Below are 72,089 nucleotides of genomic sequence, written 5' to 3' on the forward strand. Positions count from 1 at the left end.
ATTTACTTGATTCGAATATTGACAATAAAATTCAGCTGTGACGAAGTGATTCCTCCGATCGTTTCACGTGCTACCTGCTTTCTCATAACCGCCGCCCACGTATAAAGGATTTTTATCCTGCTCGTAGGTTTTGCTACCATTGACTCATATTTTTCTCACCATTTAAAATTCGAATTATACCATACTTGGCTGTGGCTGTAATTTATAGAAGCCACTGACTTTATTTTCTGAAGAGGTCAACGTACACAATGTTTTACAATGAACATTACAATTTTAGAGCAGGCCATTCTATGTGACAGAAAGAAAAAGGAATTTGATTAAAAAATTCAAATTTGAACAAAAATTCTAATAGGACTGTTTAAAGTTTTGAATTAAAAGTATAATGGCGTTTCGAAATAATCGTAAAACAACTTATCTGCTATTTTTGCGTTACTCAGAGTATAGATAAATACATAAAATATATTCATCTATTCCGAATATGTTGATTTATTGCAAAATTTAAAAATAGTACATTCTTAGACCTATTTACTATCTTTTCTTTTAATTATCGTATTTTAGGAAGAATGAAATTTACAATCGCAAATTAGCACGATAGTGAGCTTAATGTATTACCACATTTTGTATAATCTTGGAAAAATTGATTCAAAACAGTCTAATTATTTATGCACAAGGGTATCAAAATAACAATCCCAGATTGGCGCTAATCGAACGTTTTATCTTAATTTAAACGTTCAAACGTGCATAAATCTCGGGGAAATCCTTTGATAAAATCTTTAAATTATTGCGTAACAGGAGATTTCTATCTTTGAATCGTGTTCTTTGCTCACGGTTTGTCGTCATTGCCTGGGAGTTTACCCGTTTCCTTGCAACGTAGTTCTATTTAAGAATGATTAATTCTTTTACGAAAGATAAATAAAACGGATGAAACATTAAGAGAGTTATGTTTAATTCAGTGTAAACAAAAATTACACGAATTAATGGAAAGTAACTATAGATATATATAAAGAGTTAGAAATGAGTATCATAACAAAAAGAAATTAATTCCGTCCTAAACATAAACCAGTGATAATATTTTCATATGAATATTATATCTGTAAGACGAATAAAAATTTGTCCTATAGGTAAAATATTATTTTTATGAAAAAAATAATACCTCAAATTTCATCCTATCACATCAGAAGGTATATAATAATGTATTTTTAATACATTATTAGATATTATATGAAATTACAATAACATGCTAAGTAACGCCATTTTTCGTCATTAAAATAAATATGCTAGCGAATGAATGTTGAATCGCAATTACACGGAATTAGTAAAACCTTTTTGATTAAAAGAAATTCAAGGACGACATATATATATCACAATTTCTACAACAAACGAGATTCAACTACCTTAAGATAAAACTGAAAGGTTCCTTCCCTGTGGAAGCTCAAACAATTTGCCATTCAATCACGGAAACCGCATTCTTGGGGCAAGGTGGTTGGTAATACCCTCGTTAGACAATCTTCGGGAATGATGTTAATTAACTGATGCAAGAGGTGCAAACTCCTCGTTAACGAGCACACCGAAATTAACCCATCGCGTTACCTCAGAATAATCAAAGCTCCAACGGGGCTATCTGAGGGACGTCTTTGTCCCGTCGGCGGTTTATTTAAATACACATTAATATTTAATACTCGGTGTGTTTAAGTGGGAGTTGCTTTCGTCGACCAGCGACCAGCCCTATGTAATTACCGACGGCCCACACCTGCGAGACGGAAGAGCAATACAGGCTCTGCACGAAAACCTAATACCCGAAAGTAAAGGTAGTACATATTATCAATTCTGTTCACGTTAACTTGCAGTCACTGACGTAGAGCGAATCTAATGCAATGGGAACAATTAAACGGAAAATAATAAAAGCTATAGGTGCTAGTGCTTAATGTTGAACATTCAATACAAATTTAAGGCACAGGAAAGTTAGCAAACTTGAAAATAAGTTTAGTATCTTTGTAAAACTTCCATAAAATATTACTGTAATTTTCTGTATGTTAATTGATTAAATAGTATCGTTTCCTATCTTCCAAGAAAAACGCTAAATGTAATATGTTTTGACAAATGGTACTTGATCTTGAAGGATACGTGTCTAACAGGAAAATTGTTGGAAAATATAGATAACTAGGAAAAGATAATGGAATATATTATAGTAATGAATGGTAAAGGTAAACAGAAAGCAATAATAGAAAAATGACTGTTCAAACTGAGTCATGTAAAGTGTTAGAAGCTAGTTTTTCAAAAACTATCTATGTTATAAGATGAGAAATTATATCTGTTGCAATTCAGAAGAAGAATAGATTATCTTCTAAAATAGTAATATTCTCAATAATGCTCGGTGATGTTGGTAATAAATATCTACTGAAAGAAAAGTATAACAAAATTATTTAAGAAACTTTCCCACAATTCTGCGATCACGTGAAAAAATTAAACAATTTCTGGCCACTTTTGCGACTGCGTTTCCCATGTCATTGGTTTTTATGAATAAAAAAGTTGGAGACAGGTAACCGAATACAGTAGTACACTCACATATCCATATATTTATTTCAACTGAAGGGGTATTGTTAGTGTTCGAATGCTCTGACGCGACTTCGGCACAAACCATCAGGATCACCCGCGTTTTCGCAAATGCATTATAATAATTGTGAAATAATGAATTTATAATTTGCACAAATGATACATGATGGCCGCGGCCCAGCAAATTATACGGCACAGCGAAACAATTTCTGTCTCCCCGTTTTCTCCTGTTCCCCTGTCTTGAGCCCCGTTTTTGCGCTAATCGTCGAAATTATCTGCGTGAGAAAATCGCGAAAAACGCGATATTCGACCCGATCCCGTCCTCCGAATTTCTTTCTCTGTCGATCCTTTTTCTTTTTACTGACCCTCGTTTCGAAGCCTTCGTGCGAACGCAAATACGCGTAATAATATGTCATTTCGCGAGGATTTCTGGTCATCTGGTTACTCATCGCTTATTGGAGCAGATATTACGGGCATTGGGTACGAAACCGACGATAATGACTCTGTCCAAGAATGTTGATGATACGAAGATAAGGATTGTGCTGGTCGTTGCGAGAGCCACTCCTCTGCAGTATCTTTAGAATCTGTTCTTTTGTATGCACCTTAATTACCCGATCGTGACTTACCCGCGGAATGATTAACCGTGATCGTGACTGTTTGCTTTTGTACGTATTAACGTCTAAATCAATCTATTACCATCTAGTCTCCGTACGTGTGGATAAACAGCGTGGAATGGAATTGAAATTGCGTCAGTTTAGGTCTAGGCCTACCACCTACAGTATTTAATCTTTCGTTACGCGTGCAGAGACCATTTTACTATGTTCTTGGATACGATGTTTCACAATACACGAGCATTACTTCATACTTTGTGATTGCATTAAGTGCACACAAATGATGGGTAAAGTTTACATAAATGTTTTCGTGTCTGTCCTTGTTTTTCAGTTGTAGATATTGTTGACCTGTTCTACTTATTGTCAGCTATTGTTTCATACTGTTTTACGAAAATCTTATAAATAGTTAAGTACTATTCTATATATATTTTTCTCAATGCATTGACATTTAAAATATTTACTGTGAAATGATTTCTATATAAATATCTGACCATGAAGGGAATGGGTAACCTTTAACCCTGAAACCTGTATGTAAACGTTGAACTTGTTATTCCTCATGATCTATTTAAGTAATATGTGTACTCTAATGAATATTTTCTTTAAAAAAACATTAATCAATTGAACAAGAATGAAAAACTACAGTATTTTAGTCCTCTTAGAAAAAGGTAAAAATTGACAAAGGTCATTTTCGTTATGAGCCTTTTCAATTATTCTTGGCAGTATTAACTTTCAATCTAAAATACTTTACCATATGACAATTAGTAAATAATATCAAATGTTTGACAAAAATTCTGAGTTTCTTTTACTAATTTCTTTTGTAACAATGCTTTAGTAATAAAATCATCTTGTTTGCTTATTTCCCTCGCATAATTATCTCTAATACAATCCTGCATGTATTTCCTCAACAATGCATTCTCGCTACATAACAAGCATCCCCCCTGCTTTTCAACTACTATGGCATGAGCTGATTCTAATTCTGCCTAGTTTCCAAGCCACTTAATACTTTCCTCGATAAATATACAACACCGCGGAGTATCGACTTGAGAATCGGGGGACCATCACGGAAGGATCGATCAATCGATGAGATCGTGAAGGATCGCAGGCAGACGGGCAGCGTGGACGCGTGGCGAGGCCCAAGCGGTGCGTCCCAAGTCCCAACCAGTCTGCTGTTGTCGCCACGACTGGAATTAATTCCCTTCGCGGCGTGAATGCGCGCACGCGGTCTGTCGATGCATTATTGCACTCGTAAAAGCTGTTAAGCGTGCATTTGACGAATATCTCACGAAGGGACACGTCACGTGGGTCTTTTACGAGCGACTCAAAGCATAGGAGAGGGCGTCAACTCGAAAAATTTGTCGTTTTGCACTTGAGAATCATTGAAAACAGATGTTCGTTGACTTTACATTACATTCATTTTATTTTGTGGATAAAACTTGCTTTTTGTGTGCTAAAAGATGTTGGCAAATTATTAATAGTACTTTTTTAGCGCTACTGATGAAAGTTATTGCAAATAAATAATTCTGTATTTTTTGAATAATGATACCTTGTTTATATTTATATTTGAGCATAGTATGTGTTTCAAATGGAATATTTTCAAATAGTTTCATTCTAATTAAATTAAATTATTTATGTTTAATTCTAGAATATAATATTATATTGATTGGATAATGAACCTTCAAATACACCTCTAGGTACTTAAAATAATGGAATGCAATTTGTGATAACAGAAATTAATTTATTGAAAGGTGTAGGTTCAATGACAATGAGTTATCTTTATAATCAGTGATTATCACTCTATCTATATCATCACTAAGTGTAGGCTTCTTTATATACTTTAATAAATACTGAATATTCATAAAAGCTTATCTCAATTTTTTCACGTGTATTCTACTTCGAATTTTTGGAGTCACTTGAAAAACCATTTTATTGACCCTACATAATAATTTTTCAAATATATGTACTAAAACCTTCTTACATTATTCTTCTGAATAAAGTACTAACAGTAGCTATTTTATTATGCAACAGAAAATCTTAAAACATTGTATTCAGATATATAATTTGATTGTCTATAATATTTTTATGAATTATGTTTATACCTATATTTTTATTAATCTACGTTCCACTTACAATAGAAGTGCACTTAATAAACCTGCACATTTCGGCAACTTTTATTGTAGAAGGTCCACGGAAACAGTGCGAATCCCAAGTTCCCTCGACTTATTTAATCTGGCCGACTCATCCGTGCTCGTGTCACTGCTATAATTCATGTGGGACAGGTTGACGCAGGCCAAACCTTACGAATTTGAATATGAAACTTATGACTGTCTACGGGCGGAATCTGCATTCATATTGCCTGCAGCAGCGTCGCAATCTTTCTTCGTGAAAGCGAGAGTATCACTGTGACAATAAAATTGTCGTTTGAAGAATTATACGGAGATATTATTCTCTAAATTATGGATGAGAAAGGGACTTTATTTAAGACTTATTGAAATCTCCGCGACCACATGCCGGATGACTCAGAAAAATAAATAAATGGAACCAAATTCGTCCACAATTTTATGCTACACTGGCTGAATTGCCCGACATACTCCAAGACACAAAATATTGTCCAAAGACGAGAATTATATATTATAATAATCTTTTCTGATTTACATGAGTTACTGTGTCACAAGTTTAACCAACTGTTTTGGACATCCTCTGTTGTAAATTAAAATAAAGATTTTAATGAAACATTTATGGATCTAGTTTCTACATGCTTTTACTCATCAAACATAGTAATAGAACTACACCAGGTCTCTAGACTTTAAAACATATTAAAATACTAAGAAAGTAGTATAGAATAAATTGTTAAGCTGACAGCTCTAACTAATTCTACTCTCACAATTCCTACATATAAAACATTCCCAGGTATTGGTACAAACTGAGTTTTCCAACCTCGATTTTAAAAATCTTTTGTACTTTATTAACACGAATGATTAGGTATTTACCATGAAAATAGACAAAACTGCAAAGTTTTGTCTAAATAAGTCACCACCACTTTGTGATGAATATTATCATCTCTACTTAATGCACAAAAAGTTTTTAAAAATCGGAAAAACGTGAAAAAAGGAAACCAAAAATCACGAGCGACCTTATTTGTAGAAATTTACTATTACTAAAGATCACAGATAGGAAGAGAAACGTGCTGCTCCCATGAGTAATCATATCCACACACAAGATTTCCCCACGGTGTAGCTTTACTCATCAAAAAAATTCCGTTTACGTGTACTTAACGGGAATGGGCGAGATACGATCGGTATGAGTACGCCCGAAAGATCGGAAGTGGTGCTTTAAAAACCTGTGCCATCCGGTGTCGATCGACGTACTTCCAGTTAAAGCAACGCACACTGTGCACGATGGGAATCTCTTCCGGGAAGAGGGCCGATTCAATCGCAAGCAAATATTTAGAGATGATCTTGCAACGTCGTTACGACGTCATTATGACGTCGTAGCCGACGATGACGCAACGGGGCGTTTCGTCGAGCAGCGATACGACGATGATCGTACAAAGATAGACAAATGTGTGATGCATGTGTGTACACGTCGAGGAAAATGCCTAGATCTCGTTAATTTTCTTCTATTTTTAGCGGGGACAAGTCCTTTGGATCGTAACGTGACAACGCTAGACTTCATATCAGATGGCCTTTGCCTCGAAAACTCCGCCGATGGAATTTTCATAAAAAGAGATATTGTTATGTCATTGCAGTCTCACGCGAATGCAGCGAAGTGACGTATAGTGAGATAATAGGTACAGGAAAACGTGTGGAAATTTATCTGCTGTCTGTTGTGGCTATGTTATTTCCTTCCAGAAACATTATATTTGAAAGATAAGACTGTTATGTTAATGTGAGGAAATGAATTAAGGTCACTAAAATATTTCGAAATTTGGATCTGAAGATGAGAAAATATTAATGCAAGTTTAAAATTAGATTTAGTGGTTTTCGGATATAGCCTCATTACTCATTGATGAATTTATAACATGGAACTTATCGTGGTTAATTCATCGATATTAACTTCAACCTTCTCAAAAATGGTGAATGACAATGCTTGCAAATAAAATTTTTCTACTCTAAATGATTTCGAATTACAGCGAATGTAACAATAAGACTAAAAGAAGGAAATACTCCGGTATCTACGAGATGAACCTGCTTAACAATACCACATCAAATTGACTAAATATATAGATATAAAAGTTTTATAATATACAAATTATATCGATAGTATTAAAACTGTTTATAATGTTTTGAAAAATCTACGTAAATAATGTCTGCAAATTTGCCCATGAATCGAAACAACTAGTGACTAACAATAAGTTTCAAGGTTTCCCAAGGGGTCAATAATCAGGTCACTACCCATATTAACCCTCACTGCATCCTTAGATCAGGTTTGAATTATACACCCTATCAATATAAAAAGACATTTTCTTAGTTGACTACATTTTTTAGTCTTTTTATAGCCTCGTCACAAATCAATATTCGCAGAGAATCTGCTATCGATATGCAGGGGGTTTGGTGTTCGACGTTGCTGAGAATCTGATCGGAAGGTTCCTGCATCTTTCGGCTAATGGATGTGTCGTCTTGTTATTAATTGCATCCATCGTCGACCTAATTCAGCTACGTAATCGGTGTTCGGTCAAGTTTTGACTGGTGACGTAGATAATTGCGGTATAGACCGATTAATCGGACCCATTAGGCATGGGGAACGTTGAACGACGACAGATACCAATGGTATTCGATGTAATCGGAAGAAGGGAAACGAGGCGAAGGCATTCGACGAGACCACCGAGGTTATACCGATAGCGGTCTTTTTACAACAAAAGTCAAATTGATCGTTCTTCTCACTGAATCGCATAAAGAATATTTATTATACGGATTAGCCTCAACCCCGAAAGACATTGCTCTTTCTTGATTCATCAAGAACATTTTTAGTACCCCGTTTCATTCTCCTTCTAGCCTGCTCCCTTTTTGACAGGTCTGTATCGTAGATTAAATATAGTGAAACATTTTAAGCCTTTGATTTGAAAACTCATCCACTCGTACTTCTCTATGATTTTATCTTAAGCATCGTGGATGGAAACCATAAATTAAAAAGTATAGCAGAATTGTTGATGCGTAGAACTGCATGAACTATGTAATAGTCGATAACTGAACTAAGTCCTCACTTTTAGATTCATAAGAAATTGATACTTCAGAGAATTTTGCAAAATATTTATAAAAAAGTGTACACTAGATCCTACATTCAAAATAAATAAAAATGTAATGTTTTTCGTTTTTAAGTGATGTGTCACCCCTTTAGGTCGTACATGTGTATATGTTGTCAGAAAGCAAAACATTGAACTGTATCACACAAGAACATAATGAATTGATTTGTCTTGACAAAGGTCTTTGATCCTGATCCTAGTGATACACATGTATTATTCAGAAATTCGTGAGTTATTAAGAAGCTGAGACCACAGATAGAGAACATTCAATTCGATGATCGAAGTCGCACAACTGGTTTGTAAATGTTGCAATAAAGATTCTGATCGAGTAACAAAGCGCTGATACATTATTTCTGCATCACACTCTGCTGTTTGTCCAGCTTGATTTATAACAAATGTTACAATGGACTAGTTGGACCGCTCATGAGATGGAAATTACGTGCATCACTCAATTTCTCAGTTTTTCATTTATTGCCTCAATATTGTTTTTATACTTTTTACTCAGATTTCCATGTCCTTGTCCTTTACCAACTGTTTCTGCTGTTCTTCTCGACTCTATTCAAGATCCTAATTCAGGACATTTTTTCTTCATTCGCGAATGCAACATTGAAAAATGTATACTTGAAGAAGTTCTAAAATTAAATATAGTACTAAATATAGGGAAACAATCTTTACAACTTCCGCAATTTTTCATACTGAGGTATTCAAACATTTTATATCTAAGTGAAAAAGAGTATATCATGATGAATTTCTTCCGTTTAACTTTTCTGTATTTATTCCTTTATAAACTTAACGAGTAAGCAATATTATTTTATTTCTTCATTTATAGATCCCATTACACTCTAAACAAAATCTTTATTTAGTGAAGTCATGAATTTAACGAGCTGTAACAAACGATCGAACGATTCGTAGGCGATACAAATCGGTGCGGTGATGTCAAAGGTGGTAACTGCGATAAGAAGCATCGACTCTCGCGGTAATAAGTAAACGACGAAATTAAAATACGCGCGTTTTATGCACATTATTTCCGCACTCCTACAACGCTTTTACCACTTACAATGCTTATGGGCACAAGACACCGCCCGCGTACAAAAGTTCGCGGAAGAGAAAGTCCTCGATGACGATGACATCATCGCTACCATGGTCATGGTCTCTGTAGAATCTGGATCAGAAGTTCGTGGTAAAAGTTTGATCGAGACTTTCCATGAATCGAGTAACGGTCTTGCATATACGTAAGTATCAGCCAAGCACGTATGCCCGAAATACTCCGAACAGCCTCGAAAAACAGTAGCAGACGCTTTAAACAATGCTTTTTAGGTGCAATGACGATGAACTGCATATTATTAGGTTGTGAAATGTCTTCGCGGCAGTGACGCAGTTATAAAACAAAATTTGGTTGTAATTTTGGAGACAGGAGTAGAAGAATTGTAATAAAAATGAAATTAAGAACTATTTTTGAACATTCAGTATTTTTTATAAAGTAATGGGTGTGCTATTGTCAAGTGATTATTTTCAATATATTTGCTTATATTTTATTTATTAGTTTCTCCCCTCTTTATTGATCTCCATTTCATTTATGTACATATAGTCTGTACTTAAAATTCATAAAAATTTCTATTTTGAAAAAGGAATTTTTTAAGTACGTGCATTCAGTTGCATTGCGTACGCCTCAAAGTATCGATGTAAGAATATGAATTAAGAGTGTGAACAGATCATAAATTCATCTATCACCATTGATATTCTGGTGAATAATGTATTAGGCTTGTATATTTAATACAAAGTTTCAATAGTTCTTCGATTTGAATATACTTGCTAATCTACTTGCTAATGACAATATTGTAATGTCTATTCTAGTATACATATTTCTTATAACATTAGGTTCGAAAATTGGATTGCGGTAATCTACCTTATTAATTTTACCAATATTAATGATATTATATTAAGCAGTTTCACATTTATTCACGAACTTTATTACCAAGAATTAAGCAAAGAAACAAATTTAATTATCAAAATACTTTTCTTGCTTTTCAATAACATCCCACCAATTTGACAACTGATCTATACCTCCTTTAGACAGGTCCATCAATTTTGAATGATGAAATACGAATTTACTTAATAACATAGCAGATTTCCCATTTGTCTTAACACACAACAAATGATCCAACGTGTCTTCGCAGCGAATAGATTAATTTGAAACTTACATCATTGCAAACACGTGTTCGCGCAACATATGTACGCTGTTGCAAACACCCGTTTTCATCGTGATTGATTTTGTAACCGGAACTACTGAGTGCTTCTTAATTATTAGCAACACCTATGGCACCCGATGAACGATTACCTCGACAGTCAACGTAGGTTACACGTACGTGCCAATGTACCCTACTCCTCCGCACGAACCTACTGACTCAAACTTCAATGACTGTTGGCTGCTTTCTTCTACGTCTAGCGATGCACGTCTACCATTGAACAATGAGACACCAGAAAAGTGAGTGACGTCACTGGATACGAATCGTACCTTGTTTGGATTTCAAGTTGGGAGTTCGAATCGTACCCACGTTGACCGCCTAACAGCAGCCACAAGTCAGAAATTACGCCTAGAGGAAACTACATATCCTGGCTCGATAGGATTTATGAGATCGTAAATACGACCGTTTCGACTCTTACTTACTTTTGTCTTCCTTCGCATGATATCAAACTGTTTTGCTCTTTACGAAACATATGGTCCATAAAATCATTGAGGACTTTACGTGATATGACAGCCGGACTTCGGCTTGTTCACCTAGCATTTGAGAATGACGAGTGATGTCTATTATTTTAATATTTGTGAGTTATTATTGAGGAACTTCGACCGAAGATTAATTATGCAAAATTGTCTAAAATGGGCTTTAGAAATTGGCAAAATTATTTAATTTTGATTGATATTAAAACTGGGGTACTTTTCCTAAATATACCTTTTTATTGCATGTTTCCAAGCAATAAATTAAATTTGATGAATTTAAATTATAATTTGTAAAATATTTGAATCATGCGCGCTATGATTTGTATCGCCGTAAAACAGTTCTATTTTAATTTATTATCATTGGAATTATGTTATTAAAGGTAGGTATGTAACTTAAACGAGATTATGTATACAAAATACCTATCCTATGTATCATTAATGATAATTTTGTTATATCTATTTAACTGTATTTGACGTTCACTATTTACAGAATTCAAAAAGTACCTAAATTCGAAACAATAAATTTTTTGAGATTTCCAACTGGGTGATGATAGTGATACCTCGACAGGTGTAATAAATTGGAATAAAAATATACAAGTTAAATCAACAGGTGGAACTGGAAATATTTTCCACATCCTAAATTTAAGTATTCAAAGAATATAGCACATATGCTAAGAATATCGTCAGAATATTATTTTTGGTTTTCAATCTCGAAATCCTTTCTTTTATTCCTTATTTTGAAACTTGTATATTTTTAGAAATGTAAAATTATAAGTACAGAAAAAAATGAAAAAAAATAGGAAAATATACAATCACATTCTAACTTCAGCCTAAATATTATTTTTATGGTTATGACTTGATACTGAATAAAATTGAATGGAATATCGATTATATCAATTTTTACCGAAATACAATAGAGCAGACTTTCTAATTAATATAAGACACTTTAAGCATCAATCTACTCTCACGTATTCCTCTCTTAACACAACTCCTAAACCCTCTCCATTCTATATAAGTCGAATACAACACAATGTTTTACCAAATTTCCACCAAAATTGAATGAATCGATACACTAATCTCATGAAAATGGAATTTCCAAGAAATTGCAAAAGGGTCAGCACAAGAGCATCTGAATATGCCAATATGACGCAACAGCTGACAGGTGAACGCTGTCGGTGTTTATCCATTAAAAAATCGCAGGAGATCTAGAAGTCGCAGTTATGGCGGCTCTAGTAATCCATGGCTCTGTTTCCCTCATTAGGGAACTGGACGTAGAAGGCAATTGATACTTTCATAACCTGGCAGCATTCCCACCTGCGAATGGCTGAGTTTTTGCTACGGCCTCGTTAGAGGTGACAATAAGTAGTTACTCGTTTCCAGGTAGGTACCTGTCTACCTGGTGGCTTGCCTGCTGCGAAAGCGTTGCTACTTGAAAGACAGTGCCTTCCACCCCGAACGTCATTATAGCGACATTACAATGCGGTGATAGCAATTTTTTTCGCTCGGTTCGATGAATTTACTGGCCAGCACAAATGGAAAGCCCTGCATACTTAAGAGGAAAATGATAGGCTCACTGTGTTCACCGATAATCTATCTTAGCTTCGATTAGGTTGTACTATACCAATGAAAGTTCACTTCGCGCATGCACGCGTCGCGTACATTTTCTTTGGTGACAAGCATGAATGATCTGGCGTGACGCGATTTTTCACACCTTTATTACAATTTATTACGAAACGGAATGCTTGGACAATGATTAACCCATTGAGTTCGATTTACATGTTGGAGTAGATATTGTGTTGCTGAATTTAAAAGGGAAATTGAAAGATTCGATACTTGCTACAGTTTAATTAATTTATCTTTGAAGATTTAAGGTAAGTAGAATCTAGAATATCCTCTGTAGGAGTATATTTTTATCAGTTTTTACCAAAGACAACTTCCGACGTTGCCTTGAAAACATCGTTGAAACCAAGCTCACTGAAAAGTTTATAGTGAGAGACATTCTGAGGTCAATGCATGTACTAATTATATAAAATAAAATTCATTTATTCTAAATTATAGTAATGTAATAAGGTGTATTGATTTCTAACTTCGACGATGACAAATATCACTATCATCACAACATCGCGAGTTTGTTATACGGAAACACATTTGCAACGTCACTCGAGCATCATCAATCGTTGCTAAGCGCATTTTCGCGGTAAAGGACAGCTAGACGTCAAAACGCCCAAAGACGCAGCCGCGTGAACTTAGAGCGTAAACAATTAAGAAGAAGAAAATACGAGGCATTTCAATACAGGCATCAATAACTGTCGTTAACGGACAAGCGAGTCGATGATTGAGGCTCCTTATCCAAGGTTTAAATCTATGAGTAAGAACGACGTCCAACGTATCAGGGATACAGTTACGCTTCGCACTGACTGCATCCGAGGAGCCACGACAGCTCTCCCGCGTCCAACCGAACGATCCTATCTAATTATGTAAGTTACCGGCCACCTATATAACCGTCTGCCCATGTGCGTGTATAATGCATGTGCTAGAGTTTACAAATTAGCTGTGGTTGCGAGATGCCTGTACAGGAGTGTCGGCGAAACACTAATCACAGTGATTGCAGGGGAGTGCAAATCGTCGGAGGGATAATATTCCGCGTAATTGGTTCAGCCCCTGTCAACCTGTCTAGCTACCGGACGATGTCTTAACCTGACAGTCTATACAGCACGTAAACGTGCGGGATGTACGCATTTTCGCAAGGTATCACCTACCATGTCCGTTCGTGGAATCTATTACGTAGTCGTGCGCGCAAAACATTGAATCCTGTAGCTCGACGTTTTTTCGAAATTTTTCTTGCCGTTGCTGGATGGGAAAAATGAGACTGCGACTAAGTGCGGTAGAACTTCCCCTTTGGATTGCTGATGGAATTATGCGTTTCACATGGTATAGTGGGTTCGAGGTAGGTGTGTATGATTCTATTGCGTTAGTTTAAAGAGGGTGGAATAAATGTGCTGGTGATATAAAAATGTGCTCTAAGTCAACAATTTAAAAAGATTAAATTTAACGGAACTTTGTAATTTAAATTAATGCAACACGAAATCCATGAGGGATTGAACTATTCTATATGTTTAACTTAGATCAGTTTTCAAGATAAGACTCAGGGTATGATTTTGATTGTTAAGGTGTTTTGGACTAACGACTATATATTACCAAAACTGGTGAATGTTGGAAGCTACTGAATTCTGAATATTATACCTGGGGGGTTTTTCTCTTTAATAAGTTTTTCAAATATCTCAGATTTGTAGTTTAAATATTTCAGCAAACTTGAAAAAACTGGTGAAGTTGTACACGCTTACTTCATATAAAGTTTATGATTATGAATAATGTGACGTTTTTATATTTGACTAAATGTATGAAAGTATAATATTATCTCGTTATGCTAAAATTTAGAACTATGCAGAATTTTACTCGCGTACATGATCACTCACACCTAGAAGAAGATTAAAGTGGGGTACGATCCACAATGAATATAGGCGCACGTCAAAACTGTGTGATTTGCTACAAACTCTTCAATAACCCATGAGCCTACATCGAAGAAACACTGTACACATTAACTTTCCAGCACAAGCATTCAAATCCTTCAGCATCCCAAGAGCTATAAAAGAAACAGTACGACATAAAAACACAGCAACATACAGGCTCGAAAAGAAAGCAACTCCTCTAAATTTCCACTAATTTTTAAGCACGTCCTCAGAACAAAAACGGACCACCGAAGAAAAGTGAACGGACAAAGACTTCGAAACGGCGTGCACTTTTTATGCGTCACGTACGTACATCGAACGCCGGTCATTCTTTATAAAGACGTCCCCGTTCCTCGCGGAATTCTTTCCTGACAGAGCGGCGCAGGATGTTTCCTGGAAGGTGGATCCGCACCTGTCGAGAGCATCTCCACAATGCCACCGGCGTGTTCGCATCTCCTAGTCGCGTTCCTTCGACTTCTCGCCGGTGTTCTTTCGTCTCTCGCGGCGATCCTCGGTTCCCACGGGAGCCCGTGGAAATGACAGGCTCGCGCGGCTCACGGCAGTCGGGATTTGCCTACGCGGCCGAAGGGTGGCCGCTTTCTTCCTGATATTAATAAGTTATAGCGGGCCGATCGGTGTTTTTTCTGGGAAGGTAGACCCAAACGGGGCAACAATGGCCGAATTCGCCACGGGAGACCTGGACCCGTAGATAAGCTCGGGATAGACTTTGACAACGCGATCGCCGAGTGTCTCGTATTATATGCCTATGCCTCTCCAGCGCAGATCAGATAAGGGATACGTTTGAAGCACCGACTGGTCAACTTCACCATGCGCTCCAGGTTCGCACGTATTTCCTTTCTGTTCGTCGTCGTCGCCGACGCCACCGCGACACGAAACTCATCGAGATGTCTCTGCCGAGAGAGAGAGACGCGCGTGAAAAATAAGAGAGAAAGCTAGAAAACGGATTTCGAGATTCTAACGGAGTGGTCAAGGTAGGGTGGCCAGAGGAAAAGGGATCGAAGGCGAGGCGCTACTAGATCGAAAGTACCGGCGGCTTTTCAAGGTGTGAAGCTATGGGACGCCGAAATCCGTACCATTGTTTTCTCACATTCGCTTTCTCGTGGTTATGTTTCTGAGAAATTGGGAAGTGGTCGTAGGGTTCGACACCTTTCTAGCGGGAGACGCATGAAGGAGCTTTAAGGACCCTGCGACACTGTGGATTAAGAAACACAAGAAAAATCAGTAAAATATACATGTACATTTTTGGTACTATTTTTAAGATTAGGTGTGAAAGTGGTACAAAGTTATTTTGGAATGTGTAATCAATCCCTACGTGGTTTGATAGTGATTTGATTAGGAAACGATAAAATAGTATAAAGAACATGCCATAGTTCATTCTGCAGCAATTTCCATTGATTTTAAATATAATCGAATATACACTTTTTGGACCATATTTTGTCACTTTTAATAGGACACAACTAGGCACAACACTCAAATTGACGAAGCATTCTGCTCTTGTACGATATACACAAATAAAGATACAGTACAACAAATAACATATTGCACTACATGTATGATTATTTCATTTCTTAAAAAAGTATACAAAAACTTGTATGTTTTATTTTCGAGTAACTTGTAGAGAATACTAAATAAAATCAACTTGTACGTACCTATTTCTTTATGATAAATTAATGTAGGTACGTATCTATATGTTTAAAAGCTAAACTACTTGTTTCAAATTGATATCACTTGCACAATTTGCCAGTATGTCCTTGCTTTAAAAAAAAAACTTTTTATTTTCTGTTACATTTTCTTATACTTTTTTCATTACTAAAGCGTAGTTCTGTAGAAAACAGAACAATTAACGTAATTTAACAAATAAAAGAAAATAAGTAAGTGTTTTGTGTTTTTGTCTAGTTTTGTCTTAATGATAACTACTAATCTTTTGGTAGTATAGAGTATCTTTCTGAACTTTATTGCTCCTAATAAAAAATCCAAAAATTAAACAGGATCCTAATAAGAACTTTTGAAGTCATCGAACTAACTGAACCATGGTTCTCTAGTTAAGTTCACAGCAGCAGAGACTAAAAAGAAAACTTCTACAATACGAAAAATTCGAACAAAAATAAAATTTATTCAACTATATTCGCATCCACAAGTTCCTTGATGGTAATCTCCGCGGATCTGCCACTTTTTACACCCAGCTATTGAATCTGCTCACGCGTAAGCTTGTTTAGATAATTCGACGCATTTAATTGGTCGCAAAACAGGCGTATAAAAGCCGGCTACGAGTGTATTGGTAAGTCAAATGATTTAATTAACTTTCCAACCGGTCCCGATTCGGCTGGATTACCAGCGGGAGATTTGGGGAGTCCTTGACCAACGAACGTTCAGAGAGGATCCTGGTTCGTGACGACAGAAAGCGTTCGATGGTACCAATAATTTTGCGTGATGTTGGCCCAGCTGCGGTCGGTTTGAAAGAACAACGTTTCATCGAGTATCGACGATCTCTCTTATTCCCGCGAAGAATAAATCGCGGGAAACACGCAAAGTTCACTGGCGCTTGCGTCATCAGCTTCACTTCGGGACATACACCGTGTTTAATGTCTCCTTGCTCCGATTTTTGAGCGTAAATCACTACTTGCTCAGCGTAGAACCGTTTCAAATGGCAGTAGTAAAATATTCCAGGGCAGGAATGCCAGTGATTTATAACGGTAGCGGTAATAATTATTGCGCGCGTAGATGTAACAACGACCGAACGATAGGCGACGTTTTTCATTGAGTATTAATTTACTGTTAACCCGATACGCCGGTATAACTAATGCAGTAGATCGGCGGTTTCCATCATTTTTATACGAGCCTCGTCACAATAGAATCGCGGCTCGAGTGAAGAAAAATTGAAATAGACCTTTCGGGAAAAATTGCACCAGACGCAGCAACGTCAGAGTGGCGCGTGAAATCGGCGATACGCTTCAACGAGAATATCTGAATAATGATGTAATTGATAAAGATTATCAGACAACACTTGAACCCGTTGGAATTTGTTACGGTGTGATTCATCCGAGACTAGGAAGTGCTTCTATCAGTTGAAGTAGGTATCTTTTCACATGGCGCTGTATCTTCAATTGAGAATCAAGATCTCTATGTAAAACGAAAAATATAGGAAAAATTCTAAGACAAAAGTAAAGATGGTTAATTTTCTATTAAATTAAGAAGATACATCTCATTAATTATTTGAAGTTTAGAGAATTAATGAAATTGAAATATATTTGATAAGAAATTCGTGAGATAAATTAATTCAAAAAGTAAGTTTTAAGAAAAGCTTTAAAAAAAGGACAAATAGTCTATTCATAAACTGTAAGATGAATTTCTAGATATTATCTCAGGAATTACGATTTTCTTATCATTATTGCGGAAACTATTTATAGAAGCATCTCTGTTTAACGTTTGTGATAACATATACAGGGTGTAACAAATATAGCTTTCGACATTTCAAGGGGTGGTAGGAGATTCAAATTGGAGCACACAATTTTTTATGACATAGTGACTGATTAGCTTTCATTTTGCAATAATAGTGCCTCAAAGTTCAACTCTCTATACTATAAACTAACAATCAAAGAATTTTCTAATTTTGCAGATACATTGAGGGGCAGGAATAGGGTAAATAGATTTTAATGTTGAGATTCGAGATGTTCGCAAGAAATAGATCGCGGATTTATAAAGCTTTATAAAAATTAAACCGTAAGGAATACTTACAACAAAATGTATTAAAACGTATTTGCTCTATTCCTGTCCCTCATTGTATCTGCAAAATCACAAAATTCTCTGATTGTTAGTTTAAAAGACTGATATGCTAACTTTAAGTCATTATTATCGCAAAATGGAGGCTGATCATGATAAATGGAGGCCAATTTGGATCTTCTACCACCCTTTATAACATCGAAGGTTATATTTGTTACATCCTGTATAAATGAAATGTATCTATTATAAGAATTGGGAATTCTGTGACGACAAGAGTTAGTCATAGTATAGGAATTATAATTTTTTCGTGTAATTGCTACAAGAACCAACTGAAACAATAATCTTTACTTTTAGGAAGAACAGATTATTGTTTCAACATTCTATGCAAATTTTACTATAGATTTTACGATAAACGATTGAGTCAGAAGTAATTCCCCAATTATTTTATCGAGATTTATTATTCCATTCTCTGAATGTATGAAAGATACTTATTACTATACCCTTATTATTACTGTTTTAAAAGATTTTTCATTATTCTCAGGCACATATATCATTAAATATTTCAGACCCATTATTAGACACAATTAAAAAGGCACACAACAAATGGAAGGTATTAATTTTCATAAAATACTTAAAATAAAACACGAAATCCCTAAAACTGCTTTAATGATCGCAGGTAAGAATCACAATTATGAGAACACAGAACCGTATAAATAGGAACATAGCCATTCCAATATTATAATTTATAAATAAATATAAAAAATGTGAAAATATTACATTGAGTTCAATAGTTCGCATACCGATATCTACGTGATCATTCTCCTCTCAAATACATTCTCAACGAGACACAATTACCCCTACCAACACGACAAAGTGCATTATCAGTAATGCACTATCTACTTGTTCAGGTAGATTACTTAGAATTCAATCTAATATTTATTTTAATCGTACACCTGATTATAACCACAAACGAGCTTCCAGTTAGCACAGAGCCAACAACAGCCAGTCAACTTGGTCACCTTCCTTGGCTATCTCATTCAGAGTCCATTCGACAGCCGTCATTTTCCTCGACGAAGCGAAATGAAATCCAATTAAATCCAACAGATATTTTAAATCGCGTGAATCACCTCGCGGCCAAAAGCGTGGAGTGAGTTCGACTCGAGCGATTCGCGCTGGCTGGATTGGATGCACCGATAAACGGAAATGGAGGTGATACGGTTGGCGTGCGCGCGATCAGTTCGCGGGTCGTCTTCGCGATCGGTCCCGAGCCGATGAATTTCCAAGAAAAAGCCGGCGTCAAGACGTAATCGTATTAAACCCGCGTGCAAGTCACCGCAAGGGAATCCTATTGGCCGAGAGCGGAGGACGCCCACAACGTACGTGCACGCTTATATAGTACTCTAATGCTATGCGGTGTTCATTCATAGTTCCACTCCTGTCTAGTCATTCATTAATCCGATACGGCGAGAGTGTCCTTACAGAGCGTGCGCTGATCACGACTCTCGATCGTTCGAGTGACCCCCTTCGAGTTCGCGCTCCTTCGCGCGCTCCTCTCGACGTGTGTGCGCGTGTGTGTGGGTGCACGACGTCCTACGAGACTAACTCGTGAAATCGAGAAGTACGAACCTCGTCGACAAGGTGGATTAAACATCGGCCACGGAGAATGCGAATAGGTGAGAGAGAATGACTCATAAGCAGACTCGGTTTCACGCGAACGTTCTAGGAAGCATGCGCGCGCGTTCAACCGGCGGACCACCGCGCGTGGCTCCGTTTAAAATAGCCGGATGCACCACGGGAAAAATCGATCTGCACGTGTCGCGAACAACGTTAGAACAGGGAGAGCCACCATCTTCCCCGAGCTACCCCTTGTTTCGACTGATCAACGTTTCCTCGACGGACGTTTTCAATGTGCTAATCATCCGAAGGTGTCTAAAGCGGAGGTCGCAAGCACGCGATGATCGGTTAAAGAAGATATTCCAGTTCAAGGCATGCCAGTTTCATCGATTTTAGCATAATCGCATACTCGGCTATTTTTACTTTGCCATCAATTTCCCAGCCGTGTCTTCGTACGTGTAATTTCTTTGCGAACGATCATCACGGACGCGTTCACGAGTGCTGCGATCGTGCGAGCTTCTCCTTTTCACCGTCGATCGCGGTTCCTCGGGGTAGGTGGTGGATCCTGATCCTTATCGTTAACGGAACTAATGGATTTCAAGCCTCTCCTCGCATCGAGGAGGCGCAAACTCACCCGTGGCGAATCGCTCGTGCCACGGCTCCTTGCAGGGAGCTCTGAACGCCATTCACGTCTGCTGCCAGGAGCTCTGCTCTTTTAACGTTCTTTTAGCCGGGGATAGATTCTTGACAGCAAAGTGGTGGCGCTTTCTGTGAACCTTCCCTTGAAGCCGAGGAAGATGGTTTTATAATCGCCTTTACTTCTGCTGATTAAGTGGTTTTTGTGAAAAAATCACGCTGCTAGTTTCTCTTCTTACTTCAGGATTTAGAGATTTCTAGATCTTTTTTCGTACTTAGTATTCTAAGTTTTATAAGTTTAGCTTGAATTAGTTTTGTTGAAATTGGGTTGTTAGTTCAGTACAGAAAAATTGCCTTTCAGAATCCATGAAGAATTCTATTTCATTTTGCTATAGGTATATATCCTAGTATTATGGTTAAATTAAAGTCTACGTGTTTCAGGTTATAATTAATTCATTTTTCTGAAATTATTCAAAAGTTACCTATTGATCTTGATCTACCAAATACTATTATGGTATAATATAATACTGTTAATTGAAGAAATACTTGATGAATCAGACATCACGAAATGTGTCCCAGAGGTTAAAGTTAGTAAATGTAAAATTTCCTAGAGTGCGTAACATTAACTTGGGTCTTTGATATAACTATTAACTATATATAATTTGAAAAAGTCATTAATTTTAAGTTATGTGACAAAATCAGTCTTGACGGTGATTTATTCTCAGTTTTAAAAAATTAGGATCAAATTTCGACTTTCATACAATACGCAAAATATAAAAGTTGCATCATTTCGGATGGCACGAATTCCTTTTCGAACAGACAAACATGCATGACAGACCGTTATCAATTATGAATCATCTTTGGCGGCGCCTGTCTAACTCCAATCGCTACTTGCCGTGTATCGATTTTATCTTAAAGCAGGTTAATGTGAGCTATGACATGGTACCATTTCTAACAGGAATGCGACTATAACAATATAGTATTTGTGATTAGAAACAGATATGGTTACAAGATGAAAAATTTGCTCCGTTTAAGAGCTTACTTTCGTTGTGGAATGTGCTGTCAGCAATTTGTTTGATAACGTTTGTTCACCACAATCTAAATTTACTAAAATTGAAAGAGCTTTGCTGTAGACCTACAAAAGTAATTTAGAATTTTCAAACCCATTCAAACTAGTCCAAACAGGTTCATGTATTCATAATTTATACAACATGTATTATATTCAAAATTAACACTTCGACTTTTACGTGACTGATTCATGGTTGTAAAACCTTGACCAATTAATAAATAATATTAATATATCCGGTCATCAATAATATTAGTAAGAAAAATATTTTACAACGATTAAAGAAAGAAGCGCTAAGAAATCAATAAAAAGAAAATTAATTAGAATTAATAATTCCACTCAAAATAAAAGTCATTCTACATATCCTAAAGGATTTCTGATAAAGAATGTAGTGTGGCAGCCAAAGCGTAGAGAGAAAGAGTACGTACATATTCCGCAATCTCTTTCAACCTCGTTCGTCTTTACTAAGATCAGTCGAAAGAATGACTGAGGAAACGTATCTGAGGCAAACCGAGAAATAAGTCGTGCAACGGTGCCACGTATTTCCGTTCTAATGACTAGCAAAAACTTGACACTTGTATCGACACTAGTCGGAAACAACGACCGTGCCGGGAAATCGACCGATTTCAGGAGTTAGCCTTGCGTAACGAGAATTTTCCGTTTTTTCTTCTTCCTACCGAAGTAAGAATTGTTTGGAAAAGGAATATGCCTTTGCAGCATTATGTAACGAATACGTAAGAATAGAAACGATAAAACTCGGGGAAACCCCTGCTGCACGTTTCTCGTCTTGTCGTTGACTTCCAACGGAGAGTCGATAGAGCAGTACGGATGCATTTTGATTCAACAAAAATTACAAGGAATTAAAAGAACCTCCTTTGTAGGTTTTCATACGCTGCTGACATACAAATTACAGGGAGTAGCACGCTATATCAGATTCGCACCCATGTTTCGCAGTTTCAACAATGACTTAACAGAATGATTCATTGAGATGAGACGGTATAAAAATGGAAAACCTACTTAGACTTTGATAGTCCAGAAACCTACTTAGATTTGATAGTTCAGAAATTAGTCAAATAGTAATTAAAGAGTACTAAGTTCGATAGAATTTTTCACAATATTGGAAAAGTAATGATAAGATTTATACGGTTCTAAAATTCGGGAAAATAGGAAAGATACATGTTTACGAAATATTTAAAGAGTACTTTCTTGCTGTTGGAGTACTCTGTAAATTCTATGAGACAAAATACACAATGTACAAAACTTGAAACGTTGTGTGTAGCATCATAAAATTATTCGAATATATCTACAAGTTGTCCGAGTATTCGAATACGGAAATGTTCGACAGATAATTCCAGTCTTAATCTTAAGACTTTTTAAGCCGTAAAGTGAAACTCAGGAAGTTTCGAAATACAGTTTGCGAGGCTGTTATGATAAGTTTGAAAAATTTTACGAAGTTCTGAAAATCCTGAACACATAAAATGATTGAAGTCCTCAATAAAAGAAGAATAAGTGAATGACTTAACAGTGCTAACTAACAGTAAAAATATGGAACGAAATATTTATATAAAGAAATATTTATTTAGACTTAATTTACAATAAACATAAAATCGTTTAAAAAATTTTAAGGACAATTGGAATTCTTTAGGAACACAAAACTTCAAAAATTTTCGAATTTTCTTTAGTCTCAAATTACTTTCAACAGTACAATTGAGGTTCCAAACAGCCATCATTTCAAAAGAATCTGCGAGCTACTGTTAGATCGGGCTACATACTAGTTAATTAACAACGTGACACCATAATTGACGCGGTAATTTGATCCTCTCGTAGACGAATCCTGCCAAGAGCATCGCGTGTCCTGAGGCCCAATGCTAAAGCAACGCGCGCGCATCGTTAAATTAAAATCCCGGAGTAGCATCAGTGGGACTTGCATGGGCCATCTCAGCGGGGCTTTCTAATTTGCAGTGCATAATATTCGAATAATTTGCACCCGCTAATGGCTGCAGTTCTCCGAGGAACGCAACCCATGCACATGGAAGCATCCACGCGAACCTTTTCAAAGTAACACAACCACTTTGCCCGGAATCGCGACACCCGATATCGCCAACTATCGAGCGCGTCTCTCGCAACCGCCTGATCGAGGCGTGCGACGCGCGACACTTCTAATCGCAGACGTAATATCTTATCAGTGACGTGTGCTGACAGTGTATTGGCTCTACCGAGCACAACGAAAATGCCGCTGATATGTCGCGTTCGCTATCTAGCGAATCCTCATTGTTTGCAAACTTTATTAATTCAGTACAGTGTATGGACTTCGAGTTGCGTTTAGTTTCGCGTGAGACACTTGAGGAAAACATAGGGAAACTAATTTGTTGAAATTCTTGACACTGAATGTACTTCGCGATTGTATTTATTTTACGATGATTTATTAACATTTGATTGCTTTGGATTTGAAACGATGAAATTGTAGAACTTTTTGAAGTTAAAGTATGTGATATTACTATAATATTGTAAAATTAATTTCCCGATTTCTGTGAGAGTTTGTCCATCAAGATTCGCATTGGACTCGAAGATGAGTCAAACTCGATTAAAGGTTAAAATCCGTAGACGCTATAAACCGATTCTTCGAATTCTTCACTGACAAATTCTCAAATACGATATCGCCCATTTAATCCGATACCATGTACTTACTCATCAGTGACGAAATATGTGCAATCATTACACCCACTAACCAAACCTTTACGCGATCTACCAATAAGCCTTCTTTTTCCATCAGAACGCAAACGAACCCTTACTTCCCCCTACCACCTAAAATGCTAAGACCCAACCGCTCTATGTACTCCACATTCTTCCCTCCCAAAATGACATTTAATCCTTCCCTCACGAGAATGCTTCGAATACTCAACTGTTTCACCCTTACCTACACGTAACCTCTCGAAAGCTCGCGGGTCTTCGTCAAAAGCGCCCCCCCGTCGTCTATAATCGATTCCAGCTTGCTCGTCAAAGGTACTTTCTCTCATTGCTTGTCGATTCGAAAAGCTACGCACCCTTGGCCCGGGTCGGTGAAAAGACGCACAAATTGGCGACGCTGCTTAAGGGCTTAATAATACGTATAATGAAATCATCGTGGTTCGAGGGGGTCAAGACGCGCATCTATCTCCCACGCAGCGAGTGGTTCGAATCGGCGAGGGTGGGCTGAGAGGTAGCTGAAGGAGTAGAGTGGAGCCGGGAGGGAGGAGGTGGTGTGTCGTAGGAGGTGGAGGCAGGAGGGAAGGAGGTGGGACCGAGTGCCGGTGAGCGAGCGTGCAACAGCGAGAGGACGAGGTGAGTAGTGAGTTCGTGAGCCCGAGTGAGTAACTGGGAGCCGCAACCGAGGACCCACTCAGTCACCACGAGATCGGCAAGCCGAATGGTCAACCGCGCCGGTTCTCCCGCTCGGAACTTTGCCTACAGCCGAAGGGATCGTATCAGGACCACGTTGTTCTTTCGGATGTCAACGAAAGCTCCTGTCCGCGGGCGGATTGTTCGTATCGTGACACTGTCGTCGGAGCACGAGCCTCTTTATTCACGAGGATCTCACGGGGGACACGCGAACGCGCGAATCGCACGATGTGGAGATTCCTGGTGCGCTGTTATGTCACGCTGACATCGATCTGACGCGCGTTCCTCCTTACACGCCGCGTCCGAATCCGTTCGCTGTTCATTGTTTTCTCGCGTGCCGATCGCCGATTCCGAGGGACCCACTGACTTTTCCCGGGGACGAGCGAGCCCAGCCGCGAAGTTGGGACCGGAAGTGCGTGAGTTGATGCGAGCTAGAGGTATCGACGGGAGACGCCGAAGACTCTCCTGCAGGAGGCCGAGGAAGAGATGATCTTCGAGCTGCTGGTGGCCGGAGCGTTCGCCCTCGCCACACTAAGGCGGTGTGTGTACATTGTTAAATTCTACCCACTTTCTCTCTAGCTTTTACCACTTTCGTATCTTTAAGTAATATTCTATTTCTTTGGTACTCGATAAGCCGAAAACTGCGGGTTCGGGCGCGAGCGAGTTTAGTCGTAGTTGGTCGTCGAATAATGCTTTATTAAGCTTGATAAGCCGGCTGACTAATTCGATTTTATTATCAGCTCTCTAAATTTCCGACCACTCGATCGCGTCCGTTTCTTTCGCAGCGCTTCACGAGAGGGAATCAAGGTTTATTTCTATCATGGACATTTCGCGGAATCGCTTGCGAGAAAGAACTAACTACGAGGTGCATCTAACTGCGAGTTTTGTTGTAATGTACATAATGATGCAATGACACGTGAGAATTCCCCGCGATGTTCCTGTCTGTATTTGCACGTCGCGCGATCGTACAAATCGTTCACGTTTCCTTTTTGAAAGAGAACCTGCTTGAACGAGTTCAGCTACATATTTATTCGACAAGTGCAATACTTTTTACGTTGTTAGTTAAAACCTTAGCAAATGTTCTCAAATATGTGAAACTGCTATTATTTAATAGCACTTCGTCTTTTATTAGCCGAGTAGTAATCGTGTGTAAAGTAATTTGCAATGCAAGTACGTTGCATTATCAATTTGCAGAAAAGCTAATATGGTTGTTTACTTAAGGCAACATTGACAGCATTTATAGCCCAACTATGTTTTTCTCGTTTCTCATGACAAACGGTACCTACTGCAATTTCTTTCTGTGTGCTACAGTTTCTCATTTTGTTTCATCATAGACGTGCTAGCATTTGACCACAAACTAAGAACGTCTAGACTTCCTAGATCATAATTATACGATAATCGTGTTGACTAAACGAAGTCGTCGGACAGAGTCGGTGAATTAATTTATTATCATATGGCATTATCTTGCACACTGTAATCATGGTGCACCTGGTCTTTTAATGGTAGAGGAAAGTTTAATCATCTTTTTGCGAAATTCTCGCACAGAGATAGGTGCCTACCTCTTCAGCAAAAGCAGTACCTACTTGATAAAGTTATCATGGTCACGTAGAGAGGTTTTAATTTAGTTTTCTTCTGTCCCTTAGATTATTAGTGGACATTTATTCCTACTCTAATTCGTGTATTAGATATAATTGAAACTTTTAGTTAGGTTTTATAATGTTTTGAGCCAATTGAAACAATTTTCTAAATGTGTACCTATTATTATAGAAATATTACATAGATTTTTGTATTTCACTTTTTCGAAGAGGTGAAAAAAGTATGAAACCATAGAAATAATTTCAATTTCTTCTTTCTATGGCTTTTGTAATAAACTGAGATACTGCAATTTATAGCACAGCAGTATAATTTATTTGACTTGATCCAACGTGCATAGATAAAGGTGCAAAATTTCTGCAATTTCCATGTTATACACTTTTCAAGAATGTATTCTGTATCGAATCCAGATTGTGCTAGCCATTGACAATAATTTTCAAACTAGAGTACATACCTATATACGTGGACATTATTTCCCAATAGAAACGGTGCTCGTGCTTCCCCTGCATAACTTTCGAGAGCAGATAACGGAGAGATACGCAGCTCCATTGTGCTCAGACGCGACACTTCTGTCGGATCGAATGCCACTAATACCTCATCAATCATTAAGAGACCTTTATAGAGAAAATTAGTAAACGAATGACTAAGCGTTAAGAGTTTAAGAGCGAACGAAACCGCGCGAGTTTGGCCCTCCTAGTGTTTATTTGGCTTCATGATCGACGGCAGGAAAGAAAGATATCGTCCTCTCGACTTACTTCGATCTCTCCTTTCGTCTTATTATCTTTCTTTGTATCTCATTTACTACTATGAGAGTTTACGTTACGGTTGCGTGGATCGAAAAGAACCGTATTAAAAGCCGGTCGAATATTTCGTTTCGAAATGGAAAAATTTTGTGTAATTACACGACCGTAGATTGCCATCGTGGCTGGATAGAACCAATCATATAATTATTTCAGAGTCGGAATTCAATCCGACGTATAAATCGACTCGGAAAACATAAATTAACTGCCGGGAGAGAAACGAGGCCCGAGAAACTGGTCCTTCGTGTCTAAAATAAATCCAAATGAAAATTTTTTGTGATACGATAAGGAATCCTAAATTTCGCAGGTGGAATGCCTTTCCGACCCTTCTTAAATTCAGCTAGATCGCCATGCCAGTTAAAGAATTCGTGACCGTGAGTGATCCCTTGCAGATTATCTGCGTTGTTCTTGCCCGTGAACCGAAAATTTCGCCAAATTTTTGACCTCGTAATTCAGTGTCGATTACCTTAACCGTTATACATTGCGCACCTCGTTATACGTGATTGGCTAATTATAGAGGATGAACAGAAAGTATGCGGCCGAATTTATGCAGGCGCATTATGGGAGTCAAGTAGATGAGAAAGCTTCAAATGAACCCTCGTCCGATAATGTTTTATTAATGAGTTATGAAAGATCGACGGTCTATTAGGAATATGAATGCTGCCATTTTTATAGAAAAATCAGAAACAGACGAATAGGAGCTACAAGGCGTTTCGCTCCAGTTTTTCAATGAATATGTATGATCAGTTTTGAACTAATATCGTTTAATTGTTACTTGTAAAGTTATGTAAGACATTTCTTTTTGCGAACTGATATAAACCGAGAAACAGTTGTGTAAACTAGATTTATAACACTCTTCCCAATAGAGTAAATGTGTTAGAAAAGCTTTGTGGATAACTTGCTTTAAACAACTTTCAGTGATTGTCGTTATTTTTTGTGATATGCAAAGAAAAGTTATTCATGGATACAAAGAATTATAAAAATAAATTTGAATCGTTCTTTAAATTTTTGTGAATATGATTTAAATTAGAGCAACTGTACTTAATTCATTATATTTTCATACTTTCTGTTATTTATTTCTAATTTATGAATTCTTTTATCAATTTTCTTAGGAAAGCTACAACAATAGCTCTGATAATAAATTATTAGTATTTTATAGAAGATTACTTACTCATTTTCGGACACAGGTTCATCTAAAATCTGTTACCTGTATTTTCAATACAGTACAACACAATACAGTGTATTACGTTATACAATACAAAATCTACATCAAAATTGATTAAAAACGCTTCTTTAAGAACTGTATTCGAGGTCTTTTTTTGGACAAATATTCCACATTAAATCTCAATTTTTCTAAAAAAAATCACATACTTCATGTATTCCTCATTTTCACTTCAAGTTTACATAAAATTGTCCTCAACTCCTTTGTCTCTTGTATCCTCTAACTACCTTACTCGTTCCGTGTATCCCAGTTCAAACAAATCCCTCAAATTTTTAGACACAACGATACCTCAGAGCAGGGCAGTTTGACAGAGCCGAGGGAAACGAGTGAAACGCAAGGTGGTTTCCTCGATTACGGCCCCAACATATCATGGAAAGTTAAATCCGCCTGCGGCCGTCTCGTCCTCCACATCCGCGTGTTCCTCCTCCGCTAGCAGACTACGGTCGCCGATAGAGGCGTGCGCCGTGTTGATCCGGGACACACACGGACTGTTTGCTCGGGGACCATCCGCGGACCCTTTTTTCGTGTTAGCTCCGAGTCGAGTCACAACACTAGTAAAGTTACAAAAGCCAAAGGCAAACAGATCCAGGGATGGGCCTTAACCGGTTTATCAAACACTCGTGCGCCCCGGAGGTGGTCTCGTACCTTACCGAAGGTGACGGAGACGAAAGATCGCGGGGACGACGATCACGACGTCGAGACGTCCTGACGACGCTTCGCCGTCTTAGTGGATGCGTGTTCTCACCGATTTGCGACAGGGCGAGTTCACTGCTCCTGCCCCTAAACCAACTGCTTGCGAAGATAGAACTGATGAAGGGGGAAGCGACTTCTCTTTTGCCAAATATTCTTAAGCTACCTTTAACTAGACGGTATTATTAAGCAATGGGGATCTCAGTTTGCTACTTTATTATAGCGATAGTGTTTAGCACATTCAATGTATCAGTGTCATTTGACGTGTCATGGAGCTAACAGTAACGTTAGTGAATCGTTGAGATAGAACTCTTACTATGCAAGACTTATACTTGAAAGACTTAAATGTATAGGTACGTTGTAATGATATTTAATATATCATGTTTGTATTTTCTAATGCCTCATTTAAGTTGATTATATTCACTCAAAAATCAAGTTCGAGATTGTATGTTCATATTAATAGTACTCTTTCAAATGTTTGTCAAAATATTTGATGCACTGTTTGCTACTTTGAGCAACTAAGTACAGGTGTATTCGGATCTTGTTGCAGAAAGTATTTCTGTTCAGAAAAATGTGTTTACAGCGAAAATTTGCAGTTGGAGGGCGAAAGTAATAAAGCAATTTAATCAACTGAAATTATACGCCACATTCCAATCGAGGAAACAGGGTCGCGAGAGAAAACCATTCGAAATTGCACCAATCGTAATTTGTCCTTGCTCCATTCACTTCCACAGAAAATTACACGAAATGACCAAAAACTATTTGGTACGGTTTTGTGCCGTGCCATCAATTGGACACTTTTGAGTTCAGGTCTTCTGGAGTGACTGCGACATTTCAACTGGACGATTTGAACCTCTAATGAAGGGCAAACTTTCGTATCTTCTTTTGAGCCTTATTGCAACGGTAATAAAAAAGAGGAAGGTTTGAGGATGACTCGAACACGCGTTTGGCTGCGGTTTCGTGTTCATCAGGGTTCACTGGACATATTATATGGGACAGACGGGCATTCCACCGTGAAATGAAAATATTATGCCAGCGTCCAGACTGTTGAGCGACACTCAGTGTAATGAAACATTATACATCACCCTTCTGTGAAGTTTTTATTGCAAAACTACTTGTAGCAATGTATAAAAAGTCAATGTAATTTTATCGCGTGATAAAGTTTTTTAAATTAACAGTTCTGAGAGAGATAATAATTGGGAGAGCATCAGCTCGTAAGATTTTCAACCGTTAAAAGGTTCAAAACGATTTTTATTTTATTGCTACAAAGCATGAAATAAAGTTAGAATATATAAACAATTTATATAATAAAATATTACTAACGTATAACGTTACATTTTACTATTGTACAGTTATACATTCACCCGGTTACTGTTTCAAATATGACTTTCGAAATTAAGAACAATTTCTTGCCAATAATTGAGCAATGTCTTTAGAAAACGAAGATTCAGAAGAAACTGTTATCTAATTTACACAAAAATTGTATGCTATATCTTTAATTTTCTCCAATACTTATATTAGACATCTTGATTTTAGTAAACAGTATTAAATGACTGTAAATTACAAGTGTAGAAGAGGCAATAACTGTATCTATCCCCTGAGATACACTCACAAGAAGTTAAGATGCTGAAGACGTATGCATTCTCCCCAAATGAAATTCTCATTATTCTCTACGACACGAAAAACGTCGCAAGACTAGTCCATAAGGTCAGCCAGGCCTTTGTCGCCTGTCTTTCTACCTCGATAGCGACTTTTTCACAGTTTCACATAAAATCACTCAAGATGTGACAGACAGAGCAAGGTAGGCGGCAGCCAACCAGTTGACAAGGTACGCAGGCGTAACGTACACATGTCTTCGGTACGTCATCCAATGTCGATTTTGCTGTGTTCACGGGGTTACTTTTTCCGACAATTTGTTAATCGCGCTCACTTAACGACAGTGTAACGACGCGAGGCCTACCCCCCGCGGGAGGAAAGCAGCAAAACCGCCGGCGAGCGAGTCGAGCTCCGAGATAAATTCAGTTTCCATGCATTCCCGTCTGGTTTTCTGACTTGTTCGCCTGTCTGACTACCGATTGCCAACCATCGGCACGATCTGCTTCTGTCTCGCGAGATACGTGGCCGATGTTGAAACAACGCCGATTCCCTGGCTCATTGTTTCTCAGATTTATGTGTAAATCGATAGAATCAATTTGGCTGGCAGCTTATCGGTCTCCACCGTGTCGCTACCCCTTTGTGTTACGCAAAACCAGTGTCTAGAGTTCTGATAAAGTTTTCGGAGTAAATTGTAGCTAAATTGATACCGACTCCTGTGGAAAGTGTGAAAAGGCAGTTTTGAATGCAGGAAATGTGTTCTTATACTTTGTGTTCTCTATAGTATCTTTACGGGCAAAATTTGTTTTCTTTGAGTTTATGTATTTGACAGAATGTCAGTTTTCGTTGCGTTACCCTTTGCTGTATTCTCTGCTGGAAGGCATTTGTCTTAGTTTTTAAGGAAGGTTTAAATTGCTTAAAGTTGGAGGGAAATCATTGCTTAGGTAATATTATATTGATTTAGGATATTTTGATATTCATAATATGAATTTCTTCAGATTTCAAATTTTGCTTTTTGTTAAAATGGAAGATGATTCTTTTCATTGTAGGATTTGTCACTTTAATGTCGATACTTTCTTTATGTGTACTATTCAGAGTATAACAAAAGTAGCTCATTAAATTCCTTTCAATTGATTGATAAGTCATCCAAAGGTTATGGGGTTTCATTTCTTTCTTCTATAAACAAACGATCAATGTAGACATATGTATACAGAAATGTAATGTGCAAGTTCATAAATTGTAATTAATAATACTTGGATTAATACGCTCTCAGTCCTAACAAATTTCTTATTTTCATCGCAGCAATAATAAAATCGTAAAGTGTCGTTGTCTGCGTCCACGTGAGAGGCGAGTAAAAGATAAGCGGACAGCCGACGATATAATTTATCAGACATAAAAGGCATCCCGAAATGTGAAATCGTCTTTAAAAGCATGCTTCTATCTTACTTGAAAATATAAACGTTGATACAGGTAACGAAACTGTCGTCGACCAATGGAGATTTAATAAACATGAGAAATTATCAAGGCTAGGTAAAATGTGTGTTTTAATTTTTAAACTGAAAATAAAAATGAAATCTCTTTACAAATTGTTTCGCGAATCTAAACATTTTATTTGTTATTAAAGATTGCATTTTATTTATATCGTAGTATTGAAAATACAATTTTATTTGAAGCTTTTAACTGAAACGTAATGAAATTCTATAAGTAGAATGAAATAACATTTAAGTTATTGAAGTCTATGTACGTGTTTTACTTCAATAGTTACAAAATATCTTAAATATTTGGAATGGTTCGCAATTTAGAGTAAATTATTTTATTTTATTATTATGCCCGCTTGGTGCACGTCTTGAAGCCTAGCATTATCCATACTTTCTTTATCCTTAACGAGCGGCTAATTGCGAGGATTTACGAATGCGTTAAGCATCAGCAATTATTTCCATGTAGGAGAATTAAAGCAAGCCTGTATACTTGTAATTCTCCTTTTGCAAGATAACGAGAACCTTGTAATATTAACGTTATTGACAATGTTTACATATCGACGACAGTTTTATCGATAATTTAATTTGATGCGTAGTATTTACTTCACATTTTCATTTGATTACAAATTGATTGCTTGTTTTATCAGGACGCCTTTAACTGCATGTAAGCTTCAATGACAGAATATATTAACACCATATACATATTTAAAATAAATTAATAAATAACGTACCTAAATAATTTAGTAGAATTGCTCAAATATCAAAATTAAGAAACAATATATTTTACCTTTCAATATCAATTTATCTTTGATTGTCACGTATGTATACATTTAAGTTCTTAAGAGTATTAGACACCTCAAGCAGTAATAAGTCTACTCCAGTGATTGATGTTATAATCTCGATAAGTACGTTGTAATTTAGTTCACCAAATTTTTTAAATCCCATCTGCGAATTCGAAAGTTCAGAGTGCGTGTTACATGGCGCAAAGTAGAAGTGAGGCAATGTTTAAATTATACGCTACGTAGCAAATCGAGCTTTACGAGGCCTCGATGCAGTCTTCTGTTCCACCACCTACGATGGCAATTACAGAGCCTCAAGCAAATCGCGGCTACACCGTGGAAATGCTCTTTACTTCCGCAAACTGGCGCGACGCATGCGAAACACAACGCTCGTTTGTATTTTGCATGTGAAGATTTTATAACGACCTGCTTAACAAGATCTATGCCATCATATCTCTGTCATTGCTATGTTCCTGTCTGACGTGATTAAATTTCGTAACCTTCTGTAACAATTATTGTAATAAAACATTAAAACATATAATTTTATAATAATTATTCTTTCTTTTTTCGAAAATTAAATACTGCTTTTTCTTAAGTATCTTCTTTATTATCTGATCCCTGATTAGAACTCTTAAATGTAGGTAAAATAAAACTATTCCGTCGTGAAGATAAACTGAATAGTGAATGTAGTTTGAAGTTATGAGAAAGAAACGTTTTTACGAAATCATTGCTTATTTTAACTTTTTATTATCTATTTAATATTCCTCTAGGTTATCTTTGCGGAAGTAACTCCAGTCCAGTATTGCCATTACAATTCATTATAAATATCCGCCTAAAATTCCCCTTTATGTCCTGTAACGACGTCCAATGTCCTAAGCAGTATCTACTGGTCCAATTTGAGGTCTTCAGAAGGGTCGACTGCACCGACCGTGTAATTGGTCGTAGCCCAGTTTGACGGTACCATAAAGACCTCGTTGATCCTGAACCGATAGCCTGGGGTGTATTGATTCTCGAGTCTGACCAATTACGAAACGTGCAATAAGGAATGGTCGTACGACCGTCCGAAGACAAGCTCCCCATCTACGATCTCTCGCCACCTGACGCCCTTCATCGTGCGGCTGATTGCTATGCTCTACCTTCGGGGCTCTCTGCGCAATGAGTGATGCGTTCATTCATGACGAAGTACAGAGCTCTGCTCCGACGTCTGCCGAGTATACGTTCGCTATAATATACAGACGCGCTGATACACGGCGATCGTTCGATAGAGCTAGTAGAAACAGGGACGAAACGTGAAGCTTCGTTCTCGAATCTTTGAATACAAGAGATGCTTTAAAGTAGTTGCCTTTTAGAGATATCATAAATAGAAACTGCCAAAAATCTTATACTCGTCAGTTTCAATAAACTTAAAAATATCGTGTACTAAATATTTGACATTAAAAACTTTTGGAATTATTAAACCTTAGCTGGTGTAATAGGACTTACAATGATTGTACTTAGGAATCCACTTTACATTTATTTCCAATTTTAGTATTTACTCTTCTATATTACTACTTCTCATATTCATCTCGAAATTCAGAACATTTGTCACACTGCTCCTCAAATTTCTTTAGCCCTCGAAGTTCTTCTAATATGGGGTTAAAATAATGCAAATTCTAGGAGTGAAATTTTTCAGCTCCTTCTCGTACATTTAATATCAAATAAACGTATGAGTAACTTGCAAAAACTAATAGTTAACTTAAAATATAGCATACATTATCTCCATACATTAAATTATTTCTTAGTATATATTTAATAGACTCTACAATGACTACACTATATAATACCATATCATCTAATGGTTAGACCCACGGATGAAACTGACAATGAGTATTCTACACTCTGTCGTAATATGAAAATTTATTAAAGTCTGGTGTTAACAATACACCTACTTGTAAACCTCTCTCCCACTCAAGTCGGACACTTAATTTTTCGTCGATTTAAGAATGTCCCTATCTATTCAGTCTAAAGCGGATCTAACAATTGTTTCCTCGTTTCTAAGCTACTCGAGACGTTGCCTATCTGATACCTCATCAGTGTCGGGGAAGAACTGGATAGGTGCGCCGCGCCGTGTCCTCGCGCAAGAATACCAACCATGAGTGAGCTGATCCGCGCGCGATTCGTTCGCGACCCGGTTGCCATTCTCACGAGGAAAAATGTCCACGCTTCGGCGAGTAGAGCAATTAATGAAGCGTAGCATGGAGATCGTAACACACGAGTTTTTCAAACGCGACCGACGCGAAAAGCAATTTCTTTTTTACAAGAATCACGCGTGTCCTGTGAATTATTACTGGTTTCGCGTGATATATATGCACGCACGACTGTGACCCGTGTTTCGTTATGTAATACGCAAAAAGTATTCCAAACATTCAAAGATACACACCTGTGCGCTTTGATCACCTGTGTGCTTTCGTCATTTTCGGACTACGAGAAAGTTCGTTCTTTTTGTCAAAGGAATGTTACACTGCTGATAGATTTGGTCGAGTAATTTGGTATGTATGTAGTTTGCATGGTTTGATACATGTTAGGCGTAATGATGAATTAAAGGAGTAGACAATTCCCAGGCTTGAGTACCTTTTAATCACAATTCTTTGTTCAATTGTATTGAAAAGATAAATTATCTATTTTATAAGAATACCTAGAACTCAATAAAGTCTGCAAATAAGAACAATGAAAGTAGACTAGAATGTTCATTGATGTTCCTTTTAGAAGTCACACAGGAGAGCACGAAGAAGAATAGTTTAAGAACTAGTGCAGTGGTATGGAACATGCGGAAGATTTTATAAGGAAGTGAAACTTAAAGCTTTCTCCCTGCTAACTACTGTATAAGGATTTATGCTTGAAAATACGACTGATTTAAATAACTAATCGTAGAACAAATTTGAGATTAAAACCGTACGCTAGGTTGAGAAAGAAAGTTACCTATCAGCTGGGTTAAATTCATGTCCTTCCGTGTTACAATTGAGTACGTTAACAGTTCAATTTTATAAATCTCTCTTATAAGGACTATTTAGTATTCTGGATAAAGTGAACCGATTTTTCAGACAGTGAACCCAGTTTCACCACCTCTACTCTTATGAAACAGGGAGGCCTACTTATTTAATTCACCCTATACGAATAACACTAATAGTGATGTGTTATGCTCGAAATCCATTTTTTCCAGAAGTCAAGAAATATCGCCCTCATCTCGTACTAGTCAAATCTACACTCACTTACCCCATGTAGTTCACCGATGCGTGCGTCAAGGGGTTAAAACAATGGACTATATAAATTCACGTCTAAACCATGTTAGACTAGACAAAGCTTCAAACGCAACTTTTTTACGAAATCCAAATGAAACCATTTAAGTCATAAATCCAACATATTACCTACAACCAAAAAAAGTGGCCTAAAGTTCAAACGCCTCTACTTGAATTATCTCCGCATCTAAACACTTTTTCCACGTACAACCGTTGAAACACTTAGGAAAGCAGGATACTCGCAAATTAAAACAAATCGGTTGATTTTATCTCAGTTAATAAAGCCGGTTTATCTTTAGACTGTGAAAATTCAATCTCGCGAACAGCTCCGCGTCTGACAGATTACATTAATTCATTATCGAGATAACTATCGGTGCATTAGAAAATGCTGGTCGGCCGCTTTCATAAATGTTGCTCTCGTGCCGCGATGTCAGTCGATCGTTCGATCGGTTCCCGATGCAGATAAAGCTTAAAGGCCACGGTTACGCATCGGCAGACTATGCGTCGCGTATGGTGGATCGGGCGGGTTGTTGGTGCCTGACCACGGGCAACTTTGATTCAGTACGATTGCTATAAAGTCGGTTCAATGATCGCCACGACACACGAGCGATCACTGATCCTCGCTCTCGGTAACCATGTATTTGTACGCACCCACGAATCGAGAATGTTTTGCCATAGACATGTTGTTGAACCAGTTACGTTTATACACGTGGTACCACGTGTTTATGACCCGATAGCGATTTCGATTTTTATGGATGTCGATGATCTCAGAATATTCAAACTAATCGGGAAATTTTGAATGATAGTCGTACAATAACTGAGTGCATGCTTTTCAAGGTTCTGCAACTTTTAATTTTATGTTTGTTCAATGAAGTGTCTATCTTGGGATGGCTCATAGAATTTTGAAGAGTGGATGCATCCATTCAGAAAGATTTAAAGATTGGAAACGTAGAACAAATTATTGTGATCTTACACATGTAATTCTGTTTAGCGAATGTGTAGTATGCTGGGAAAGTTATCGCATTCTCGATCCTGTACAGGTGTACAAATAAGCGTACTGCTTGCGAGAAAAAAAATTGCCCATCCCTGATTTAATTACCGCTCTGGTCTACTTCGTATAAATCGTATTTACATTTTCCACGGACGACTGATTGGCAGGTTTGAAATGGTAAGAGTAATTTGAATATCAAGAATCTTAAAGCTTATTAATGTATGGATTGTAGTTCAGTTATACAGAACGTAACATCAACAGCAAATTGAACTCTGTAAGTTCTAGGTTGAGCAACAAGTAAAACATTATCACTGAAACAATCACTCTTTCATCAGTAGTTTGAATAATTTTGTATCAAGGTGTGCATATGAAATCTCTAACAAAACTATAATCTCATCTCTAACGAAACTATATAACATTTTTATTGGCCGATGTTTTCTTGTCACATAAATTATTATTCAAGAATTTTTTCTCCAGAAATAGAACTCCAAAGGCTCGAAAAGCTCTTCACAATGCACACGTAGATCACTATATAAAACGACCACAGGGAAACAGATCCCCTGAAAAATTAGACGATCCTTTATGGCTGTGTGTCGTATTTTAATCACCGCAGCAAAGGGTTGCGCGGCGAGCATTAAAAGCAATGACGCGATGACACCTCGTGGCGGGGTCGACCGACTTTATGACCCCGAGGTCGAGGTCGTTATCGGTCCCGACGCGTTCGACAATGCGTGGAAATCGTAAAGATCCTAAAGGGACGTCGAGCCGTGGTACACGTACCCGGTTCCATCTAAAAGCCCTGCTGACATCTCTGTAAATGCTCGGTGCGCGCGAGAGCCTCGTAAAGGGCCCCGTGGAAGCGGCGACGCGAGAGTTCGATTTTATGTCCCCTCAAGACGCAGAGACCGCCTGCCGTTAGTCACACAAAGGCCTCTGCTCCCTTTAATGTGACGTGTGCTGCGCGATTTTACGGTTTCACGTTAAATAATTTCGCTTAATCAGATAACACTGTTGCCATTACGCGAGATGCTTGTGCGTTTATTGCCTCGAACGTCTTCATTCTCATTAAGAAAGCACAAGAGCCTCTTAAGGATAATCACAGTCTTCTAATGGAATCGTTCGAGTAGCTATATTGCGGATGCAACTTCAAATACGTTTATCATACGAGATTGTTGTTTACAAAGCCTTTCGTTGTTGGACAAATTTGTAATTTTGCGAGAATTAGATATTTTGAGGGAAATACAAATATAATAGAACCTCGATTAAGCTGGACTCAATTACTCAGTCTTTTTTATTTAGATTTAGTGTTATTTGGTGGTATGAAAGTGACAATACAGTAAAATATTAACTGAGATTTGGACTGTGATTTAGGAATAGTCTATTGCAAAAAATAAAATTACCTATATAGCACAGAGATGTCTTGAAAACTTCTTAAAGATATCCAGTAAAGTCCTAGAAATGTCCGAAAGTCGTTTTTGAGATGTTCAAAGTTACAAATCAGTATGTCTTTACGTCGTTTTAAAAGACATGCATAGGATGTCTTAAAGAAGTTCAAATTATGTCTATAAGATATTCAGACGAAAAATAAACGTCTATAAGACGTTCAAAAACGGAAATCTTTAAGACATACATGTAGTCTGTCTTTAAGACATCTTATGGGTACAAATTTCTGAAGTCATTAAGACATACGTTTTTGGATGTATTGATATTTTCAATTTGAAAACGTCCAAATTATGACGTAAGACGTTCAGGCATGAAATGGACATAAAATAAACGTCTTCAAAACATTGTGCTCTATCTGGGTAGCCATCAGTAGAGCATTTCAAATTTGAATCTTGTATTAGGTTGGTTAATGGAGATTCTATTATAATTTGGAAGTCACTCGTGGGTTAATGTTATATTTCTTCTTCAGTGAGAGGGATTTCAGACAAGAATCAACTCATAAGGAAAGCTCCACAAATATAACTCTTACTTTTTATTAAGTTTTGTTTCAGAAGATATCCATTCCTAGATTATAAGGCTAATAGCTTACGAAAAAATTTCAAGATTTATATATTGGGAAATTTGAATATCAGAAAAGCTTGGTTATTAATTGGACCAGTTCTACAAACTGATATATAGGCCAGTAGATTCTACATAAACAGTCGTGAAAGCATAAGAAATGTTTCTTTTACAACACGTTTTTGTATTATAATAATATCACGTCATCGATATCCTCATTTCTCAGAATTATTTTCTCATTTTCCTCAATTATTTTCAGAAAGGTGGCACGTGACAAAAGAAAGACTATCACTATATTATAACAAAAAAGATACTTCGTGTTCAGGAAACATGCAGCGAAAGAACTGGTCCTACGTCGTGGTCACTCATTTCCTGTTATTTAAGTTCATTAAATTTCTAAAGAGCCATCCTTACCAGACACATAAACTTTGTTCTGCAGAACAGCTAATACTACGTGAGTAGAGGACGTTCAGACTTGTCACGTTCTTTACCCACTACCTGATTGTGTATTCCTTATTTTAAACTCTTAGTGTAGTCATTTTTAATACTTTTAAGTGAGCCTTAAAAACTACAACTAAAAATTTGTAACGAATGTTGTATGTTAAATGTGAAATTCTGTACCCAACTTATTTAGGTCATATATTGCAGGGAACATTTTAATCCCTCTGAGCATAAACGTCTACTTATTTCTATTTAAAATTGTTAGTAAGAATGGAGTAATACTGTACATATCAATGAAAATGTTAGATAGACTTGAGAATTTTTCTCAAAATCAAATCGAGTTCCCAAAAATACATACCTCGCGGATTGAGAACATTAGGATTCTCCAGAATGACAGACTTCTTTTAATTTTTCGGTATTTTCAAATCTCGCGTGTCATAGTTACAAGTAAAACATTCACCAAATGAATGACTCTATTTCAAATTAATAATCATAAGTCTTGATTCAGATTTTCGATATTCATAGAAGTCTCAATATTCTCTAATCGTGAGGTACTTTCATGATCCCAACCCCATTAGCTCCATCCCTAACATTAAGTATTTGACAGTACACACATCTCTGATAAAAACTCATTTCACCGTGCCAAGTGCCTCAACACCATTAAATAGTAATTACGAAACGAACACCACATGACGATGTCTTAATCCCTCGAATTTGTTGTGAACAGAATTTTACGACAACGGTCGTAAAGACACGTCACGGAATCGAACGCGCGACAAACGGCAAATTGCCCTTGGTCATGGCGAAACGAAACGACTAGCTCTCCGTTCATTGAGTGTCGTTTGTTGCGGGGTCTAATGGCCGAACGGAAGTTTAAAAGAACCTGGCGAATTCGTTTTCATGCGCGGCGTGGAACTCTTATAACTCGTCGCCTCAGTGTCACGGCTTCTAACTACGAACGTGCAGGGACAGAATAAACGTTTGAGCGTGAATGAACAGAAACGTGGAAAATATTTGCTTCTGTCTCTCTTGCGGAATTCTCGAAAGAGAAAAAATGTAACCTCGTCAACGAGAGAACTAGACTGACAGGGATACGCGCGATGAATAATGCATATCATTGGCCATTAATCACGAAGTTCCTTTTATTGTATCTTAATCGCGCCGAACGCTACAATTTCACAATCGTTTGCATAATTCAGTTATCCTCGGTGTAGTGTCGCGTCCCAGGTACATGATGGGTTGTAAACATGTAGGTATCCCACAGAAGCAAGGCAAACGAAGAGGAATCGATAGTACCTTTGAATATGACTACCTCTTTAGAAGGATTCATAATCTAATAATTATGTATAATGTTATACATGTATCTAGATATATCTAGTATTTATTCGTTATAAACTTGCATCTCGACGTACGTGAAGGATGAGATTACAGAAAATGGATACAGGGAATATAGAATCAATATCAAAATATTCAATTTAGTGTTTGTAAAAAGGACTTACTTAACGCGATATGCAGAAAGAATTGTTTGTCAAGTAATTACATTTACTAAAAAACGATATATTATTATTTAATTCTCAGACAGCAGACTGTTTTACATTCATGTGCAGAGCCAGCGGACTCAGGGTCACTTTTGACCCAGCGTTTGCCGTTAAAAAATTAAAATTTATAAGTCTAAAATCTGTAAATAAAACTAGTTCAGTTGCAAGGGTAATATTTTTATTCTATTTCAAAAAATAAGAAAAAATCGAGGTCGTTCATAAATTCATATCTCTATTAACTCCGATGATCGAAATTCCGCTATATCATTTCCGAGGTCAGTTTGTATATTGATGAACTTACTTCTGTCTTATCAAATATAGAACGGAAATACAGTAAGAAAATAATTCCAAGAAATGAAAGAAATAGCGATAAATTTATAGTAAAAATATACTGTGCACATGGAGTATAATGCAACTTTGAAGAATCTCTGAAGAATTCCGCAAATTACGAAAAGGGGAGATATACCAAGAATTAGAATTCAAATCTTGGAATAAATAAGAAGTCTTTAAAAATTTGTAAAGTATTCGAATATTTGAAAATTTGAATTTATAAAGTTTAAATATTTAAATGCTAGAGTATTGAAAATACTTATAACTTCCAATATTAAATATCACCTACAATAATCGTCGCTAGTAATCGCTGATGCGAGGTTAAAAAATTCATTTAAAAAAATATTAAATATCTGAAGGTTTGATACTTGAAAGTTGAAATATTAGAATATTTGACAATTTGGGAAATTTGAATATCCAAGTGTCTACGTCTAAAAATTTAAAAATCATAAATCATTCACACCGAGGAAACAAAAGAGAAATGGTAAAAGTATTACACCTATCCGTAACTATAACCTGGGGTAAAAATTGTAAGATAATCGAGCACCTTACATCCACGTAGACGATAGATCGTCTCTTAAAAAAGTGTCGAAAGTGACAGAGAAAGCCGTTCTGCAAACTTCATCGTGCTCGTACACCAAAAGGGTTAATAACTTTTCCCGCGGAGGGTCCCCGTCGCATCGCGTTTGTCAACATAGAAGAAGCTTTCTCCCGCTCGTCGGCGGAGGCCGTTGCCTCGGGAGTGTGTGTACATCGACGATTTCGACGTTGGTGTACGCGACGCGATCTGGCGAAACGCCGAGCCACGCGCAATCTTTCAATGGAAAAAGGGGCGAAGACGGACGGGGACGTCGTCGCGCAATCGTTCGCGAAAGAAAGGAGGCAGGAGGACGCGAGAGAGCCGCGATACCATCGACCGCGATTCACGCACATAGAATCGGCCTCCGCGAGAGCGCTTTCTTGCGCACGTGTGCACACGCATGTGCGGTCTATCGCCGGTCGGGGATTCGAGATAATGTAATCGACGATGACATTGAACGCCGTAGTAGCCGATCTCGTGCATTCCAGCGCTCTGAGCCGGCCCCCCCTTTCTCGCCGCGATGCGGTCGTGAAACGTCGTTCCCGATCAACTCTTGCACCGATGCCAACGGTAGGCTGTCACCTCTGGATATAAACGATGGATGACGTCAGTATGACATCAGTGATCCATATCGTCGTAACACCGTAAAGCACCTTTGGAGCTGGGTGGACGCGCGAGCGCACGGAGTGTCGATACTAGGGATACTTTCGACGACAAGCGAGAACGCGACGACGGTGCAGCGACGAGGATGAGCAAACACGGGAGGATGATGATGACGAACGAGGAAGAGAATACGGTGTGAAGGAGAAGAAGAAAGAAGGACGAGGAGTAAGAGGAAAAAGAGAACGAAGCGAGTAGCGATGGAATAGGCGAGAGGAAGGATAGAGAGTAACGCGCAACCCTGCCAACTTAGAGTCCCTCTGCATCGCGCATCGAAGTTTATGGGTGGGGTCGTCCTCCGACAGGGAATATCCAGCGTGCGCTAGTCCCGCCAGACAAAATGCAAATCTCCGTGCGCCCCGCTAATCTGTCTGGCGCATCCGTGACGTCAGGCGCCATTGGCGGAGACATCATTCGCCATAGAGCTTGACCCGATTTTCCTTTCACATTGTGGGAGCCAGCTTGTCTATCGAGTGTGGTCCAGACGATGAAAAGGGAACTTGACATTTTGCTCGTGGCCTCCGAGGAAATTACCGGGGAATGGTCGTCGCAGGACTCACCGCGGGAAACGGTACATCGGTAGTAAAGGTTAATGGGTATACGTTATCGTGTCGTTTAGCGATTCGCGTCGGAGAGAAAGCTTGACGCCTCTGCAGGCTATCCTCAACGACCCTCCGCGTGCGTATCGTATTAAATGTTGCGTGCCGTGCATAACCTGCCTTTTCCTATGGTGCCCACCGTGTACTCGCGCATAGTACGCGATATTCCTGTCGTAGGTGCGGATGAGGATGGTACACCTTCGGTGTACAAACACGATTTGTGCATACACGCGGCCCCGTGCGTACATTGCGCGCGTGTGCGGACCGAAAGAGGAGGTGTAGACAGAGATGCAAAAACGCGTCCCACTTACCATTTTGTATGACATCGCAACTAACCAAATGTATTCATATACGGCCCGTGCATTAATCAACGTTTTGGGTATCTCAGTTGACGTATGAATGTATATAGTGTATATTGCGCTGATCAAATTGTCGGTTGGAGAACTGATCGATTTGGCATGAAAGATAAAAGCTATGTAATCCTTAACGTAATGCATAAAATACGAAGGTATGCTTTATCAAAGCTATTGATTAACATCTGCGACAATTGTCAGTCGCGGGGGATTATGTACTGAACTTTGAGTTTGCTTGGTATGCGGTTATCGGAGGATTTTGTAAAACCACGTGGATAGTAAATTGGAGTCTTTAATGAAGAGACTTTATTATTATTAAAATGCTCACTAGGGTGAATTAATTTCAAACGTTTTTTCTATCGTTACCGTTATCGTTTCCTTTAATTTTATCATTACACATTTTCCACGTATACTTCCGTTAACAGTATTTTAGATGAGCTATATGATTAAGATGTATTAATACCAGTATTAAGATGAGCTTATTGTTAGACCTAAGATTTGCATAGGGCTTCAACAAGTTAACAAAGAACATTCCATTTTTTCAAATCTCAAAAGACATTTGATCACAATGTTTTGGTAGAATTGTAGAATATTCTTTCTTTCTATTATTACATTTTATAATTTCACCCTCACGTTTCCAAAGACACAAGGCACATTTGTTACCGTTTCCTGCACGCACGATCTTCTTCGAACGTGCGTGCCACGAAGCACGCATCTTTCAACTCCCGTCGTGTTAGTCCACGGGCTCGTGCACGCAATACTCCTCGATGGTTTGTATCGGGCAATCCGATCCTACACTCGTGCCTGGTTAATGATATTGTGCTCTTCCTTGGATCTCTTTGCTCACGGACGGTAACTCTCTCTTTTCTCCCTGGTTCGAGTCTGTCCAAAGAGGCGAAGGTGGAGGCTAATCACCACACAATCACCGCTCCTGGTGCGGCCAAGTTCGACCCGTTCTCAGAAAGCAGCAACCGCCTTTTGCCGCCCTGGGGCATTCACCACCGCGGCGCTGGCATAGCAAAACCAACAATCTTCATCCTTCGCTCCGCGGAGAAAAAGCCCTCTGCCCTCCATCCCCTTCACCACCTCTTTTCTCCAAATCACCGGAGGGCCAACCGATCAGCCGACTACTGGCATCCAGAAAATCCATGGCGAGAATGGCGGCAATTCCACTTTGGGAACCGATCTGGAGTTGTCGAACGTATGTATTAAATGGCCGAGTGAGCAATCTTCCGAACACGACACTTGGCCGGAATGCGGATCATTGGAACAAGACACGATGTCCAGATAGCGCCGTTATTATAACTTGCGAAGATTGCGATTTGAATTTTATTCTTGATTTCGCAGCATCAGATCGATCCTTAATGGTAGTTCGTTTCCGATTGATTAAAAAGATTATAAGTTTTTTGAATGTGATAATACGCGATGGGTTGCTTGAGCTGTTTGAAGGTGAAATGAAGGGACAGATTGGACTCACTGTCTTCTGTAGTCCCATTTGATCATTCTATTCATGATTTAGAGCGAGCCTGGTACTTTTACTTAAGAGCGTAATACAATGTGTGAGAGTTTATAAAGGGATTTGAAAAGAAGATTGAAAACTTTAAGGGTAGATACTTGCTGTTTATAAAAGTGGATGTGAAATTGGTTCGACAGGAAGATTGAAATTATAATACATTAAAATAGGGAGAAAATTTTTTAAATTAGAGATAATTTCTTGTTAAATATATGTATACCTAAATAAATATGTAAAACGTCAATATTGAAAAATTTAAAGACTGGTTTTAGCCAACTATTTAATTCTTTACTCTACACTATTTTGATTTTGATTTCATTAATATCCGTAGCATACAGGAATTCATTCCTCATATGCAAGTTGGACCCATATCTCACCCTTAATCGATAAATCCGTAGGTACGTACATATCGGATGACCTCTAGTTCTCCAAATCTTTAAATTCTTCAATCTCGTTTACAGATCACGCCACGTATATTCTTCAGACATTTAAAATACATAACCTGACTACAATCTTTACCTTAACATTGATAAAGCAAATGCCATTTCTCTCACAATTACTTATCCACTTAATCCTTTGCCTATACAATACATCCAATTCAACATGTCTAACAAGGAAATCCAAGATATTGCAGTCTGCGTCTAGTCTGATATTAAATATTATTTATGTATATAAATGCGAGAAAGAGTGTGGAAAAGGAAATAGTCGAGTGGGGGGGAGACACGGGTGAGTAGCGATGCAAATTGATACAGTTGGGAGTGATGGTCGTTAGAAGTATACACAATATGGGGTGCACCTTTAACGGCGGCTGCGTACACCCACGCAGTATGTATATCTGACGATACGAGTAGCCTGGAACCAACAGCGGAGAGCAATTCCGGGAGAAGAAGAGGAGGCGTGAGTTTATGATAAGATACACACGTGCGGCTGGCTCCCTCCGGTCTCGCGGCAACGGGCTAATCGAATCGTGACTTATTGTCAGGCTTAGTCCATATTCAAGTGCGCGCCAGGGACACGTTCGTTAGAACTTTACGGTTAACCCTTGAATGTCGGTTTAATTTTGCTAGGAAGACTCAGGCTGAGAACAATTTTCAACGCTTCCGACAACTAACTGCATTCAATAACATTTATTCACATTGTGAATGGATCACTTATTATCACGACACTTCAGATTGAACGTATTGAATGTGGGTTAGAGGGTATAGTTAGCCTTTGATTCGCAATGCGTACTTTCGCATTTGAAGACATTCATGTTTATGCAATATTTGACATTGATTAGGGAATCAATGTTTTTCCATCTAAATTTGTGATCTACAAGGTTTAGGAGAGCGTCTCCGAAAGAGGACTGAATTGACGTACCTGCACTAGTAATTACAGTGTGGACAATAGAAAGTTCAAAATTGGTATTTGTAGGTATATAAGTATTAATAACTTTGATAGTTTAAAGACAATATATTTTGTATTGGAAACAGCTTCTTTTTGTGAGCTTATACTTTTTCGCTCGTTTATCATCTGCACCTTCATCTGTATCTTCAGCTGCAGAAAATATGCATCAGAATTTCACAAAAATGAGACTCAGTTACATTAGAATTAAAATTGTCCTGATTACCTACAAATAGCAAACACATAAGAGTAACATTTGAAGTACAGGCACGCATCAACATTAGACCTTCATGATTCCACAAATTTGTAGTTCTGATCATTTATGTCAGAAGGCAATGTGGGAAGTGATTTTAATTAATCACGCATGCTGATGGAACAGTCGGAGTGCGATCGAGTCTTAGGATGTAAGATGCGCATCATCGAACAGCACACGTGTGCTCTTGCTGGCCAGCGCGTTAGGACGTGTGTTCGTTCACGCGTGACTGACGTGCGAATTGCACAAACGATCGTATCGAATCGCCGTGACAGCTCGCGCCTGAACACACGCACCGCCGCTTCGGATGGGTATACATGCACGCACGGGCAATTAACGCGTGTTAATTACCCCTGTGGTGGTCCCAGAGCTCTTTGTCGATGCTCTCAATAGTATCATGGGGGTTGAAATTCACGTACCTTATGAGCCACAACGTCGAGTCTGAACGACAATTCATTGTAAAATTTCAGCAATTGTGTCAGTGTAAGACACTGTAACAGAGCTAATCCTTTTCGAAGTTAAACAATAGATTTGACGTTCTCATGCCAGACGTTTCCTCTTGTGTTGACGTAAATCAAATGGTAATGAAGCTGTTATATGTAGCTCTAAAGTTGGAACCTACGTAATTATAGACGTTGTTGAAGTCGACGTGGAAGTTTCAATACAGATATTATTATTTAGCTAATTGTAAGATCAATAAGCTACTACTGTACTTACAAAACTGCTTTTATTATCTCTGAACCTTCAATATTCTCATATCCGAATGCAAGACTATAAAATACTTCTGTAGAGATACTCGAAGCATTTTAATATCAAAAAATCACTACAGTTTCTTTATTTCTACTTTCTTTCGGTAATCATTACCAATTTCCTTGCGTAGAAAGCCTTTCATGAATCATTTGCCTGTCATCGAGTATCTAAATTTTGGCTTAAAAGCTGTGTTCGCGTGTCTCATAATGTGGTGAATAAATCAGTTTTAATCGACGTTTCCTCTTTACGGTTTACACGAAATCCAACGATAATGAAGTCCCGTGTGAAATATATTAAAAGGCGAAGGTCTGGCCTCATAAAAAAGTCGAAAGATCCGCACAGCTTCGGGGTGAGTTCTCGCGAGCTATGGATCCGCGAAGGAAGTCGTAAGCCGGGACGTTTAATTGCGCAATAAATCCTGATTCTCCGATTTGCAACCCATTTCCTACTGCGGGGGCGACGATTGGTCGCTGTTAAATTGGCGCGTAGGTGCAATGGTAGGTACCTACGTTTCCATGTCGGTACGCCGACTGTGAAAGTCGGAAGAGCCTCGATCGTGTCTTTTCCTCTCTTTTCTTTTTCGTAATTTCTCTATCATACCCTTGGGCATGAAACAACGTATGACCTTTCAATTGCAAGTTACACGTGTGTTTATTAACCTAGCGTACTTTATCAATGAAGATTCTTTTAAGTCGAATAGGTTGAATAAGAGAAAGATATGGTTAAATTGCAAGTTCAATCAGCTGCAAAGATACATATAATACAGACTATTTTTATGATATATAATTTTAATATGAGATATTGCACCATTTTTAAATTTTCCTAGTTCAATATCAGTATGTTATTAATAGAATCCCTTTTGTAAATTATGGATTTACTTCTCATTGTACATCACAATAATAACCTTGTGCTTTGTTCTTTAGATATTGAAATCAGGTACTCTAGAGAATAGCGTGAACATCTACTTAAAAATATACTATGTACTAAACAGCACTACTTAAAATGTAGCGTCGGTTTGTGGGCACGGTTTTTCAAATGAATGATGGCAGCGAACGTGTTACGAATCAATTGTGTTACTGTTGAAAGCTATCTTAATTATTCAACCACTTCTGAATAGTTTCATTCGATTGCTAGAGCTCGTAAATCGAGAGAATCTACTTGTGAAGTTGTGCAAGTAGTAATGTGCTCCAACTCTCTGACTTGCTACGAGTGAGCGATAAACAATTCAGAATAATTGTTCATGTAGTTTAATTAGATTTTCAATCATTTAAAATGGAATGGCGAATTGATAGAAAGCTCGGAACCAAGCAGATTGGATGCCCACCACTAGATCTTGCACGATCATAGACATTTACTCTCAAAAGCTTGAAGTATTTCGAAGATCTTTACGATAGACTCCTCTGACCCCAGATATTTCTATTGCATTGCAGATTCGGTGGCACAGACGATTACCTTCACGAGCCTCGCGTTTTTCCTGAGTTCGAGCCTGACCACGGTTTCAGGTGCACCTGCTTACGGCCATCGCACCGCCGTGTCCAATACGAATAATATGCACCGATGGTTGCAGCCGTGCGGCAACCAGGTGCCGATGAATTTCAAGAGGATGCCACAGCGGCACAGCGTGCACAGGACTCTGAAGAGGGTGCGGACGCAGCTCCGAGTCGCCCAGAACCACTTCAGGAAGAACCTGAAGGATGTTCACGAGATATACTCCAAGGTAAGATCGTAATGTTCGACCTGGCCGCGATTCGTAATTAATCGGTGAACCACGGGCTGGGTTAGAAGAGAGTGGGCGGCCCTTTTAGAGAGGCTCGCACGTGCGCGCGAAGCCGAGCTGCTAGCGCTAAAGTCCTACTTTCTGTTCTGTAATTTGCATTCGTTGCGATGTGCCACGCACATGAGCGTAATTGCATTTTTCAAGAATGATACTCGGCTATTTTCCGTATCGCCCGACAGCCTTGTAGTTGTCACTGGTATAATTGCACGCTCGATTTATAATAATACGTCTTTATTGCGCGTATGTAAAGTATGCATGGATTATGATCAGAGAAAGGAGATATGTGTGGAGAACAAAAAATGGAAGAATAAATTATACTGTAAAAAAAATCGTTAGATCTCTTTGAAGTAATCAGGGAGATTCTGGATTACAAAGTTAATTTCTTATTGTCAATAGTAAAACCAACAATCATTGTGCAATATAAGTTAGCAATACAAATTAATATCGAATATTAAAATGACTTTTTCAGCTTTTCTCTCCCTTTCATAATACTAAATAACATAGCTCATTCCTTTGTGTTCAATAATAGGGTAGTTAGGTTAAGCCTAATACTAGATAGCTATGAGTATATACCGATATTGTTCAAGTTTTATATTAAAGTTCTTGTAAAAGATTCAATACTAAAGGTCTCATGCTAGACTAGGTTCAGAGTATAACAAATATCTTTGTTTTTGTCTATGTATTTAAATTTCCTTTCACTGATTTTGCAATACTTTACTATCACATTTCATAATTTGAAATTTAATGTTCAAATGTATTCCTTTATGGGAACACAGCAACAAATTATCACACAAAACTAGAGAAAGTAAGAGACAAAACAATTGCAAAATAAGATTCAACATCCTTCCAGTAGAAATTCTTCTGATAATTGCTACGAAGATAGACATGACTCGTAGTTGCGTAACTTCAAAGAAATCGAGTATACATGTTGTGCACCGTTGAAGATATTTCGACAAAACAATATCTCGACTTTCATTTGCAGGTGTACAAAGTGCTGAAAGGGCAATATAGAATGCCTTGGCTGCCAGAGAAGGAATTCGAATGGTATTTCAGGGAGGTTTGGTGTCTCGAAAAGGGAAAGAAAGCTGATCGTGCGCTTCCGCATCTTCACGATTCGCTTCAAAGGTTCGCCATCACGTTCCATCATCTTAAAGCTTTCCGTCTGAAGTCTAACATTAACGTTGATGATCTTACGATGAACACGAGAAACGATATCATTAAAGAAACGGGCAACGAGATTTATAAGGTACGAATTACATATGCATATGACATTATCTTCTACTAGTCTCATTCAAAGAAATGTAGTAAATTGCATCTTCTGCTTTTTAATAAAATTCACAAATCGTGAACATTCACTTGCAAACATTAACACTTACAAAATTCGTAATGCGTTAATTTAAATGCATTAAAGAAATTTTGTGAATCTACAGTTTTAAAATCAAATCATCCAGTCACACAACAATAACCAGTCAGGATATAATCAATTTCCAAAATTTAGAAAGAATATGAATTGCAATTGTTATCGACCAAGGAATTTCACTTTACCCTTTTTCATTATAGGTATTGTGTGAGGTAGAGACGGCAATTTTAAACCTAGGATTGCAGCTACCTACAGCGCATACAGAGAAAATCGTCACAGAGAGTTCTAACTGGGCAAAGGAGGGTGACCTGACCCTGATGTTAATACAGGACTGGGGAGTTATCAAACTGTACCAGACGTTTCTGAACGCCTGGACCAAAGCTTTCCGCAACGCGACAGCGCCTGGGCCAGGCACCTGTGATTCAAACAGGCAGGCTCCAGGAGCGAAGAACATTCACAAAGGATCTGGGCCAAAGGGTAAGAGGATACCGAAGGCCAAGAAGCAAAATAGGCCAATGAGGAAGCATCCCGTGGCTGCTGGCCAGAACAGTTCCTTGTCTCAGGGACCAAAAAGGGGTATTCCAAGGAACAGACTATCGAGAAATAAACAAAGGAAACTCGTGGAAATATGATGAAACGGATCTTACTCAAGGCATCTCTTGATTTTAGTAAGACCTATCGATTGCTTTGAAGAGAAAAACTAACAGGCATCAATGGTTTCATGGTACGGAATATCTATCTTTCATTCATCATTTATGAGCATTAATTTAGCGTTCGAGATGAGTATCCGCGGTATTAACTGTTTAGTTCCTTTAGATACCTTGCAAGTTTTCTTTATCTGATAGCATTAATTCTTCCTCGGGTTCGTGGCATTAGAATTCATTCAAATTTCTTTGCCTGTTGAGCTTCTCTCTCAGAAGCTTTTCTGTATCTTTTATATCGTCACCAACGTCTTATTTATTTCATCGTTATGATCATTCGTAGATACTTAGTACTTCGCAATCTTGCCAGTTTGTTGCAATGGCGTAGCATTAAGAATGTCGCGATCTAGGGTTAGATGACAATCGTGCGTTAACAAGTTAGCGTTTTATCTATGACAACTGGTGCATTTGATAGTTATACGAGGACGTTATCAATGATCAAGCTGTATACTAGAAACCAGTATTAAGAAATGTATTTCAGAACAGTATTATATCCGATAATATACTTAATGGCGAGAATAGCGAATAACATTGATGAAAAGTTCGATTTGCGACGCACTCTATTCGAGCCGTCCCATGAGGCGATTTGACAATCGAAGAATGCACCTGAAACCTAGCCGTATAATCTTCACAAAAAATTATAACATACAACTATTCTGGAAAGCAGGTTTATAAACGCATCCAAGGCTCAGCAGTTCTTCTATGTTCTTAGCTCAATCTTTTCTCCTCATTTCTTTTTCAAAATATCTTCGTTTACATATTATTTCTATAACTATAGAGCAAAATGACATACGTACTCTATAGGGTACATTTTCAAAGAATTTGATTTTATACCTTAAGTGAAGTCTATAAACTAATACAAGTAGATTAAATTAAAAGAACCTTTGACTTACAATATGAGGACATAATAATGTTGTTTTGTCATGTATCTACAGATCTGTCTTGACTGTCTTTAAAGATAATAGACAGTATATACTCCCTCTAAATATATGTTTTCATTTCTTCCTGTATATTACAAATTTTAAATTATTATCAGCGGAAGAACATACTTAGAGAAACAGATACATTTACATTTTTTAAAAGATAATTGACTTTGAAGACACTCTAAGAAAATGAAAAGAAAGATAGTACGATTCAAGTTTCAAAAGTTCAGATATCAGGAATCAACACATTGCTAACTAAAGCCTTGGATGTGCCGACAAATTTGCCTGTCATTTTAGTCTACTCGTAACGAAGAAAACGCAACAAACTTGAATCCCAAACTGTTAGAGAATAATAAAACCACAGAAATTTATTTCCCTTGCGAGGATCAAAGCGTTTGCTATAACATTTACAGTAAAGTAAAAATTATAGTATAAATTATATTTGTTATGACTCTTTGCACACGTATATCGATACCTTGATTCTACTTGCACTATCATGACTGTCATGCGTACGTACATCAATGAGACCAGACTCAATAGTACCGAAGTTTCGAAGTGCAAGTAATGTATCGAAACGTGGCACAAAAGTCGTTAGTTTAATCGCCGAACAAAACGATTTGTCGAACTTATTTATTGTAGCTTTAACATAAGCAGACGGAAGCTTAACGTTGTTTAGCTGTGATATCTCGAGCGTACGCGGACGTACAGAGTTCCTACGTTTTATACATAGGCGCATTATATAGAAATATGTATATTGTAAGAGGCGTGCGTTAACGCGCACAATACGTATTTAGAGTGTAATTCCTTCCCCCCTTTCCCTTTTCAGTTTTTCTTCCTTTGCCAGTCCTTAGAATCTCGTCTTGTCGCGAACATGACAGTGTTATTTTCTGATAGTTTGCTTCTCATTTGCTTTCGAACGCGCACGAAAGAAAGGCACACGAGATTGGGCCACGTGCGGGGCAGTTTTCATTTTCTTAGTTCCGTTTGAGTAATTAGATCGGATATGTGAGAAACGCCTCTTCTAGTTATGATACGAATAACGAGGGCCATTAGGAGTCGTAAGCGAAAATTCTCTGTATGAAATTTTTATCTGTGCGCGAGCGTTCCTCGCGAACAAAAGTATGTTTGTACTTAAAGACAATCAACGTTTCGCATCGAACCGGTACTTAGGCTTACTTGTACTTTTAACATTACATATTTTTCTACTTGGTATTCACTGGCGACGTGATACTGAACGTTTTTATACGAGCCCATTTAGACCGTAAGGATTCCACTTGCATTTTATCAAGTATACGTAGCAGGTATATTTATTATTCTGTCGTACACGTAGGTGTGCATAGCGTTACGATTTATTTATTATATCACGTTACCATCGCGCATACATTATTTATTGTCATTTCTGTACTTGTATAATCGTCTCGAATAAATTCGATGTTTTTTTGTATTCAATCAACCAGTGTTCCACCTTTCTAACCCCTCAGCAATTTGTTCCTGCGATATCTTCTAAATGTGCAAGTTAATTGTAAACTTTCCAGGGTGCAATAGCGGAATTTAATCAATTGTATCAGGGTTTTATGAGCAGTTCGCGTGCTCAGTTTTAGTCAGCTGACGATCGCTATCAATGATGTCTGGCGAAAAGCATGTAGGTGTACTGCAAGATTACAGCATATCGGGTTCATTAAACTTGTGGTAGTGACTATTAATTGCGAGTTCGAAAAGAAAAATACACCTTTTTTGATAGCAATGTCATTCTGATGGACAGATACTGGTACGAATCAACAGTTATTTATTTGAAATTGATGAAGACAGTCTTACTTGAAAAATAATTTAGTGGACTGAATAAATTATTTATGTAACATTTTATCTGAATAATCGTTCGAATAATAGCTTTATTCATATTTGCATGAATGATTGTTACATCGTTGAAAAGGAATATGAAAATTAATAGCTACTGTAACGTTTATACTATAATTCATATACTAATGCTCATGCATTTCCATACTTTGTGCATTGCAAAATAAATCATTAAGAATTATCGACTTGAGGAGTCCCTTGAACAACTGGCTTTAGTATCAGGAGTGCACGAAGGGTTAAAGGTCGTGGCCGATATTCGTTACCCTTTACACTTACATGTAAATATTTTATAAGGATTTAATTGCACACCTGTTGCTGTTGCAATTCAAATAAAATACTTATTAATTTAACATAAAATACTGGTAGGTACACGTATGCTACGTATTTTTAATAATAATCCAAATAATTTATAACATTCAACAGGATAACCTGAGGAAAATATAGTCAACGAAACTGTGTATAAATTATTTTATGAGATTGCATTCGTACGAAAATCTTTAGTCATAAACACTGTCTCCCATGTATAATAAATATCTTAAACATATTTCTGAATAATTAATTAATATAATAAAGAAATACATGGCTTATGTATATTAAAATACAAAATCTAAACATAATACTATACAGTGTTAAAATTATAAATTAGAAGAGAATGCAAAGAAGAAAGTTCTTTCATCACTGATAACATTATACTTATTCTATAAACGTGCTGATTTAATATCAATAAAATAATCACACATGCAAAAACAACAATTACTTGCAATAATTGTGGTTGTATATTGTGAGATACGCAAACGTGCGCAGTATTTTAGGGGAAAAACATTAAGACTGACTTGACAGAAAGACTCACAACATGTAATACCTATAATAAAGATAGGTAAAATCTTCTACTTTAAATGGTTTGATGTGCCGGTTTGAACTGGAAATATTGCACAAATTGTTAAAAGTTATCTGATGTCGACTATTGGTTTAATTGACATCTTAAGCCACGGAGATTCAACAACATAATAAATTGAAAACTTGTAAAGTGGCGATAATCGGGATTGGAAATTATATTATAATTAGACAATTTTGTGATGGGCAAGAACGTTAATTAACAGATATTATGTCAAATATTTTTTACAATATTCATTCGTAATGCAAAATAATATTAGATACAGAAGTGAAGGGGGTGGTAAAATGAAAAGACAACAAAGAAAAGTGAACAATAGTTGGTCAACATTAATTAATTATTCAGAATAATGATAGGTAATAACCAATTTTCTTTCAGTTTGAACTCAATGGGTAGCCTTTTTTCAATCCAAAATTGGGTAAATTTGAAACTGCAAATGAAAAGGATTAATTCTGTCGGGTACATAAACGCGGTATATACGATAAGAACACGTGATAAAGCTCATGGTAAAAAAATAAAAATCTTAACTAAACAAGTATTCATTCATTCATAAATTGCAAGTAAAGATATCTTTTCAGTGCTTACAAATTTTGGCAAATTCAGTCGACTAAACCTTTATTTAAGGAAGTATCCAAATAACATTACCGCCGCTCTTGTTTGTCCATACATATTTGTTGATAAAGATGAAGGATTGACTCAAGAACACGAATACCCAGATTTTCTCGAACTAAAGCATTGTTTGCTTCTTTTGGGATTCAATGTACTTACGCACGATCGTACGCGGAATAGAGCATAGCGAATCCTGTTCTGTTCTAATCTGGCGTGAGAAGATCTAATCTTAGTTCGATGAATCCAGCGAGTACATCTAATTATAGTATCGCCTTATACGGCATATGTGTAACGTATTACGTCGGCATGGAACGCGTACGTTACGTTGACTTCATTCACTAGTTTTTGCCTGTCGCTCAAGACGTCAAGCTCAAACGCGAAAGTATTGACTTCTGACGTCAATTTTTCGTCCGACCTACTCTCGCGTGTATCACTGTCTCTAACACGACAGAATACTTATTTGAGAAACAAAAAATTGTCGTACGAAATATCTAAAAGTTTAATTTAATTTTTCACGTTAGGGAATGCTACTTGTGTTCTACTGCATTATTTTTGGAATTTCTGAAAATTTGCCTTTGAATGTTCACGAATCTCTCCAAGTTATTGCACTGGATTATTTTTGGAACTTTTGGAAAATTACCTTTAAATGTTAACAAAACATAGTCTATATCACTGTGATTAATAAATATTACCATTGTCACCAAACTCATTTAATAAGTCAGGTTAATTCATAATAAGTTTCGACCTGTCAATGTCTGGTTTTTACTACTTGACGTACCTATCCAAGTTAAACTATGTCTGATTTTCTGTCAAAGAGAACTTGTTTCCATAGTTAATTCGCACTTACAAACTGTGAATATAATAGAATTGCTAAAGTATCTTTCCAAAGTATTTTGTTCTGGTAGATTGTTTTTATAACTTTTGGAAGTTTACTTCAAAGGCTCGTCGGAATCGATACTCCGTGTTTTATAGTAGATGTTCCGACGGTGATTCACGAATGTTTCTATTGTAAAAGAAGAATCCAGAACATTTTTCCAAATAACATTTTATTTTTTACATTTCATCAGTTTAGTTTTCCGTATGTGTATCATTGTTTTTAATCAATAGACTATAGACAAACTTAAACACACCAGATCTGATGCATCTTATCAACCATCACATATTCAACTTCTATCACGATAATTATTTTTCTTTCAATTTCCTTTTACCAGTGAACTATAAATTACAAATGGATTTACATCTAGATCTACAGAATAATATGTTATATAAAAGCAATTTTATAGCGAGTTTACTTCCGTTTGATAAACATTCTCTACTTTGAGAAAAGTAATAATAATAGTAATCTAATATGCAATAGATTTTCTTGGACTTTCTGGTACATATAATAGATATGTATATACGTTCATGTTAAAGTAGGAATTGAATCATCAACACTTCGTTATATTTGAAGTTATTAATTTTTAGATTTCTACGCTAAACTATCCAAAATTTAAATAGATTGCTCACTTCCGTTCTAATTCCATTCAACAGGTCTATCCATTCATGGCACACTTTCAGCCTGTTGCCATAATGTCGTTTTTGCTACTCTACTCTGGCTTTCCCATTTGAATCACAACGCAAACAGAGCAATATTTGTGTCTACATAACGCACGCGGCCTCCGAGACTTCTGATGGAACCGTATCTACTTCCGATACGAGCTTGCGAGTACTGTAAACGTGCGATGACAGGTACCGTCCGTTTTTCGAAGAAAATCGAAACGTCTATGGACGTGGGAGTCCGCAAAATCCCGCCTGACCAATAAAGATTACTCGTGTTTAAGCGAACACGTCATTCAGGTAAATTTGGATGTGAATATGGTTGCACCGTGTCGCTTCATAAAAGGATGCTCAAAAGCGATTGTTATACATTATAATTTAATCGATAAGATATATGTTTACTTAGGCTAGAATAAACTACTGCCTGTAAGCAATATGTATGGGGAAGTGTTATCAGCAAAGAAAAATTTGTAGTATTTATATTATGTAGGGTGTGCCAAGATTTCCTTGAATGTTTCTGACATAAATAAAGTGAAGTTTTATGTATAGATATATACTCTGAATGATATGAGATCTCGTGAAAATGATAGCAGAACTATCTTTAATACCATGAAGGTCGAGGGCAGATCACTTATTAGATTAACTGCAATATAAGTTTTTTAGTTACTATACTTCTATGATGCCAATAAATTCGTAATCCTTAAAAGGGACAAGGTGATTACCATTTTCATAGCATCCAATATTTATACCAAGACATCTTAATAAAACATATATCTCAAAATATTGTCATAATTCTTATTTACAGACTAAATATTTTGTTGCACTTGGCCCAAAAACACTAAAAGCCCTACACCTAGAAAAGTTGCATACAATTACCTACTGAAATTCTAAGGAAGTACAAGATTGCCAAAAACCATGAAAAACGTAATTCCCTTGCAAAAAAAATTTCTAGATCATTCGTCACACGAGGCACACCTAATTAACCGCGTCAGCGCATCGATTGCAGAGCAATGAATAACGCGGCCTTTATTGGAATTGGGGCCCACTCATTTGTAGAGCCAAGAAACGATCACGAATGCAATTATGTTGCACGACTCGATTATCTCAATCGACGATGCCGGGTGGGAAGTATTTTTGAAAAATTCGCTTCGAAGAAGGAGGTTCGCCCGTGATTCCGCGGGGCTCTACCCAGAGCGGCGAAAAACTGTGGACAAAACATACACTGCCACTCCACCGTCGAACGCGCGTACGTACGTTCGATTGTTTACACAATGCCATATATAAGCTGGAAGCACGGGAGTTTGACAATCTCAGTTCACGATCTCACGCCAATCGCTAACATCGCCTTAGCGAAGCCGCTCTGAGTCCTGAGTGCCAAAGTCACTCAAATTTGTCGAATATGTCGTTAGTCATGCGTTGTTGTCTATTGTTCTCCGTTTTCACTGTCGTCCTCGGTGCGCCCCATTGGTCTGCCAAAACGACCTTACCAATGTGGTACCTGCCGTGTGGAGAAGAGTTAGAAACTTCGGCACCATCGGTTGTGAATCTCGAAAAAGAGATCGAGTACAGTCTAGACAGCATCACGTTGCAGCATCGACTTGCAATGGAAAGCTACCTGCACAGTGACTACGAGTACCTCTATGAGAGGGTACGGATTGGCGTTCACGAGCATCAGTACATCCCCAACTGGGTCCCAGGCAAGGCGGATGTAAATGTAATCAAAAAGCTGGAGAGGGGAAAACCACAGACGGTGAGTTTGCTTTAAGTTTATGAATCCTATAGATTATTGTTAGTTTTCTCATCATGAGTTGAATTGATGAAGAAAATATTGTTTTTTTTGTTGACATCTGAAGTAGTTGTATTTGGAGTAGTAATATTGAGAGAAATGTGGGTTTTTGAAAGCTTGCTGATTTTTCAGCATTGTATTATAAACTTACTAGTGCGAGGGAGGCAATATCATAGTCATATATCACTTTTCACAGTAAGGAACTCGTAAACGATAATACAGGTCTGTGTATTATAGAAATTTAATATGCTAGTTTGTATGAGTCTTTTTACCGATAAAAAGGTCAGATAACAAGTATACTCAAAACTTCAAAATATTCAATATTAAAAAATGAATAGTTAATGTTACTCATGAAGAAACATGACTTTCTAACTACTTTATCGTATCGAGCTTTCCTCAGGTTTAGTTACTTTTCGTAGAAGATATTCGATTAAAATAATAGAAATAAAATGAAGAGAAATTTTTCAAGTTAGATTTTGAACTCTAAACCAAACACAATTAACTACAAAATGTCATTCTCTATTAGTATAAACTCGTTACCAATCTCCTTTTTGTAATACAGTTTATATTAACTGCTCTCGATTGATTAAATTAATGTCATACTTGCGAGACTAAAACACAGTACTCCTTTATTTACCATACCTCATGTATAACAAAAAAGCTTTTTATCTCCAACAAACATCACGTACACTTCAAAACCATAAATGCACTATCTTTTCCATAAGCAACCACAATATCCTATCTCTACAAACTAAATCACCACCAGTTCAAGTAGCACAAAGTTCCAAACCAGAAGAAATCTCAGAACAGACCAGTTGCATTTTCCGATTCCCGCCGCGAATCTCGGCACATGAGCACACCACAGATATTCGAAATCATCAAATACACAATAACCACTCAGGAATCCAATCTACACTACAGCCACTCACTGCACTCGAATCATCTTCGAAACACAGAAAAAATTCTTCAGGCAGTCCCAGCTCGAATCAAGGATTCTCTTTACTGCTCAATTTATCGGTCATTAGTCCTCGCATGAATATTCGTTGTGAAAGGAAGACGCCGGGACGCCAGTGAATCCGAGGAACTTGTATGTGTCCTGCTTGCGGGACAGGTGAACCGTGTCAGAGTGGTGCGCGCGCTCTCAACCCGCGGCCCGTTGACCGTTCGCTGTTGCAATTAATTAACGCAACGTTAAATAACAAATTTTAATGAGACGGTAATTATTATAAAGTAGCAGGCGAGCAGAATCGTGCGCGGCTGTTCGAGGTTTGCGCGCGCAATGCAAGTCGGGGGTACGCTTCGCTCATGTTCGCCGGGTCTCGCGACTGCGTAATCCCGCTTGTCCTCCGTCGCGATGCGTGCAAGCTGATAACGCACCGCTGATAACGCTCGCGGTGCTCCCCGACGCTCGCTTTCTTTCTCTCGCTTTCTCTTTTCGTCGGTTCTCCTTCGACTCGCTCTGCACTGACAACGCGACGACTTCAATGACGCGTTCCGCGCGGGGAAAGAGATGCCAGGGAACGATTTACATAAAAGGGAGGCCGAGAGCGTGAATTTTGAATATGTAAATAGGGTGATGGAAGCTTTTCGTGTGACTTCAATCGCGTGAAAAGGAGTAGGTTTTGGGGTAAAAGCAATGATCGAATGAGGGAGTAGTAATGGATTTCAGTATGCTTTGAATTATTATCAAAGGGTACATGAACTTTCCTTTTTATGTTCAGAATGATAAATTCGGAGAATGGTGATAGGTTTTGAAAACTTTCATGATAAGTTGCTAATAAAAAACTGCAATAGCATATGTAAGTACGTGTGTAAGGTTAGAAATATTTGAATTATAAAGAAAAGAATTTATGGTAGTTTCGTTAGATTTATTAAATTCTTCTAAGTTCTTCGAAACTTGAATCCTTGATTCAAGTCCTTATTCGCATCCTAATCCTTAATTCGCATTCTAAAACCAACTATAATTTATACATCCACATCTTTCAATATTACCATTATTTTTCTTATCAATTCAATTCTAAACCAAAATTATTATAACTAAACAAATACCTAAAAAATACTCCCCAAGTATTTATCTTTCCCCTAAAACGTTTACAGAAAAACCTAACCCTCGATTTTCTTTTCAGATTGTCAATCATTTCCCAAAGCTACACGAGGACCTCCAAAAATTTGCGGTTGCCTTTGAGGAACTAGTGGAAGACGAGACAAATCCTACGATACATGAAGCTTTGTGGAGAACGCAAGTCTACTTGAAAACTCTGCTATGCGAGGTGGAGAGCAACATTGTGGCTCTACCCATCATTGAGGTTCCACAACGAGTGAGAAGGAGCATCATGAGCGAAATTGAAAGGGACCCAGTAGACGACACTAGAAGGCTCATCCGTGACTGGGGTGTGCTCCTCAAGTACAAAGACTATTTACACGCGTGGAAACACGTTTTCAATCACTGGAAAGCAATGAAGAAAATGGCGAGTCGAAATATGCGCGCAAGAATGACACGCAGTGCATGGTCGACGATAATGCATGACAGCATCGACGAAAACGCCGCGAATTGATCTTTGAATGCACAATGTAAATTGATTTAGCACCTATCAGTCGTTATTATCCGCAGGAAGCAACGACGTGTCAAACGTATGCATGACTAGACTACAACCGCCGAAGTCATTCAGTGATAATCGTACGGGATAATCTGACCATTGCGAAACAAGCTTGTACGGCAACGCGTTATTTAACTTATTTATTCATGAACTTATTTATTGCGATCACCGCTCATTAGCGTTAGCATTTATTATTTATTTATGAGTGTTAGACGATAGAATTATTTATTTAGAGCGCGGTAGTTATTTATTGAAATCAACGGTACCTTCTCAGACAGTCTTCTCGAGAGCGATATACAACGAAAGCCAAAACGAGACTTTGAAGCGCGACATGTGATAATCAGTCACTTCAGGAAATGCTCCTGATAAGTGATCACTACTAGTGATTAGGTATTTATGAAAGACAATTATAAATTATTTTTATATCTTTCAGTATTATGAAATGGCTATTTATATTGTAAATAGTGAATAACGTATTTATGTATTATATAATTTAATAATTTATTAATAAATTTTATATGGTATTTCGTAATGAAGTAGTCCTTACTGTTTTATCCATTGAACAGATCCATGACTGTATGATAAAGCGAGTCTTTTTGAACAGATGGCAGTGAGAGTACTGTACATTACTTAGATATCGACTGAGGAGAACAAGATAAGCAATTTCACTATACCGAGTGATGATATTTTCCTTCGTGTAAAATACCATTATAGATGAGTATACGGGCACAGTCGAATATACAGGACACATTCGAACATATTCTCTTATTTACATATTCTCTTGGTCAGTGTGCCAGTTAGCAGGTCTACTTCGGTAGCTCCTGTGAGGTGGCAAAAACCAATAGGTAATTGACTGAAATATATAGTATCGTTTGCCTCTTCGACATACTGGTCTTCCAGGTGGTAGACTCACACTGTCGCTCGTCTATTTTACGGTTGCATTAGTGGTAGAGTCTAATTTAACCAAATCTTTCCTAATCATAACTCGACAATTCACTACTTTATGGTCCAAGCTTGAATGGAACTTGGCTTCCATTCATGTCTTTGGCTCACTAGTTTAAGATTTTTATAAAAAAAGATCGATGGAGCTTTGATTCCATCTATCTCCCTGTGGGTCTCCAGCCCAGTAATCCCCTCGTGGTGAGACCTGGGTCTGTTCGAGCTAATGGCTGTATATTTTGACTTAAGAGTAGAATTAAAGAAATAGAAATTTTAAGTTTTACGTGAACTTCGTCAACTATTTGACTTCATGCATATACCTTATCAGTTTGTTATTAATTTATTGGGACACCCTGTATATGATTTTGTATCGGTATTTTAATTTTAATTCTTACCACTCATAGCGCTGCACTCTTATTTCACGCACTACCGCTAACGTTGAGCGTGAGATAAAAGTGGTAATAGGGCTTTAGAGTCCTAAAAGCATATTTATTATTTGTATTATTTGCATATTTGTCTGTGACTGAACTATATGAAAATATTGCAATATAAATCTTCAAATACCTAATCTGAGATCAGATATGTATTCTACAGTTGGTAAGAAAGAAATTGAACTAAATGACAGCTTTTACATTATTCTCAGAGATGTCTCATTTGTTCAAATGCTAGGAAATATTTACTAAAACATTATTGTTTTTATTCTGCTCACTGAATTATAAGGCGATCTAAAAAAAGGTAAGTATAGCAATTATACAGAACATTAAAAGAACAGCTGCATATGGTGTTAAAAATAATACAAGCCAAAAGAGCATTCTATTCATCAAATTTAGCGAATTAATTATAAACTTCATAAGCCAAAAGCATTTATATCTTCGCAGCAGTACTTGCTCCAATATTTAATCGCGTGTTGACTAATTTTAGTACATGGAAAAACAAAAACCTTTAAATATATTCTGAAAAATCGTACTGATTATTAAAAATAATCAAAAAGTAAGCATTGACTCGACAATAAATTGTTTTTGGTTTGAAAAATTATTTTACAGCTAAAGCGCAGAAAGTTTCTTTATATTTCATTATTTACCAATGAGAACTACTAGCAATGTATATAAGATGATACGTGAAATTCTTGTTAACAAAACATGTTATGAATATAGACACTTTTCTATCAAAGACTTTTCTACCGTTTTCTACTTTTTTCTATCTACTACTCCTTTTCTCAATGATAAATATTCAATAGTACTTCAATAGAAAGTATCCTCGACGCGTCAAACTTTTGGAATTCAGAGATACGAACGCTAAGCATTCTAGAAAGTTTGTTGCTCATGCAAGTTATGCTATATTTTTGTTTCATAGTGGAAAATTAATAGCGATAATGAAAGCGACGATTGAAATTCTTTGTCATGAACCAATTCTATTAAACGCATAGAGTGAGTAAATAATCAGTAATTTTAATCAGTAATGTTCGTAAACGGAGTCTCCTCAGATACTGATTCCTCAGTCCTAGTTGTATCTAGTGAGCTAACGTACAAAACAATTTTTAATCGTAAACTTGTGAATAAGCTGACCTTCTCTCTAATATACGTGGGAACGAATACCTGTTAGCATTATGTGCGAATATAATACTTTTCTATTTATTGTTGCGTTTACTCGATTAGCATTCATGAATCAAGAGGCTTTGAATATCTTTAGGAGTTAGGTGTGAACTAAATAATTGAGAGGAGCAATTTTTCAAGGACCCTTCTCATAGTAATTGTTCTTACACTGTAAGAAGAAGAATTTACTTCTGTTTTCTAGCCAATTTTTTTCATTATTTGATGATATTACTTAGGATAGAAAAGTCAGTTTTACTCAAAATGATCTTTCTTCTGTTAGTAACACAAGTCTCTGTCTCACCAAGATCGTCACCAAAATAAACAATTTGCAATTCTACAAATAAACTAAAAGATGTAACTTTGAACATAATAAAAATTAGAAAAAGTATTACAAAATTATCAAAACTAAATGCAAGCAAGAAGTACCATTTTACTTTTCTAACTGTACATGTAGTATGGAGGATTTAAAATACTGTTTTAATTAAACGCGTATCGAATTTTGAAATGGCAGAGTGAGAAATGTTAGACAGACATTTCTCTTAGAACGTCAACAATTCTAACGCTTCTCTAATGAACTGCATAGCATTCAAAGATCGAGATCCGGGCGTTACTGATGAGGCCTCGAAAGGCAAAGCCAAGAGTCAGAGAAGCCTCGATCTCGTATGATCACGAACTCTATGCACGATCATGCCAATCGTAGGCATTCAAATGCCAGGTCTTTGTTTGCTTGTTTCCACCTCGCGGATTACAGTTTGCAGATGTTTGTAGTGGAAATACAGGAGTGGTATCATCGCATAGACCAACTGATAGCTGCAGAATGTGTAGTCTATAGTGTAACAGTGCAGAATTTATATAAACTAACATGTACAAAACATTCCGATTCGTTCACGCCATGGTAAATAATAATGATATTAAAGTCAGTTAATGATATCTCGAAGCAACTTCAGAAATTAAAAAAGTTGAAATTAAAGAGAAACTGGAAATTTTGTATGATTTTAAGAGTACATAGTGCAAAGTTTCTTGATATTACCTTGGTAAAATTGTACTTCAAGCTACAACAGATTTATTGATAGTACTTTTTTGCCATTTAATATAATATTTCATATTCCTTGAAACCAAAGACGACAGTTGTAAATATTTACTAAGAGTATCAAGATCATTAAACCTATGAATCCTATTGATTTACATTGTTAATCTATCACAATTATATAGGCCTTCAAAACTGACATTTCAAGTATTAATGATCTTAATAACATTTAAGCGTTGAGGATTTCTAAAATTTCCTAGAGTATCTTGCTAACAGGACAGCTTTAGAGTAACTTTAAATTCTGTGTTTTTGACACATTTAAAGTTTCACAAATAAGTTTTATTTCATCGCCAACTATTAACACCTTGAATCTGATGGTAGTCGGCAATCGTTACCTAACACAATGATTTATTACAAACGCAGCGTGAGAAAAACCAGCAGATTAATAAGAAAAGCAGATGACGTTCCGGAACCTCATTCTTCTGATTCATCGGTCGTCAAGTACGCGATTTATTTCGATCTCAATGCGCGAACGCAGCCAGACAATGCGCGAAGGTTATATCGATTACCTTTGTGTAATTAAGAAGTAATGGTTACAGTGAGTGGGAAAAACCTATGTATATGTGTTAATGTCATCAACAATTATGACAAATATTAATAACACAAAGTAACCATGACCGCATTAGATGACATAAATGAAACTTTTGAAGAAGACTATGATTGGTAATTCGCTTTTGCCCACTGTTCAATGACTAATCAATGACTATTGTTTCATGATTGATAGCTGTAGTTTGTATTTACGAGGTATGAGAATAAAAACTAGTGACTTCGTTTGCAATTCTTTGTTGAAGTAATTTCTGCAGTATCATGATTTTCAAATTACAAATTGAATGAATATATTTTAATATACCCATCCCCTTCAAATTATGTTTTCTCTAAAAAAAAATGATTTCAAGTCTTTGTCTAATTCCTTAACAATTTATACTTTTAGCGAAGATAGTTATTATACAACAATTGTTATAACAATTGCCATTGCCTACTTTAGGGTGGTATTTCAGTATCCCTGAATCTTGCAGTACCAGAAGGTCTCTATCTTCACCTAATGACATGAATCATCCACGTATGAATCATAATAATACTTCCACTGCATAGGTGCTAATAAAGATCACGTTTTCTCAGTGCACCCTTTGCTATTAAGTAATTTCAGTCACTTATGGATAATCGTTGCTTATTCGACATACATACATATATTCCACATATGTAAATGTACTTTCACCGATAATATAATCATTGTTTCTTCACTAAGCATAAATGATATATCATTTAGATGCTTGTTCAAAAAGTTTCTACATTTCATTCATATTACTCCATAATTTGAATTTTTCACATGCTCGCAAAATAGGAGTAGTATATACACCAATATCTTAGTACCACAGTCAACCCTCCTATAACGCTATTAATTCGTACCGCGTTATAAAAAACTCAGTAGTGTAAATCAGAATAATTCGTACCATATTATATAGAAATTATGCATGTCTATAATTAAGAAGAATAATACAACTAATTTATGTACCACCGTTTAACATAAAATATCTTTCTTAGAAGTAAAAAGTAGTACGGTACTTTCGTCCTGGGCTTTCATTTTTAAAAAGCTGCATAATTGCCTTGCAGTCTCGGCATCGAGCACAATTAACAGGAATTCAAGATCGCTGGAAAAACATTCTTTACGCGTGCACGTTGGAAACCCCTTGTTAGAGAAAACCACGGGACTCGTTCAGAAGATCAGTTAGCAGTACATTCTTCAGGTACGTTCGCGCGAAACCTCTTCTTTTTCACGTCCATTCTCAGTGTCGTTATACGCGGCAGCGGTCACGGAAATATTTCACGATGTCGATGCAATCTCGCGGAGTTCCCTTCCTGGTCGCGGTGGCAAGAAAGCCACAGAGGTCCTCTGGGGCCTCCTATAGTCATCGAAGGAGGCTGCTAGCTAATCAAGAGCGACACCATTCGTCACTGTGGCATGGTTATCGTTTTCTGGGGTCCATCTATATAAATCTTACAGACAAGTTCGTAAACCCGTAAACTCGATCAGATTATTCTCGCCAACCTTATGGTTTCATTTAACATGCAACACATCAGCTTGATGCTTGTGGTTAAATTACTTGGGTAATCAATTAGAAGCGACCGTGGTAGCTCGAAATGTTCAGAACTTCTCGCTTGAATAATAGGCAGGTGTAGATAATTATCGTAATTTGTCGAAAGTGACAGTGGGCAATGTCGATGAACCTGTAAAGTATCCAGATTCGAGGGAAGAAAATATAATAAATTGAGATTTTATGATATATTTGAGGATTATTTTGCTCCTGTTAGTAGATTATTATAATTAGGCGTGATCGGGGAATATAGATAGATTATAAACTAATAAGCTTTCTTGAAGAAGAGCAATTTGCAGTTTGCGAATGGGGGAAGGTATGAAGTGTTTGCTATATATTTAGAAATTATTATTCAAGAAATTGAATAGGCAATCTGTTCCCCAAGTCTATTCTTAGAAAACATAAATACCACTATTGTTAATAAAACAGATGAATATATAAAAATTCCTACAATTATTTCTATAATCTTCCTCATCGTCACCTTCATCACCTTTTCTATTTTACATTATGTACATGTTCAGAAATCTGCAGTGAATTTAATATCTCAAAGAAAGAAAAAAACACAAGCAGGAAGTGCATTTCACAAAATTTGTGAGTCGCCGTGAGTATGCAAACTCTCGTGAAGTAAAGACCGAAGACTGGTGAAACCAGGGTCCTAAACATCGGATAATACTGGTGTCGCTGTCCTATTTCGCAACCCGTCGCTTTCGTACTGTGCGTAAGAAAAATGTGTGTTGCGGCTGCTGCTCTGCCAACGGCATTGGAATCCAGAAATCGAGAAAACGCAGCCGGTAGTCGTGAGTCGAGTTCCGAGACAGTAAACCGTCCGCTTTTGTAACCTATGGGTCAGGAATCCCAATAAAAATCCCCACGAGAGTTTCTCCTAATTATAATTATCGATTAATTGCATCATCGGGACACGAGTTCGATCAACGAGACAATTCAAATTCGAAATATAATAATTCCCTTACTTTTGTATGATTATATATTAATCTTGCATAGGGAGAACTACAGTTTTGATTAGGTATTGATTTTTATAGAAGAATAATTACATGATATGGCTTATCAAAACGCTAGGGTACATAATAGATATGCAAGAACAACAAAGTACTGGACAGTATATCTATTCCTTCTAAATGTTTGTTTAATTTTAGTATAACTTTAGCACAAATAAAATTAACTGGTTCCATAAGAAATTTTTATTGAGAACTCCGACCCATTACTTCACCTATCTCTTGCCTTCTGATATTAGCATGTTGAACATTTTAATAGCAACAGTTACAATCGCATAAGAACACAATGCTGTCACGGATATTTGCTTTCACGGTTCGGTCTATTCTCTTAAAACCGCAATTTCAGAAGTTCCGTGGTCGAGCCACAAACCAAATATCCTAACCGACTGTAATTTGCTCGCTAGATGATCGACAGTCTCTCTATAGTACGCAACAAAAGACAGCGAAAGATTTCGTTTTTCGCTGTTTCGCAATGAAACGCAGCTGAGAATGATGGTTAAAGTGCCAAAGCACGAAACGATCGATTTCTGTTCTACCTATAAGATGAGGGAGCGCCGGGTGAAAAGGTTTTCTCCTAAATGTCGGCATAATCCTCTGATCGATGTTTGATATTGTCCCAGATTCACAGAGCAGCGCTATTTTCTCTCTATTCTTCTCGTCGGTGGAAGACCTATTATTTTGAATGCTAAGTTGTCTTTCTTCGTTGACAAATACTTCGACTCTTACGTCAGTGTACTTGTAGAACTATTTACAAAAAATGTAGAATACTAAATATTTTTTCATCGTATAATAAATACTACTTTTAAGACACTTATTGCTATCATCCAAATCTCTCAGTAAACGAAAAGTCTTAGCGACAATTTATGATGTTGTGTTTCACAATTACATTATTTTTTTAGTTAATGATACAAAGGTATAGTTATTAAGAATATAAATATTGGCAATTCTTTGTACACATTACGATATGCTTTTATTACTACATTATGCTATTAAATATTGAATTCATTTGATGTATGGTTACTCCATACATAAATCAATAAATAATGTTCTTATTTAATGTATGATACGCTATCTGACTCATTAAACTTTGATTCACTTTGTATGTTCGTCACGTATCTCCCACTTGTCAGTTTTAGAACCTGTAGCTTTCTTCTAAGCCTCAATCATTTATTATACTACTGTGCAAAAAAGCTTTCAAGCTTAGACGATTGGTTCAACATTGTTATGCGAATCACGTACGATCGTTACGTTCGATCTCTCATTACAGATGATTCGGTGGCTTATTCTCTCGTTAATCGTTCAACTATGGTGAGTTTTGCCCAGAGTTACTAGTAAATGCTCATTATATCTACTGCCACAGCTCTCATGGATAGATCTGTTTCAAAGCCGATGATAAATCACTTGTTGTTAAGCAGAAGTGCGTCATTCCTCGGTAAAATTAATCTCGATTGTCACGCGTTATTACATAACTTTTTGCACTGCATAGAAAACGCATAAATGAAAGGAAATCATATTTAAAAGAAGATTTAGATGACTTTAATTTGACAACTAAATGGGATCAACCTAAAAGGATTCCTTTGAGATTGAAGAAAATGGAATATAATTGAATAATTAAAAATAAGAAGACTAGTACTATACGTTTTCTAGTAGCCCTAATTAGACTTCTTATGTACATACCTCTATCTTTATTTCAAATAATCTGTGGAATGTCATCTAAAGTGAAACTAATTATTCTAAAAAAGACCTAGGTACATTAATTACCAAACACTGTGAAATAATTAAAATCTTAACTTAAAAATAATTTTTTGTAGAATTTATTATAACCTTAGTTCCTATGATGTATTCAGTTCCTGAATCATATTTTTAACGTTCTAAAGAGCTATGAATAAAGCAATATACTAGCAATAAGATTATCTATAGAAATCAATAAATTGGAATACTGTGTATTCCTTATACGTAATCTTACTCTTTACTTTAGGATTGCAGTAATCTCATCACACTATTTTTTCATTATTCGCATTATTAATATTAATATCACACCAGCTGAGAGCTAAAAGTCCAGAAAATATCTCCCAAGTACTTCCGTTATATATTACCAGTCTATACGCATTGTCAGAAACTCCTTCACTTCCTTCAGACGAGAATACCATTGAAACTCTCCTGAAGAGATACTAGAGGGAAATGCATTTCTGCACGTGACTATACTCACGCAGTTCAAGCTAGCACGAGGCAATGAACAAAGGTCACTCGAAGCATCCCATGATTCTGCACCGATCATGGTGTATGCCATCAAATGCGACTGGTATCGTGCTGGGGTTTAAGGTTCACCTCCGCGAAGGTGAAAGAAAAGAAGAAGGGAGCGCCCTGGCATTTGGGACAGCGATTGTCAAGAATGCAAGGACACGAGCCGGTCGAGTACTGATCTCGTGCATCCTCTTCGCCTCGACGAACTATTATGACAAAATTATTGTACGACAAACGAGCCGATCATGTCCAACACAGGAACGGAAGATCGTACCGTTTCGCTCTCGAAGAGAAACTAGGAAGCAGATGGTAGGTTTGCACAACACGGACGAGTCGGCGTTATTGATACTCTTTGAGATTTATTCGCAGTAATTTTGTCAACTGTGCAAACGAAATAAGGATTAGAAAGTCAAGTTACCTTTATCGTAATATCTAACTCCAAGGTAACGACGTGTTCAATCTCTCGAGGGTAAGGAGAAACGAATGTTGATTGTGTTCTCATCTGCGATATGATGCATGAGTATTCGATAAATCTTGTTATAAAATGAAGTAGGCGAATGGATGTTTCATATTTTTATGTATCAAATTATTCTGAAGGCAACAATTTTTTACCCCCTAACCGTTTCCTGGGTGAAATGCATTGGAATTGATTGATTGTTCAATATGTTACGAGAAAATCAATATCATGCAGTCAGTGTAGCTGAACTAGAAAAGATTTTGAATGTTATGTTTAATTTAGTAATTAAGTATATTATTATATTGACTATTTATTGAAATATTTTGTCTAAATTAAATTAAATATATACAACGTTTGTGTCAGACAGAAAATTAAAACGTAAGCTTAACCATATTACACCTACTGCTATTATTTCTTTAACTCATTCTATTCGTATTTTATTCTTACATACAAAATGTGATAGGTATATCTAATTCAATTTTGCCTATAGTTCAGTTAAGCTTTTTATAACAAAGTAGGAGGAAAATCCTATGTATCACTCATGTAACTAGCTGTAATTTCCCTTAATAAATTAGCCTTTCTTACAGATGCCGTACTCATAGCTATTTGAAAGTGTCAGCATAAGAAATGAGTTCCGGATATAATTAAGGATGTTAAGCAAGGTAGCACGAGCTACAATTTCCGGTAGATCAGATAGGAATAACGTAATACTCATAATCCTTTTTATAACTGTATGAGATT

The 72,089-nt window shown here is 37.2% G+C and overlaps 1 protein-coding gene across 1 annotated transcript; it reads left to right on the forward strand.

Moving 5' to 3' along the window:
- Window positions 1–18,975: 18,975 nt before the first annotated feature.
- LOC143186251 (uncharacterized) lies at window positions 18,976–51,657 on the forward strand. Its single transcript, XM_076389821.1, has 10 exons — window positions 18,976–19,079; window positions 19,164–19,245; window positions 19,281–19,490; window positions 19,536–19,667; window positions 19,712–19,748; window positions 19,800–19,946; window positions 19,992–20,045; window positions 49,319–49,605; window positions 50,648–50,911; window positions 51,226–51,657. The coding sequence occupies exons 1-10, from the start codon at window positions 18,976–18,978 to the stop codon at window positions 51,655–51,657; spliced, it is 1,749 nt and encodes a 582-aa protein (XP_076245936.1).
- Window positions 51,658–72,089: the final 20,432 nt, after the last annotated feature.

Source organism: Calliopsis andreniformis, chromosome 12, assembly GCF_051401765.1.
Source record: "Calliopsis andreniformis isolate RMS-2024a chromosome 12, iyCalAndr_principal, whole genome shotgun sequence".
In the NCBI taxonomy this organism is placed as follows: Eukaryota; Metazoa; Arthropoda; class Insecta; order Hymenoptera; family Andrenidae; genus Calliopsis; species Calliopsis andreniformis.

Excerpts from the sequence above, each read along its gene's own strand:
- LOC143186251 (XM_076389821.1), top strand. The coding sequence starts at position 18,976 with ATGGAAGGTATTAATTTTCATAAAATACTTAAAATAAAACACGAAATC. Across the intron at positions 19,668-19,711 it reads ATTTCCAAGAAAAAGCCGGC|GGAATCCTATTGGCCGAGAG; the intron begins GTCAAGACGTAA and ends AGTCACCGCAAG. Across the intron at positions 19,749-19,799 it reads GAGCGGAGGACGCCCACAAC|TTCCACTCCTGTCTAGTCAT; the intron begins GTACGTGCACGC and ends GTTCATTCATAG.